The 72,089-nt window shown below is 34.8% G+C and overlaps 1 protein-coding gene and 1 pseudogene across 1 annotated transcript; both read left to right on the top strand.

Annotated features, from left to right (window-relative positions):
• Positions 1–34,327: 34,327 nt before the first annotated feature.
• On the top strand, positions 34,328–43,794 carry LOC145633061 (uncharacterized). Its single transcript, XM_081685361.1, has 2 exons — positions 34,328–34,558; positions 42,913–43,794. Exons 1-2 carry the CDS (start codon positions 34,328–34,330, stop codon positions 43,792–43,794), a joined length of 1,113 nt encoding a protein of 370 aa, XP_081541487.1.
• A 1,521-nt stretch (positions 43,795–45,315) lies between these two features.
• Positions 45,316–47,111, top strand: LOC145633060 (desmethylxanthohumol 6'-O-methyltransferase pseudogene; annotated as a pseudogene).
• Positions 47,112–72,089: the final 24,978 nt, after the last annotated feature.

The following is a 72,089-nucleotide window of genomic DNA, read 5'->3' as shown; positions in this document are numbered from 1 at the left end:
TGATACCATATTAAATTTTTGAAAAATTCCTCAAATTGAAGTGTGTACCATTGATCAATATATCGCGTGCTTATAATACTATTATTAATCACGTTAAGAAATCTATTACGATAAAAATATAAAATATATATCAAATCTATCCTACTCTGTGACAAATGTTATTATCAATATAGTATCTTCAAATCATATCGTATTTAAAGTTGCCAAAATTTTGTTAAATAAAAATGACTGTTAAATTGCTCGTTCACTACTCCCTCCACTTTTTAAGAGTTACATTTGCCAAATGCAGCCGCCTTTTGTTGTTGTTGTTGTTCTTCTTCTTTTATTTTTGGAAAACTAACCCATTAGAATATTATATATCTTTCCTCTAATGGCCTCCATTAATGAGAAAATAAAATTGACATAAATAATCCCAACTTTCAATGATCATTATGAATTCATCCATACGTTTGATTATTTTTTTAATAATCTCAACTTATATACTACCTCTGTTTCATAAAATCTGCAACAAAGTGGCTTGCACATTCCCCAAGACAAAATTTCTTAAGCAAAGATTAGTAAACAAAGGTGCATGTGATTAATTGGATGAGAGAAAAAGTAACCCCACCACAACCACCCAATACCTAGCCAGCCAACCACCCAAAACCCAGCCTGCCACAAGATCACCAACACCACCAACAAACAAAGCCCACCTTACCACCACCAATCAACTCGCACCACTACCAAAAACCCACCCAACCACCAACGAACCGAAACCCCGACAAACCACCACCAAAAACCCACCCAACCCACTAACAAACCGAAACCCCAACAAACCACTACTATTTTAGATCTGAAACCCCAATTTACCACCATCAAGGAAACGAATTGAAATACTGAAATCAGGTCAGGTGAAAGGGATGAACGACGGAGAACTAGCAAGGGTGGGTCTCAGTGGATAGTGTGGTGCGTGATGGATAAACGAAGGAGAACTAGCAAGGGTAGATCTTAATTTTTTTTTTTTAATAATCCTAACTATTGCCAATTTACTTCTAATAACCCCAACAGAGGTTTATTTTTTACTAATCCTTACTATGCCCTTAGTTTGCCTCCAATGCATGGTCACAACCGCTCAACACCAAGTCAATAACTTATTGTAACAGGTAACTAATACACGTGTCATCATGTGATTGATCTATATTAAATAAAAAAGAAAAAACATTAAAAAAAGCTAAAACCCTAAAGCCTCTACTCCCTCCCTTTACACCACCGCCAAACGCTACGGCCAACCCCCATCCCATCAAAAAATGGTCGTCCAACTCGTCTAACCCTCGGAAACGACTAGCCAGCCCCTTCCAACCCCAAAAACCACCATATCCTGCGCACTCTCACCCCTAAACCACCCATCCTCCCTCGAAATTAACCTTCCCCACTGTCAAAAACGACCCTCCTCCTTTCCCTTACTCTCGAATTGGGCTCTCTGGGCGGTTTCAAGGGTGTGGGAAGAGAGGAGGAGCGACATTAATTTTTTTTTTTTTTTTTTTTTTTTTTTTGGTTTTGGTTTTCAATGAAAGGGGAAGGAAGGGAGGAGAGTGGTTTAGAGGGTTTGGTGGATCGTCGACTATGAGTTTTGGGGGTTAGAAGGGTTGGCCGATGGTCGGTTGGCTGGGTTTCACGGTTGGCTATGTGGGTTGGGTGGCTGATCGCTTTCTTAATATTTTTATAATTCTTTTTTTAATATGCAGGTCAATCATGTGTTGGAACGTGACATTTAAAAAAAAATTTACCTTTTCAACAGATAACCGGCATTTGGGATTATTAGAGGCAAACCCAGGACATAGTTAGGATTATTAAAAGATAAACAGTAGTTGGGAATACTAGAAGTAAATCGGCAATAGTTGGGATTATTAAAGTGTATTTTTTCCATAATTTTTTTTTCACAATCTTTTATACTCCCTTCGTGTTTTAATAAGTGTTACAGTTTAATCGAAACATAGTTTTAGGCAATTCAATTGACTTAAATAAAATAAGAGATAAGTGGGGTAGTAAAATTATTTAAAAAAATTAGGGTTTTTCTATACAGTGCCCCTGAGGTGTTGAGTTTTCCAAGCTGTGCCAACCCATTTTCAAAATTCCACATTGTACCCCAAGGTACCTTTAGTGACTAAGTTGTACCCTGCCGTTAAGTTGCCATTTGCCAATTTCGTTTGTTTTATATTTTCAAGCTTTAGACGTTGCATTTTGGTTATTTTTGGTGGGAAAATATCCCCCCAAATGAACAGTATTCTCATTCCTCCATAAATAACTCTTTTATTCCCTGTTTTTAGGATTAGGTTTTATATCAATTTTCGGATTCTCCACATACGAAGGTTGTTCTCCATTATTCACCACGTCAAGTTCTCGATCCTCTTTTCAATCGAAATATAGTTATGCCCTGGTGTTTTTGCCTCCACGCTGTAGTTGCAAGCCCTATAAACTTGCAAAGATGAAGTTGTAAACAACCAATCGCAACCCAGGGAAAGCTTTCTTTCGATGCAATGATTGTGGGTTCTTCAAATTGTTTGATGAAGGTGATATACAAGGGCTGGAGAGTTTGCAGACATGTGATGTAGCAGATGTGCACGAGAAAGTAATTGAGTTTATAAGTTACATTAAGAATGTAGTTAAGATAGGCATTATCTTGTATGTTGTGTTATTTGTGATTATTAAGATAAATATAGGGTGAATTACTGAATTATTTTATGAAGTAGTGAAAGTGTTCTTTTATTTGGCAAAAAAATTCTAAGTTATCTTGTATTTGCCAGATTTGAAGTTATCATGAATGTAGTTAAATTATGTTATTTATGAAAAAATTATCTTTCAATGTGATTTGTTTACTATGTGAATAATAACAAGAGTTCACACCGTCAACTATTTTGCATAAAACCAAAAAATATACAGGAGAAGCAGGAGTACATAATTATTCAATAGCTAAGATATGGTGGGCTGCGTGTCAACACTGTTTGACACCTCAAAAATTTATACTTTTAACAAGAGTAACAATGTTGTTTCGTCCAAAAAAAATTTAGTGCATAATATCCAATCCAAAAACCCATTCACATAAATTTATATAAAATAACCCTAAGTAGTAAGTATTGCATAGTACTGAAAGAATGTCGTGCAACTATGAAAATAGAGCCTGGAAAACCTGTTCAATATTTTTCTTCTCTTTGCGATAACGTATCCCTCCTCTGCTTGGGAAGCTGCATGATCAGTGGTTGGGGGAGGTTGAGTAGAAGCTTTTGAAGGAGTTATGTCTTCGATAAGTGCAATTACTAGATATATCAAGGATCACTATTATGGATATAATAAGTTCATTCTTTTGGGTCGTCATTGTTTGTTGCTAAATATGAAAAATTATCTTTGGGCTAGTTAAATAGTCCAAAGCCCAATAGAATGGATCTTATGAGGTCACACGTTGGGTTAAACAAGTAAGATGCCCATTAATGGGCCTCATGAGATTATGACATACCATGTAGAGTGTTGGGCTAGAGTAGTGTGTTTAGGATAAGGTATTTGGGCTTGACATGGACTCTTATTTAGAGATATGATCTATAAATAAGATCCATGCCTAGGGTTGCAGTAAGTCATAATTAACTTACAATAAGTTTGACATAAAAGCAACCATGTCCCAAAAACCCTAAACAATCTCCTCACCTCACGCCCTCCCCTCTCCCCTCACTTCCGTACGTGCGGCGCCCCCTCGTGGTGGCTCGTGGTGTTCGTCGTGCTGGTTCGTGGTTAGCTCGTGTGTCTTTTCTCCGTTGAAGGTTGATTGAAGCGTTCAATCACGACTAACGTAACTAGCATTACTGGAGGTTTACTCTGTGCCCGTGGACCAAGTAGAGGAATCACGCTTGGGGTTTTTTTATCTCCCATTGTTCTTGCTCGATCGCACGTGGAATCACGCTTCAAAGGTACAATTATATGTTCTTTATGTGTTATGCATGAGATCCTTGGGTTAGGTGCTTTATGAATATGATTCATGTTATTCTGCAATTATTACCTATAAACTCCTACAGTGGTATCAGTTAGTCTATTGCATTTACGCATATTGACAATAATTCTTTGATAATCCACAATTTTAATTCAATTAGGAGGGAGAATAATTCAATTATGGGTCAATTATTATATTAAATGTGATTTAATAATGCTCAAAATAGCCACGAAGAGGTCTGAATTTTGCCCCTAATCACTCAAAAATTTCGAACCCCCACCCTATTTTTCGAAATTTTTTTGAAACCCTAAACCCTAATTTGTAGAATTTGTGTTTTGGTTTTGATTTAATTCGATAATTATGTGTTTAAAGAATTTAATCTATTTGATTTCATGATAAATTATGAATTTTTCATGATCAAATTATTTATTTTAAGTGTTAAATTAAATTGGGGATTAATTTCATGAAGAAACCTAATTTCAAGATTGAATGTGATTTAACTTTGAAATTAATTGGACCACATTAACATTAATTTAATTTTACAAAATATGTTTTGTTTTATTTAAATTAAAAAATAAAAAAAATAATAAAAAAGGGGTTTTTAGCAGCGACAACCGCGGCTGGGTGGCGCAGCCACGGTGGCTGCCGCTACAGGTGGTCCGGAGGGAGGGGCAGGGCAGGGCAGCAGTCGGGTCAGGGGTGCAACAACAGCAGCACCGTGCAACAGTTGTGCAGCACTGCTGCTGCTGCTCTGCGTTGCTGCTGTGCAGCGTACACCGCAAGGTGTACGGCCACCGTGGCTGCTTCGGCTGGCCACCCCATGGTGGCTGACGCATATTTTCAAAAAAAAAAAAAATCTGTTTTTTGAAAAATTATTTCAAGATAATTACAAATTATTTTGGGATAAAATCAATTTTATTTTGGATAAATATTGTTTATTATGGGATAAAATCAAATCTTTCAAAAGTTGTTATGTTTGATATTATCCATATTTAAAGTTTTTATTTTGATAATTATCCATAATTAAAGTGGTTATTTTTGATAAGATTTGTTAGGATATTCCGAGCATATTCCAAAAGGATAATGATTGATTTAAATAATGTGATTATCCCATAATTAATTTTGGATATAATTAATTTAAAATTTTGTGATTGACTAGTAATTTGGATAGAATTTCCTAACATTGTTAGGATAATCTTTGAGGATAAATATGATTTATCTTTTAAGATTAAAATAAGTTTTAATTCTATCACATGATTAATTTAAAATATACGATATTTCATTGATGATCATGAATAATATATGATATTATCTAATTGCATTAATTAAAATATGAGATATTTTGGTGTTATGTTTCCTTAATTGTGAACATTCGATATTGTTGTTTATGAAAGCATGATGAGTGATTTATTATGTGGTAATTTTATAATATATGATGTTGTTTATTGCTATATACTGACTAGTATGGCCTAGTAGATTAATTACTAAATACGATCTGCGCATCGTGATGTATTTTTGTAATCTAAGTATGGTCTACGTACCGATAAAGTATTTTTGTAATTTTATTTCATTTTATTTAAGTAGTAGATAGAATAGAATAAAATTACAGGTTGCAGTTAATCCAAGAAGCCCATGAAGTGAAGGCCCAAAGGAGCAAGGTGGATGAGATCCATGATGATTCAAGTGGGAGCATTTACTTTGTTAGTTTTCTTAAGATTAGGGGTCATGCTATGTCTTGTTTATGCATTCAGTTTCTTATGCATGTTAGATTTTATTGATGTTTTGTGATTATGCGCTAGAGTTCACTAAACAATCACAACATAATAAATCTAGGTCCCGGTAATATTGAGGTCGATTTTCCAATTAAAAACCCGATGAAACCTTTGATATTTATGATGGGTCATGCCTCAGCTGGGTATCATATTATATCTTTGGGGAGTGGGGGTAGATTACGTTCTACGCTTTTGATTGGTTATACTCAACAAGGTTACCTAAAGGGTGTAGAACCTTGAAGCTAAGGGTAATAATTAAACATGTGATAATTAATTATTCAACCAAGAGTTACAAAGAGTTGTAATCAGTAAAGAGTTTACTCACCTTGAAAATGTAATGATTGATGGTAGGGCCTCAGTCCGGTCACCTATTACACAAATAAAGGGTCTTGGAATCATTTTATTCAATAGGGATCAATTAAAATTTAATAAATGTTTTAAAGTTTCCAATTTAATTCGCTTATGGCACTTTAAATTTTTTATTAAACATAATTGAATTTTGCGTTTACTTATAAGTAACATGTCGTTCTAATTTTATTATTATATAATCTCCTCGATTGAAAATAAAGTTGAGAAACGTTCTCAAAAGGTTAAAAGATAATCCATAATATATTCCAATTTTGCTAAGATGGTTCTAAAAGGCAAGTTTTAGAAACTCATGTCACATGTCTAAGGTTGGTTCTATTCAAAATGTTTGAGTAAGATGCCAACACATCTTCATTTTTGAAAAGTGTTTTAAGGGATGTAATGAGATGGGAGGTACAAACCCTCTAAACACTACAACATAAACAAGCAAAAGCAACGGTCAAATGCAACGGTTAAATCTTACGCAACGGTCTAATGCAACGGATAAAGCTAATGCAATGAAATATTTGCCTATCATAACGGTTTTAAAATAAGCATTGCAGTAGCCTTCATATGCAACGCATTTTCTGCCTATTGCAACGGCTTTATAATGAACGTTGCATTAGTAACTCCGTATAACTCATTAGCATGTGCCACGTCTTTGTATTCTCTCTCTCCTTTCTCATCTCTCATCTCTCCTCTCTCATCTAATCTATCTCCTTCAGTCTTGCCTTCTCTTTCTCACATATAGATCTCTATATCATTCTCTACTCTACCGCCGCCGCATCCACCTCCGCCCCACTTTCTCTTTCATTCTTCTCTAGATCTTTCTTTAATTTTTTTTAACTCTCTATTCGCAGCAGTACGTGGGGAATCTACAATGACAACAACCATCGCTACCCTCCTACAACCAGCATCAATTCGAACTGAGGACAACCATCATCGCCGGCGCCGTATATGTCTTTAATCTACAACAATGAAGGTAGGGTTTCTGGGTGCGTTTAATCGATTCATTTCGATGTGTGTGCGTCTTCAACAACAACAAATTCAAATCTATTTGAACCAAAAATAAGAAATTTGAGGTTAGGTATCTGATTTATTTAGCTTTGCATCAATTACTTCTAGAATTTTATTGCTTAATTACTTCGAGAATTGGTTAATTTTACACGAGAATCGTTTTTTAATTAATTCAAATTTTTGTAGGGTTTTGGATTTCACTTTTTGATGGTTAATTTTTTGGTTGTATAATAATAGGTATAAAATTGAATTTTCTGAATAACATGAAGTTGGCATTTGGGAATTTCCATGGAGCTATTTTGATTGAGATTGAAAAATCCCAGAATTTGCACTAGCTACAAGAAATTAAGTTAAAGTTATACTTATGCAGTTTAATTTGTGTTGTAATATTGTGGTAATTTCGCTTTAATTTGTCAGCAATTTCGAAATTATTCTTGTTTTAGTTCTGCAAATTTGAAGGGTTAAGTAATGTCATGAGTTTGATATTAGTAGAATGACGGAATCCTTGTTAAAGCTCTGCATTTTTGAGGGGTAAAATAATGGTTGTTATAGCTTTGCAAATTTGTTGATTTTTTAATTTTAATGTTCTTATTTTGTTTGATTATAAGGTCTTTAATTTTTTTATGATTGTGATGTATGCTTGAATTTGGATTCTTTTTTGCATGCTAGTATTGTGCTTTACTTTTAATTTTCACGAAATCTTGTGTAAGAAATTATGATGGGTTTTAAAAGGAATGTGATTGAATCATTGAGAAATTTTAATTTTTAAGGTTTCTATCTTTCATTCTGATTTTTAAGGTTTTGTGATGGTTTCTAGTTGGGTGTACGTGCTTGAATTTTTTCTTTCAATCTTTAATTGTTTACCATTGTCAAATCTTTATGACGAGTTACTATTTTAGAGACTTAGAGTTAGACAATAGTTGATCTTCCTTGTTCTAATTTTAAAAGAACATAAATGCTTATTCATAAAAATCTCTACATATCACCTTGTGTTTTTAGTCAGGGGTACGTTGCAACAGCTTACTGGAACCAATTGGCCTAATTTTATTGGCTTTAAACTTTTCTTATTTCTATTTAATTTAATATTTGTAAGGTGAAAAGAACATAAATGCTTCTAATTTTATCTAAACTTGTCAAAACTTATTTGAACTTATTGTAGTTGTGATTTGAATTTATAGGATTTCTTATTTTCATGTTAGCCGACCCCACTTTTGGGATTAAGGTTTTGATTGATTGATTATTTTTTAATAAGGTACTTATTGGAACTAATTAGCCCTTATATAAATTTATTAGTTATTACTTATTAGTGGCTTTGATCTTTTCTTTTTTTAGATTTTTATAAAGTGAATGAACAGAACTGTATGGTTTGATGAGCAATGTTCCATATCCATTCTATTTAATGTACATCTTATATACCTTTCTTTGGCTAGTGTTCATACTTGATGACTTGTTTGGGTTAGAATGAGAATGAACATAGAAAAATCATGGTTTCATTTTCTTCTTTCTCTAGTATTAGCAGGTACCTGGCTCTAGAGTATGCTAATTCAATTAAGTTATCCTACAATCTGTCTCCCATTTGGCTCTAGGGAGATTTTTGAGTGATGGAGTGTGTTGGAACAGAAGAATTATTGACCATATACTACATACATGGTTTAGTCATATTCTGGAAATTATGGAATTTGTTTGAGCTAAATGGGAGGGGGCATTATGTAAGCACTGTTAGTAGTTTCTTTCTTTGCTCCACTTTGCAGACTGTTTCATGCATCTTTATGCACCTTGCCTATGCTGTCTTAGTTGCTGTTTTGGATGATTTGATGAAATTAAATTATGCAAATTTGCTGTTTTTTTTACTCTTTTAATGATCATGCATGCATAATTTTTTTTTTCCTGATTTAATAATAGATCTCACATTAAAAATTGGCGATAATGTATTGTAGTATATAGTGATTTGTCCTTTTTGAGTTTTGATTGAATTTGGTAATATTTTGATTAAAGGTTCACTTTTGTTGTAATTGTTGACGTTATTTCTCAAAATCAATCAATCAAAGCCTTTTTGAGTTTTTTTTTATTTCTCAAAAAAAAAAAAAAAAAAAAAAAAAAAAAAAAAATTGTGATTTCTATTTTGGTATAGAAGGTCTTTATATTGCTAATTACTTCTTATTCTGTGCTAATACCTTTAGTTGTGATTTTTTTGGTAAAATTTGGTTTCTGGATTTGTTGATCATTTGATATGTTGTCTAATAACTCGTTAACTCATTAAATGTCTCAATGTATGTACTTTTGTACCATGAAATCTTCATCTGAATTCATTTTTTTTTGGTAGTTTCCGATACTTAAAGTAACGTTTGAGTGACATGTATATGCAGCCAAGAAGACTGACACACCAACATTCTCAGCAGGATCAACTACAGATCAGCTCAAGCCTCGATCCTCCCCTTTGCGAACATCCCAAATTTCTTGTCCCTTAACCAGCAGGAAAGGCAAGCATTTGAGACTATCCAACTGCTGCAGTTAAAACTAGGTGAACAAGAAGCACACCAATTCATGAGCTCCTCGATCTTCTACCTTTCCTTGGGCACGGATGACTACATCAACTTCCTCTTTGGGTACTCATCGTTTTCCTCAAATTACAATAATGGTGATGAGTTGACCAATGCCTTGAGAAACATGTATGATTCAGGGATGAGGAAGATTGTTACCATGGAAATTTACCCTCATTGATGCTGCTGCTCGTGCTTCTATGTTGCTGTTGGTCAGCTTCAATGCTGCTACTGTTTTGTAATTGAGATGATCCTACTTTAGTCATTGACTCATTGTAATAATGTTTTTTTTTTTTTGGATGAAAAATGTAATATAACAAGCATTTATTAATATAAATATCTAAGTTTATATTTATATATTGGTTTCTTATCAATTTTAGCGAAAAACAAAAAATATAATAATAATGATAATGATAATGATAATGATAATGATGATGCAACTGTTCTAAAGGATGTTATGGGTGTTGCGCCAGAACTAAAAGACCATTGCATTAGATCTGTTGCAACGGTCTATAGGAGTTTGAAAGAGCCATTGCATTAGGTTACATGGACCGTTGCATTAGGTTCTGATGCAACGGTTCATGGTTAATGGTATAGGACCGTTGCATTAGGTTAAATGAACCGTTGCATTACACCTAGTGCAATGGCCGCAAATGCAACGGTCCTCTAACCGTTGCAGTAGGTCTATTTCAACGGTTTTTGGCCCTATTGTAACGGTTTTTAGGGGTTGCATTTTCTCGTTTATGTATTAGTGAAAAGACAAGTATAGAAGTCCAACACAATCTCTTATCTTCAATATGATTGAATATTAGAGAGTGATTGGAAATATCTATGATCAAAAGTTGATCAAATAACGTTATTCTTCATCCATTTTATACAAGAGTTAAATAGTTGATTAAACTCTAATATGAATGATGATTGAATAGACTTAGCAAAATAATGAAAAGTGCTTAAAGTAGTTAAGCAAAGCATCATTTTGAACCTAAAAAAAATGTTCTAAATGGCTCAAATGGGAAAGGTTTAGGAATATATGAGGATTGCATTAAGAAGTTATAGGCCAAGAAATACAAACAAGTTGCTACTTCTCGAACCTAGAACTACTTACATGCTAAAAGTTAATATGAACAACAAATGTTTCAAATTAAATGCACCAATTCCAATTGATTAGAAACTACCTCATATAGTTGGAAGGTAAAAGAATGAAAATGTTCCAATTTAAGAAGTATATTATGGAAATTGATTTAGCACATTGCTACTTCTTGGACATATGATGTCTTGTTTAGTTTTCTCTCATTGAGAATGCGGTTGAACTAAATTAAGTAATTAGCTAAAGGAGAAATAAATCTACAAGTTTAGAAGAAAATGTTGCTACTTCACAAGTAGAATCTACAAGTCTGGAAGCAAAAGTTGTAACTTTACAAGTAGAACCTATATTTCACCTTACCTTATTATTGGCTAGAATTAAGTAAATGTTATTCATTCTTGCCATTATCAAAACACCATTCAATGTTAGTAGTGACTAAGCATCGAAGATTCAAAAACGTGGAATAAATGTTATTCTATGCTTCATTGAGTCATAATATGTTTTGAATTGCTAAATAGGTTTAAAGTTCTATATGATAGAAATAATTGAACCATTTCTATATATATAAATTGTCTCTAAAATGTTAATTAATTCGAATGAAAATGAACATTGCATGCGGAAGATCCAAAGGGATGGACTTTCAATATCATTGAATTATAAATCCATTGATATATGTAAATATCATTCTAATTTAAAAGTATTGACAAAGTCACCATTTAGAGAAATGATGATGCAAACTCAAGGTCGAATACATATTGATGTAAGAGAACCAAAGATTCAAAGGCTAGAGACGGACAATGAAACTTCATTTGTGATATGTTCACTATTTATGCTTAGTTGAAGCATGGAAGTGAAAATTTTGAAAAGTTCAAAATGTTTAGTATGAAGTTCAGTATCAACTTGATAAGATAATGTTTACATTACAATATGATTGTAATTGTGAAAATTTAAGTCAGGACATATACTTGGAAACACATTCAAAGTATTGCGATATGATCGTAATAATAAGAATTTAAGTCAAGACCTTGATGAACATCCAAGAGTTGTGAAATCGTTTTACGACAAACTCTGAAAGAAAACCTTGCGAAGTGTTTATGAAGGGAGCTATCAATCTATATAAGATATATTTTGATAATTGATGAAATTTACCTATCTTCTAACCATTGTTCAAGGGATATCCTTTTAAGATAAGCTACAAAACTAAACAAAATCAAAAGGTTAAATCAAAATGTAGCAATGGCTTCATATGTGATATGGATAAGAAAAGTTCTTATTAAGTCTTTCAACAAAACAAGGAATGAAAGTTGTATTAAATCGTTTAATGCACGTTCGATTCCTATATAGAGTGCGGGGTACTACTACACAAACCATACTTAGCACAAAATTTTTGTTGCTCAAGTAGGTGCCCTTATGGAAATTGTTCCAAAAGGTCAAGTGGGAGTAGTATAAATCTCGAAAGAGTTCGAGAAAAGCAACAAATAAACATAGTTCAAACCATGGTTGGTTCACCCTATGCTGAATGTGCCTCCTCAAAAGGCAAGTGGGAGTATAAGAATCTCGAAAAGTTCGAAAGCCTTGAATTTCAAGAAAAGTGAATTCGAAAATCTTGAAGAAATTTGAGAAATAATCGAATAAAAGCAACAATATGAGCATGATTCACCTCATGTTACAAATGACAATGCGTGGTCTCATTAAGTGTAATGGGATTAATAACCATGTGTCGAAGGTAGTAGATTCCAAATGTAAATCCTCTATTGTCGTTTCTCATTGGAAACTAAACAAAGTTGTTGTATGAGTTTCAATTGTTGCATCAAACCCACAAGGATGACTAGCATACGTAAAACTTAGCCAAAGAAATATGATTTCATATTGACTAAGAGTTCTAAAATATTTATTTTGGAACATGATGATTATGCAAGTAATAAGGATGATTTGATAAGTTATAACTCCAAGTGGTTTAAAACCAAGAAATCTGAAATAGATTCTAAGTCTTTAAGCAAACGTATGACACTTGAATAATTTGCCTAAATTGGGTGAAACCCAATATAAGCAAAACAGACAAGAAAGGAAAGTGTTTTCTAAATAAAGCAAAGACTTGTTAATGGATTCAACACATTCATAGTATGACTATGATTACGATGAAACCTTTACATTAGTCATGTTGCAAAGATCTATTAAGGATATTTTAGTGATTACTACCTTATAAGATTTGGTAGATGGACTTCAAAACACCTTATTGAAATTGTTCATGAAAGAAGATTTGTATATGATACAATCAAAAGTTTGAAGATCCAATAATCCTAGGGATGCATAGCATCATGGAGTTAGTTTTCTTAATTTTGTGAGTAAATTAAATCGTTTGATGTTCTCGTAAAATGAAGAAAAGGTCTTGTGTGTACAAGATGTTTAGTGGGAGCTATGAAGTCTTCTTGGTCTAGTATAAAGAGAAAGTATTCATTGCTTGAAGGGTCAAGTAATGGCTGATGCATTTTGTATGAAAAACCTTGAAGAGAATGATGAGTACATTTGGGATTCAAAATCTATAGAGATAGGTTTTGATGGATGTTTGAGCTTGGTTAAGAAACTTATATTGATAAGATTCTTATAAGGTTCAATGTTATATTGAAAGGATTTTCAATCCCATGTAACATGGCACATTTCTTAATGATTCAATACTTTGAGAAAGGTTGATGAAATTAAGGTTTTGAGTGATGATCCTTATGCAATTTGCAAAGGATGCATCATGCATGCCATGGACTATACTCGTGTATTTGATTCACGTGTTTTTAGAACAAGTGAAGATAGATATCAATCGAAATCCAATATAACGTTGGAATACAAATTAGAAATTCCAAAGTTCCTTGCAAAAGGGAGAAGAAAAATTCTTAGTGTATGGAGATGAAAATGATTATAATATTTAGAAATTGCAAAATTCATGTTTATGAGAATGTCTAAACTCTACTTAGTAAACCCCTTCCATTTCCAAAGCATGAGAAACATGATAATGAAACTGGATTGAAGCAAATGATGTAATTAGAAGTTGTATTTGTTTTTGGAGAAAAACAAGTTACATGTGTAATACATTCATTTGCAGAATTATGTTTATCAATTGAAACAAATTTTCAATCTTATTTAATCGTGGTTTCAATATTAAATAAAATGTCCAAAATAATTGTGAATTGATGGGCTCATCAGGTTGATGACCTGTTGAATGGAACCCCACAAGTGAACTAAATTCATATATTATTTAAAGTTCCTAGTTCAAAATCATCAAACTGGACATAAATTATTTCAATTAATGGACTAGCATGTTAAGATTGATTGGATAGCGCAGTTTCATGGGCTATATGAGCGTAGTGATGCTCGGTCAATCACATGGATATGCATGAATGATGCATGATCGAACTATAAACCTACTTTGAAGTTCAAGTATAGAACTTCAAGATATATTAGTGGATTCCTTTGACATGAGTGGAACACTGATTCCATTTAATGATTGATTTAGCTGTGGTACACTAAAACGTCTAGCCGTAACTGGAGATTATATATAAAGGGTGTTTCCCGGTTGTTTCTTGAGTTGAGTGGGAGCTTTGGTTGCCACAAGATAGGATTGAGTCTACCTATTTAATTAGGAATGTGTCTTGGCCCCTTGAAGAGGGAGAATTCAGAAAATGCATGGTCGTGCTCAAATGCATTACATAGTAATCATTTGTTTTGTGAATCTAACTCAGTTTTTCAAGAAAAGATTTGTATATTAATATGATCATGACATGAGATGCAATCATATTATCAAATCGACACACATTGACTTAAGGAATTTGAATATTGCGCACTTGTCTCAGACCAGTGGGAAATTGAAGGAGTTATGTCTTCGATAAGTGTAATTACTAGATATATCAAGGATCACTATTATGTAGATAATAAGTTCATTCTTTTAGGTCGTCATTGTTTGTTGCTAGATATGACAAATGATCTTTGGGATAGTTAAATAGTCCAAAGCCTAATATAATGGATCCTATGAGGTCACACAATAAGGGTATTGGGTTAAACAAGTAAGAGGCCCATTAATGGGCCTCATGAGATTATGACATACCATGTAGAGTGTTGGGCTAGAGTAGTGTGTTTAGGATAAGGTATTTGGGCTTGACATGGACTCTTATTTAGAGATATGATCTATAAATAAGATACATGCCTAGGGTTGCAGTAAGTCATAATTAACTTACAACAAGTTTGACATCAAAGCAACCATGTCCCAAAAACCCTAAACACTCTCCTCACCTCACGACCCTCCTTTCTCCCCTCACTTCCGTACGTGCGGCGCCCCCTCGTGGTGACTCGTGGTGTTCGCCGTGGTGGTTCGTGGTTAGCTCGTGTCTCTCTTCTTTTTAGAGGAATCACGCTTGGGGTTCTTTATTACCCATTTTTCTTGCTCGATTGTACGTGGAATCACGCTTTAAAGGTACGATTAAATGTTCTTTATGTGTTATGCATGATATCCTTGGGTTAGGTGCTTTATGAATATGATTCATGTTATTACGCAATTAGTACCTATAAACTCCTACAGCTTCTCCTTGGGAAGATTGTTGTCTGGTTTTGGTCCTGGGCAAAGGTTGGCTTGTAGAGACTGTAGTAGTTGTTTTGGTCCTGGGCAAAGGTTGGCTTGCAAATACTGTAGCAGTAGCTTTAGGCACACTTGGTTGATAGATTATCAATTCAATCAAGTTCATATAAGTTGGTTCCTGAGACCTGTTATGCCTTGTGTTCTTTTTTGTCTTGGCTGCTGGATCTTTTGTCTTGACCACACCTTGTTGTTCTTGCAATTCCTTCTTAATTAGTCCACCTTTGCAAGTTTCTGCCTACATTTACCCCATTGAACCGTAGAGCTCCTTTTTCCTTTCCTTTGTTCACTCTCCTCTCTTCTCCTATTCCTAGATGGTCCCCCAACACTTCTCTTCAATGGAGGAGGGATTAGTATAGGTACATCTAGGTTAAGCCATTGTTTAGGATTAGGAATGGACAAAATATTCCCCTTGTAAGCTACTTTGTACCTAGATATAGAGTACCACTCACTAACAAAATCTAAGGGGTCTTTTCCAGCATCCAAGATAGCTCTAATTCCATGTCTACATGGAATTCCAGTAATTTTCCACTTACAACATACATAACTCTTATTGTTAAGAGATACAAGAAGCATGCTTCTCTTGTCAGAGATTTCATACTCCCCCTCCCAGCTGGATATATATGCATGCCATGTTCTTGACTCCCTTATAAGAAAGCTCACTCTTTCTCTAATGTTGGGAAAGACTCCACCATCCACCCACTGCTCTGAAATTTGTTGTCTTGTGGCATGTCTGACCATTGCAATCCTTCTCACACCTGCACATCACACCAATTGAATTAACTAAAACTTGCACTTGTTAACACGGTAGCATTGAGTTAAATTTTTCTCACCCCCAAGTAAAGTAAGGATTGGGTATGTCCTATCAACACCTATGGTATTGTTGAAGCTCTCAACAAAGTGTTGGTGTTCTCATAAGAACACAAGTTTGGATCAAATCTATACCTTGTCCATCTGTCCAAATCACCTATCTCTTTGAACCATTTGACTTCTCCAAGTTCTACAACCTTTTAAACTTGTTGGAGTGCTTTTTTCAAGCTAAATGCTGAGTAAGCATTAGTGACACTCCAAATTAAATTAGCTTATGCATAACCACCTAGGGTACTTAGACTTGAAGTTCTTGCAAAGATGTCTTACACAATATATTTTGTCAACTTTAGGCCAGAATTAATCTAATGATGGATCAATTCCCTTGCAAAAAAAAAAAAAAAAAAAAAAAAAAAAAAAAAAAAAAAAAAAAAAAAAAAAAAAACATATTAGGATTAGAACTTCAATAGGACTAAATACAAAAATTCACAAATTAGTTTAAGAAGTAAAACCTTTTGCTTGTCACTCATTATTATCCAATCAGATATGCCTGTTTGGGTTAGTATATTCTTCAAGTGTGTGAAGAACCAACTCCAACTGCTCTTGTTCCCTGAGTCAACTACTGCCACTACTATAGGGGATATTTCTTGATTTCCATCCAATGATACATCAGATAGCAATACTGTTGGGGTTTGGTGAGTCCAACTCACCGCGGAAACAACCCCGACCCAAAGAACCACTCGCAATTAATAAAACTATAAAGCATAACAAATAAACATAAAAGGATAAAATCGGAATTTACCTTTGAAGTGTGCTTCGCCCTCAAAGTCGGGCTCTTACTTTAAAGCTTTAAGCCCCGAAAATACGCGAGCCTCCTACGGAAATCCACCCGCAAAACCTACTAGCGACTTTTAGGTCCGTTACCTCGAGGTTAGCAAGGTCCGACCAAAACCCGAGTATTTTATGAGTTTAAGAGTTTTTGCTAATGCAATGCTCTATTGAACTCCTACTCAATCACTCTTCTCAAAAACCCAAGATCGGTATTTATAGGCAAGAGGGAGAGTGGGAATTTCTATCCCATCAATGTTGGAGTCATGAAATTCCACAATTTATTTTAAAGCTAAATTAAAATAAATAAGCAAACTAATAATAAATCTACAAGTGTCACTATTATATGTAAAGGGAAGTGAGGACCACTTGGAAAGTAGAGGACCATACTTTCTCCCCACTCCATACTCTCCTTGTGACACATGTCCCTCACCTTTAAACCCACCCTTTACTTGCTTCCCCTTTTGCTCACGGCCCACCACCCGCACCTAGGTGATGTGGGCTGCTGCTGCTCGCAGCTAGCAAGCCAGGCACGCTTGTGCGGGCTGCTGCTGCTTGCGGCCAGCAAGCCACGCACACCTTGTGCGGGCTGTTGCTGTTGCTTGCGGCCGTGGCTTCCTTTGGCTGCTAGCGTTGGTGCGCTAGCATGCCCCAACCAGCCTAGGATTGGCTTGGTGCGATGCTAGCCACCAATGCTTAGCACATTATGCCCCTAGCACTCGGATGCTCGGGGCATTCCGATGCTAGGGGTATTTTGGGAAATATTGTGGATTTATTATTATTTGCACGTCTCGTCATTTACTATTTTTAACTCGACTTCCGACGCTCGGTTTCGACGCTCTAAGATCGAATTTCCGACGTCTAAATATTTAATACTCGGGCGACGAATTAATTTCTTCCGAATTAATTCGTCGAGTCGGTTCATTTACTGATAAGGGTGTGACCTGAAGGGTTCAGTCAAGTTAAGCTGTAATATTAATTATGCATTAATATTACTGATCGGAAGCGGCTTCCACCTAGGGATTCCGATCACTTGACCTTACAGAATATATTAGCTTTCTAATAATTCTAAACTCACTAACGGAATAGTACACTTGTTCGAAGGACACAATTCCTTTCAAGTACTCCTCCATAGCTTCCTTTTAAGTGGCAACCATCCACAACACCCACCAAACCTCTACACCCATTTATTAGACCATTGAACTGAGCAGCAAAAGAAATAAATGTGGCGCTAAATTAAAGACCTTTTTCTGGTTGTTTGGCAGCTTTCCAAGAACCAAATGATATAGACCCTTGGTTTCTCACCTTCACCATTTCACAATACCCAACCAAATAACCATATGATTCATAGTTGCGACCTTGTATCATCTCCATAGCCAAACTTTTCATCTTGTGCAAAGTTGAAGTTGCCATTGTGATATCATATCTCTCCTAAAGCAAATTGTTAAGGGCCTTACCTTTAATATTCTCCAATAACTTCTTAGCTTCCCATACACAGTTGCATATAGGATTGTTAATCATATTCAAATCACAAGAATGCCCATTCTTTATACTCCTAATAGCCCAAGTGCAACCATCAAGCAACATACTAGCATGAATTCTCCAACTACATCTTATGTCGCACATTCAGCTATGAATCTCCCTTGCTCTGATCTTCTCATAACCAAACAAAACCCTTCTTGTATATAGAAATCCCTTAGGGTATCTTTGAAATTCTCCCTGTCCACAAATAGCTGCTAAGGTTTTAATGTGATCTTACCAATGTCAGCATCTTCATAAACCTCTCCATTCCTATACAACTTACTTATATAGTCCCCAACATCCTCATAGTTAGCCTCATTCCTCCTAAATAGATCCTAATTGCAATCCACAAAATTCTGGCTCAACAACTTAATTGGTTTTTCATCTTCAAGTTCATCCTGGTCATTAGAACAAACCCCCACCTCTTCTTCATCTGAAGGTGGTTCATATTCACCATCAAAATCACTTGTAGACCCTTCAGAATCACTACCCCCACCTTCATCATTAACCTTAGGATATACCCTACCCTTGGTCCTACTCCTACTACTTTCACCTTCAGTCATATTAGGTAGTGAAGTTTAGGTTGGAATGATTGGTACACCCTTCAATCTTGCTGTGGAATTTGGTAGTTTCCTACCATGGGGAAAAAGGACATCTCTAGTTCTCACCCTTGACTTTTTTGTTGATTGTGTAGGTGATTCGGTTGGAAGTGGGTATGTTTTTTCATGTCTGGAGGGTTTGACAGGTGATTTCCTGAGATTGAGACTTTGAAGACATTGTAACACCCTAGGGCTTCTTCTCAATGGGGGTGGTGATACCTGATTGTCATTGATCACTAAGTTCTCAGAAGGTGCAGATAGGGACACATGAGGTGGGGAAGGTGCAGACAGGGACACATGAGGTGGGGAGTCTGGAGAAATTTCTTCTAAAAGCCTTGGTAGTAGGGGTGTTCAAAAAAACCCGACCTGAATGACCCGACCCAACTACCCGAAAACCCGCAACATACCCGATGGGTAAATGAGGATTTTTTCCCAGAATTTCGGGTCGAGTACCCGACCTGCAAAAAACACTCGGGTCACGGGTCGGGACATGGGCCGATATTTGATTTACTCGGGTAGCCGTTGACCCGTCAGCTATAATTTGTTTTTTTCAAAAAAAAAAAAAAAATCTTGCTAGGTTAAATTAAATTTGGGCCTTTTTGTTCTTACTCAGCAGCAACCGTCTCCTTTTCTCATCCCCTCTCAATAGATAGTTAGTAGTTGTATTCTCTCTCTTGCCCCCATCTCCTCTCTAGCTCTCTCTATCCTCTTAATATGTGGAGCATCTCCACCACTCAACAATCAACCTTAAATCGGAGCTCGATCTTGTTTGCGGGCAACCTTCTTCATTAATCCATGGCTATGGCAGATTGGCAGGGAGGGAAATGGTTCATAATATACTTCATGATGTCACACAATTATACACACAAAGTATTTAGAATAAAAAAAATCAATTACATTGTTGCTATATTTGAAGAGTTCGTTTGGTTTGATTTGATTTACAAAAGGTTAGTTATTACAATGTATAATCCTAGGTAATTAAAGAACCAAATAGCAGAATTTACAACTATTTTAATACAAGGGTTTTTGTTAAACTCATACAAATTCTATTCGTATATGTGAATCTATTATTTTTTATATTTTATTTTTGGTTTTTGAATAAAATAACAATATATAGCAGATTAAGCAGTAACTATACATTATGCTTATGCTTTTAGCTTTGATGTTAATTTTTCCAAAAAGAAAAAAAAACTTTAGAGTTTAAACGGGTACCCTGTGACCCGACCCGGATAATTCAGGTATCCGGGTAGTTATTCGGGTCGGGGCATGGGCCGAATTATCAACTACCCGAAACTCTAGGTACCCGCATTTTCAGGTACTCGAAATCCCGGTTACCCGGATTTGAACACCCCTACTTGGTAGTCTCCTACTGGGAATATTAGAAAGGGGGGATGTGTTTTGGGTAGTGGCTTTATTTTCCCTAATAGCCAGTTTCTGTCTTGGTGGCTTAGATAGGCTACCATTATTAAAGTGTTGGACACTTTTGGGAGGTTGTTCTAGGCCACACTCAATTGTGGCCATGTCAAGGGCTTGGACAGGGGTAGGAATCATTTGTGGGCCAGACTCATTGTTGGGTGCAACATGTAAAATTTGGATAGTACTAACATTTTGTTGTGGGCCAGGATTTGGATTTTGTGATTTCCTCACACACTACTAGAAAACAGGCAAATAGCGACGGACTGGTTCCGACGGACCCATTATTCCGTCGGAAAAATTGAAATTTCCGACGGATTATAATTCCGTCGGATATTTCCGACGAATTTTACAAATCCGTCGAAAATTTCCGACGGAATAATAATCCGTCGGTATATATGTGCTTTCTGACGGATATTTCCGTAGGAAATTATTTTTTCCGACGGATTTATAGTCCGCCGGAATTTATTTAAAAAAAAAAACTAAAACCCGATTCCAACAAAACCCTAACACCCATGTTCTATTTCCCCCTCTTCTCAATCAGCCGCCTCTCCTCTCTTCTCTCTCCTCTCCTCTTTCCTCTCATTCTCCTCTTCTCCGTTCTCACTCCTTCTCATTCTCCATCTCTCTCGTTCTCCTTCTTCTTTCTCGCTCGTTCCCTGCTCCTCCTCTCCCTCGTTTTCTTCTTCTTTCTCTCTCGTTAACCTGCGCCTTCTCTCCAACCTCCGACATCAACAAAAACACCAGCAACACCGACATCAATAGCACCGGCATCAATATCAACAACAATTTTCATCTTTTTCGCCCTTTCTCTCTCTTGTCATGCTGAAAACAAAGGGTTTCAGGTCAAATTCGACCATGAAAACTCTAGATCTAGAGTTTTTATGGTCGAATTTGGCCTCTTAAACCCAATTTCGAGGTTATATGTTGTTGAATTAAGGTATGTATTTTTTTTTTCAATTTTGATTTTATGTTGTTGTTTTATTGGATTTATTTTTTACGATTTATGGTGGTGGAAGGTGGTTATTGTTGGAATTCGGGTTTTGTGAGTAATGGTTAAGGATTTTAAATTTTTTTTCTGTAATTTTTTTGCTTAGCTGGTTTTCGGTGGCCAAAGTGGTGGTTTGCTTAGGTTGGGGGGTTCGGTCGAATTGGGCTTGGGTTAGGGTTAAAATCTAGGTTTGGTTTGGGTGGGCTTGGGTTAGGTGGAATGGTGCTTTGCGGTGGTGGGGGTAGTGGGTGGTGGTACAGGTTAAGTGGGCTTGTGTGGGGCTGGTGGTGTGGGGTGGTGGCTGGTGGTGGGGGTAGGCTTTTTTTTGTTTTTTTTTAGCATTTTCCGATGGATTTCCCGTCGGAAGTTTTCTGCGGATTATAGTCCGTCGGAAATTTCCGACGGATTTCCCGTCGGAAGTTTCCGGCGGATTATAGTCTGTCGGAAATTTCCGACGGACTTTCCCAGGCCCGAAAACCTCTTCAGACGAACTGAATTCCGTCGGAAATTCCGTCGGAATTTTTGTCGAAAAAGTGCGTTTTTCCGACAAAGTGTATTGTGACAACCAGTTCCAACGGAATTTTCGTCGTAAACCGGTTTTCCGACGGAAAATTTCCGTCGTAATTTGACTGTTTTCTAGTAGTGACAGTTTGGGCAAGATTCCATGTGAAATTAGGCTTATCCAAGCAACCAACCCACACATCAATTTCTGTTGATATAATCGTCTCAAACATCTTCATCAAAGTCCCATAATGAACCAAAGATACACTCTTATCACTAAAACAGTAGTGTAACCCAAGGTATGCTGGCAACTCAAATTCTCTTTTTTCAAACTCCTAACACATCTCATTAATCACATCAGTTAACAAGCATCTATCTATATCATCAACCTTTACACTAACACAATTACCACCATAATGGATTTTAAGAATCCTCTCATCCATCTGCAACATAAAACATGCAAACATCCTTAAAACACTACCAATCACACCAATTACAAACTACAACAACAACTTCATTACAAATAACAAACATTGTAACTCAACAATTTCGAATTCAAACAACCAAGAAGTTCATGCATAAAAACCGTTCATTCAATCACATCTCAAACTAATTTCAATCATTTATAACATGTAAACCTAAAATTCAACATCTTTTATCATAATTCGACAACAACAAAAGGGTGCAATTTAGGGATTCAGTGAGTTACCTTCGACAAAGCTTTTTTGGATTTGTGTACACAATCTTAAGCTCGTTGATCTCCAAGCTAATGGTGTTGTCGCTTTGCAAATTTTTGATGCCAGAATTTTGCAAGTCACAAATTCAAAGAGTTTAGGGTTTTTGATCGGAGAGATATGATGTCATGAATAAAAGAATGAAACAGAGAGTTTCAGTGACAGGGAATTAAATGAAAAGAGAGGGAAGGTACAAAAGTTAGGTGACGTCATTAACTATCTTTGACGTCCATCATTAATGGTGACTAAGCAAGGCTACAACTTAGACACTAAAGGTACCTTACGGGTACAGTGTGCAATTTTGAAAATGGGCACAGCTTGGAAAACTCAACGCCTCAAGGGCACTGTATAGAAAAACCGAAAAAAAAAATTATAAAAGAAAGATAGTAAGGTTAATAGTTTATTAAAAGGTAATGAATGATGAAAGATATTAAAAACAAAATAGTAGTGGGTTTGGGTGGGGACCATGAGAGGAGAGAGATTTAATATTTTAATGTATCTTTTTGCCAAAAAAGGAAGCATAACACTTATTAAAACACGACCGGATTTGGTAAGTGTAACACTTATTAAAACACGTAGGGAGTATTTGGCTGGCCACACGGTATGATTAGGCTTAGTCAATCGGTTAGGTGTTACTCAGTCAGTCTGGATTTACCCGGTTAATATGTTGGTGTGTGTCAACTTGCCACACGATGTGCTGGGGACTGGCCACACCAAAAAGCAATGATGACTTTTTCAATGTCTACTTCTTTTTTTTAATCTTCATTCCAAATTTGTTACTCCGTAAGTTTTTATAAACAAGCTAGTCTCCTTAAATTAGCACCATTATTTGTTACATAATGAGAACAGAGCAAAGTCAACCCTAATACTCCTGTTTCTGTTCAAACCTCCTTTAAAAGTATCTTGGGCATGACCAAAGTTGATCAGTTTGCAACACACCTCGGGGTTCCTGTTGGTTGGCTTGGTAGTAAAGGTGTGTCCTTCCGTTTCATAGTCGACAATATTAGGAAACGGATAACAAGATGGAATGTGGTGTGTCTTTCTCAACCACAGAAATTCATCCTAATCAACTCTGTGCCCATTTCTATTGCCTCCCATGTCCTAAGTTGTTTTGAAATGTCGATGAAAATTACAAACAAGGTCGACTCACTTCTAGTAGGTTTTTTATGGTCAAATAGAGATAATAAAGGTATGCACTGGGTGGTCAGAGACGAGGTGTGTTTGCTTAAAGGAATTAGAGGCCTTGGGATTCAAAGCTTAGGTGATTTTAACTCGGCGCTGCTGATGAAGCAGGCATGGTGTTTATTTCACAACCCTCAGCTCTTACTTGCGAAGGTGTGCGCTACACGATTTAAGAGCCCGGTTGACAGGGGTGTAGAGGTCCGATATCGGAATAAGAACTACTCCTGGGGGATGAGAGCTCTAGTTAAAGCGGGGAATAATCAGGGGTTGTAGTAGGAAGGTGTGAAACGGTAAGCTCATAGTAGCAGGGAAAGATAGATGGATGATGGGAAGAGTGCCTGAATATAATTCAACGGTTACTTTGTGTCAGGCTAAGGATTGGAAGGCTAGTAACTTTATTTGCCCGTCTGGAAGCGAGGGGAACCTAGCTCGCCTTAACTATGCTTTTGTGCACAAAGATGCCTTTTTAATTGCTAGTATGGAATTACCGGTTCGTGAGTCAGAGGATTACATGTACTGGCGCTCCCATAAGTCTAGCCAATTTACAGTAAAAATAGGGTACGCCTTTCTCAAACATTCTAGTGAAATGAACGTCACTAATGACGTTTCTGGGTTATATAAAATACTACGGTCTCTCTACATTATGCCCAAATGGAAACTATTCATGTGGATAATTTTGAAAAATGGAAACGTTACAAAGGTAATTTGGGTGGGAGGGGCCTAACTGTAAGTATACACTGTAATCTCTATAGGACTCAGGAGGAGGATTTACAACACTTATTCAGATTTTGCATGCCTACACAGGATGCTTGGAGGGGTGGTATTTTACGTATTCACTCGCGAGCTAATGCAGACCAATCTCTTGGCGGTTAGATTATGTACTATATTCAGTTGTTTATAAACCAGGATGGTTATGATGGTCACAAGACAACCTTTTTTTATCGCAACTCTCTGGGGGTTGTGGATTTTGCGTAATAATAGGATTTTCCTGTAGCCATTGCTGTGTCAACAACGGCTATTATCTCAGAGGGTCTGCGAAAACAAGGGCTATTTGCTGCTAAGAAGGAAGGTGAGCTTCGAGCACTGCACCCACCTGAACAGGTTGATGATTATCCACCGGGGTTTTTACTGGCTATATTGCAGGACTCGGACTCTGCTCACTCGCTGGTGCCAACAGTTATTATTCTTGTTGATGGCTCATGGAATTAGAGGTGAAAGTGATATGGATAAAAACCGAACCAAACCAAATTGAATTAAGAATTCGGTTCGGTTTTTTTCCTATTCGATTCGATTTCGGTTTGAAAAAAAAAAAAAATTGGATTTCAGTTCAGTTTCGATTTTAGACTTCCAAAAACCGAACACCGAATTCCAAACTGAAATATTAGCCCATTATACATAAGCCCATACCTTTTCACATATAATAAAATAAAAACCCTAATGCCATCTATCTTTTACATTTCACGCCTCCCTCCTCTCTTTCTCTCCTCTCTCCTATTCCAGTCTTTCACGCCTCCCTCCTTCCATCTCTCCTCATACACGCCTCCTTCATGCATCCCTTCTCTCTCCTTCATCTCTCCACTAGTTTTTCACAACCTCAAAGCTGAAATTCAATTTTTTTTATTCTGGAATTCATACCTAAATTTGAAGAAGGAAATTTCTGGTTTTTTTTTAAGGAATGAATTATAGTAGTTTCTTAAGAACGAAGAGGAAATTGGGAATTTATATGGATACGGTCGATTGGTAAGAACAAGCTATGTTTTTGCATGATTTCTCACCGAAAATTCGAAATTATAGTATTTAGTGTTATAAATTTGTAATCGATATAATTTATGAATTATCATAGTTGTATTACTTTTTGTTTTTTCTTTTCTTTTTAGATCAATTATTACATGGTCACTATGGGGAGCATCAAGCACATCATGGGAATTCATATTAGACAAATCATGACAATTAGCATCAACATTAAAAGCATGAGAATCCCGAACATAAGTCTCATGATTGGCCCTCTACCAATCATAATTATCCCTAGCTAACCATGAATAGAAATCCCAAGCTTCATCCGAAGACATGTCTTGAAATTTACCATTTAACATATTATCAACTACTCCTCTAAAACGCTCATTTAATCCCAAATTAATGATTTCTCAATAATCACCCTTGGTTAAACCTTTAACACCATCAAGGAAATCCTCAAGTCTATTGAAATACACCCAAAACGGTTCATTATCAAATTGAAGAATAGAAATATAAGCCATTTTTTTCTCAAATAAAGCAACACAAATAAAAACCAACAAATCAAAAGAAAATTATAAACAATGGACTAGTCTCAATAAGATAACACAATGGTAATGGAAGCCGTTCCCCGGCAACGGCGCCAATTTGACAAGGGAATAAACGCGTCGTCAATTGTCTATCCCTAGATCAAATACAATTTATACAACCTAAACAAACCTAATACGAGTATAAGGCAAGCATAGGGGTCGAACCACAGAGAACGGATAAACACCACCAAATGTTATCGACAATTAAGCTAGTCCGGAATAGGGGATAAATAAACTAAAGTCTAAAGATGCTAAAACAAGAAATAAAACATTAAGGAAAATGGTTTAGGTATAGCATTCACTTGAACATAAACAAAGGCATAGAAATTGAATTAATTATGAACTAAACATGCTCGAATATCGAAATAAAGGATCCAATCTAGCCGCCTTCCGGGGTCAATTGGCTTCTCCTAACATAGCCTCTATGTTTCCACATTAGAACCATATACTAGGAGGTACTATTAAATAAAAATCGATAGTAATGAACCTTAACTAAGTCAACTTCCGTTTCTTGTTAGCAAAGATTCACCTTTAATCAACCAACAATGTGCACTTGCAAGAAGATTAAAGAATATCAAGCATATAAAGACTTTAATCACAAATAAATCAATTCTAAACCCTAGAACATGCTCAAGGTCCAACTACACCACAACCATCCCCTTAATGGGGAAATTACTCACTAATCATGTTAATAACAAGATTAATTAACAAACAATCAAGGATAAACATGATTAACAAGCAATACCAACAACTAAAATAATAATCAAAATAAAACAAATAAAAATAGAGGAGAGAGAGTAAGAGATTGCTCATTAATTGAAGATGAAGGTCTACAAAGGATTGAACAAGCTCCTTCTTCAAAATCCAAGTTCATTAATGAAGAAAACCTAACTTTCTCTCTCTACCAATGAAGACTAATCCTAACCTAACCTAAAACTAATTAGAGAGTAGAGTGGATAGTTATTCAATACCTCCCCTAAATTACCCCCAAAAATGGGTATTTATACTAACTTAATAAAAACTAGGAAAAATAGAAAAAAGAAGGAAATTAAATAAAGAAAGAAAAGGAAAATAAAAAAGAAAATAAAATAGAAAAGAAATAAAAGAGGAAAGAAATAAGAAAAAGGGAAAAGAAAAGAAAGAAATTAAAAATAAAAGAAAAAGAAAATAAAAATAAAATAAACCCACAAATTCCCAAAAACCATCAGCTACCCCCGATTTCCCCTTCTTCCAAATTCATGGCTGCTCTATCATCATCATCATACCACCATCATCAACCATTATCATTAAATCACCTCCGTCAATCATCATCTCTTATCATTGAGCATCAATCAAGGTCGTTCGATCTTCATTAAACATCATGTGCGAGTCTCGTGGAATGGTTCGATCGAACCGGTGGTTGGTTCGACCGAACTACGGGGTTGGTTCGGTCGAACCATGGGTATGTTCGACCACTCCTCTTCAAATAACAAAACCCCCAAAGTCTCTGACTCGACGTTCGGCTGAACCCTCGACGGTTTGCTCGAACTTGATTAATTTGCAATTTACTCTGATTTTTGCTTAATTGAGGGGTCGATTAATTGCTTAATTGCTGCTGGTTGTTGACGGTGGTGTTGCTGTTACGGGGAGTTGATGAGGGGCTGCTGTGGTCAGGTGGTGTAAGTGGAAGGATGAGGTTAATTGGTGGCTGATTTGGTTGGTTGTGGTCGCGGAGCAGAGGAAATGGAGGTGAGTAGCTGCGCGGATTGGTAGTGGAAAGTGTTGTGGTTGCTGTTGTTGGTGGTTGTGGGGTCGCGTGTTGGTGTGAGATGGATGAAATTGGTGGGTGATGGTGGTGCTGCAGGTTTGCGTGGTGAAGGGGTCGATTGTTGCGTGAGGGAGGCAGCAGGGGTTGTTGCTCTGAGTTGCGGTGGTCAGGTGGTTCTTGGCTGGTGGTTGAAAGTTGGACTGGTGGTGAGTGGTGTTGTTGTTAGTAAGGCTGGAAGTGAAGGAGAGGGAGCAGGGGAGTGATTGGTTTTGGGAATGGTGGGCTGCTGTGTGCGTGAGGGAGCAGGGGAGATGGAGGTGCTGTTGTGGCGGAGGATAAGGGGGATAGAGAAGAAGAGTGGGTGAAGGATAAGGGGCAGCAGGAGAGTTGCGTTCAGGGGTGAAATTGGTGGTGTTTGACTTGGACCTTGAACTCGAGCCTACACACAAACAAACCCGAGGATAAAAGTGTGAAACCGAGATAAATAAAATAAAATAAATAAAAAGGAGATAAATAAAGTAAAAGAGAAAAAGAGAAATAACACTAAACTAATAAAAATTAAATAAAACTATACAAGTAAATAAAATCAAATAAATAACAAAATAAACTTAAAACTAATAAAAACTAAACAAAAACTATACAAGCAAAGAAAGTGAAATAAAATAGACTCAAAACTAATTAAAATAAATAAAAGTAAATTAGAATACTTTCAAGGAAAAATAAAGAACGAAATATAACAAATTAAAAGCAAATAAAATACGAAAATAAACTAATTCTAATAAAAACTACGAAAAGAACTAAAACACGACAAAATTACCAAAATAAACAAGAAATGTTATTAAGAGAAAACAAGAGAAAGAAAGGGAAAATAAGATAAAATAAACGCGAAAATGACTCTAAAAATACTTCCTAAGAGTGACATAAATGTCACTCATCAAATTCCCCCAAGCTAAACCTTTGCTCGTCCTCGAGCAAAGCTAAGGCAAAAAAGAACAAGATGGAATTATTGAAAGCAAAAGAAACAAAATAGAAACAAAGAGAAAGAATGTACACTAACTCACTGTCGTAGGAATCACGGATGCATTTAGCGTATGCATCAAGCCCTTTAAACCCCTATGTCACCAAAGAGGACGAGTAAGCTCTCGTGAAGGTTTCCTAAGAGGTTTAACCCACAACTCTTGGCAACACATAACATTCAAGGCAAAGGTGAAATCAAGAAAACTCGAGTTTTGATATTTCAAACCAAACACAAACAATGGGCTAAATGCACAAGAATACAATCCTTTCTAGACATTAAAGGTAGCCAAGCAAAAGAATAGCTAAGGTTGATGCACACATAAAGCATGCAAAGGGTAGAGAACTTAGAGGGACTTACACTCCTCCTTATCTCCAACCAAACTCCCGCATCCTCACTAGTTTTGCATCCACTTTTAAGGTGATATCTCGAGATTCCTCGAAGGAATCGGAAAAAAATAAGCAATGAAAAACATTTAGGCTACCCGACATCTTGGCATTGATAGCTCGCTCAATAGGCTTGGCTTGATTACCCTCCATCGGTAGTAACTAAACCTTACTAAGGTCAAAAGGTCTTAAAAGGGTTGAAACGTTTAGGCTAGGGTAAAGGGTGTGGAAATAAATTTGGAAATTGGTGGTAAACTTAGAAGTGAAGCAAGGTTGATCATTCCTCAATTCAAACTCAATAAACTACCAACTTTCAAATCAAAAATTCTAGCAACTCCTCCCCCAAGCTTATTATTTTTCAACCAAACAACAAATATTTTTGTATTTTCTCAATATTTTCTTCTTTTTTTTTCATTTCTTTTTATTCTTTGCTCTCGCCTCTTTTAACTTTGAGCGGCTTTTTCTTTCATTTCCTTTATTTTCTTCTCATTTACTCAAACCATTCAACATAACAAATATAATCACAAGTACCAAAATTTGAGTTTTTCACTTCTTTTTCATTCTTTTTCTCACTTTCATTAACCAAAAATACAAATCAAGTCCCAAGAATGCTTCACAAAAACTAATAAAGGTGAAAATAAAGCAAAGGTCCATTGGTTTGTAATGTGGTTATTCCAAAGAAGGGAAAATGGCTCAAATTGGGTTACTATATGAGCAAATGCAAAAGAAAAATAAAAGAATAGAAAATAATAAAACAAAACAAAAATCCTAATTGCCTTCGTCTTCCCCTAGGTTGGTTCGGTCTCGATCTTGGGTAGATTAAGCCAAATTCTCGATATAAGATAGCAATGCCAAGGATCCAAACGCCACACATGCAAGAAATGTAGAAGGCTAGAACAAAATAGACACATCCTCACAAAAAAAAAATGACGGTAGTGGAGTAGCAAAAATCACCTTTAAAGCTTCAACTAGCTAGAGAGCGACAACCATCTTACCACAAACCAAGTGAGCTAAGGTCTCATAGCCCTTAAGTTCTACTACCTTGGCAATGTTATATGTGTGAACCAACCTCGACATTCAAGTGCACGAAAACCTCTAACAACTAGCAAAGAGGGTATTCTAGGTGCTAAAGCCCAATTATGTCCAAGTTTAAAACAAAACATTTTGAAACTTGCCTTGAATGCCATGGAAAGACACTATACAGACAAATATTCACAAAACCAACAATACTCAGGAATGCATATACAATTGTGCAAGATGAAAGCATGATCAATCAAAGCTACAAATACCAAAAGTCAACTCAATAAGGCGCTCATGACCATCCAAACATAGAAAACCAATCTCAAAAATAGACTTTGGCAAGTATGAGAGAAATAAATCAAGCAATCATGAGACTATGGATTAAGAAACCACCAAGAGATATAGATAACCCCCCAAGCTAGCGAATAGCTACTCCCCCAAGCTAGAATGGAGCATTGTCCTCAATGCTCAAAATAAAGGCACAAAGGGTGGGTGGGAGGGGAAGAAAGAAAATGCATTCACACAACAATTCATAATTCATTCAATCCAAATGCAAATAAGGAAGCAAATCCAAGATGAGGGAAGAAGGAAAGAGTAAACCAAATGTGAGGTGGGAGTTGAAACCCGCAATTGAGCACATTGTCCATAATTTCATCTAATTCCTCGTCTTTGTTGCTTTTCCAAATGCAAGCAATCATTGGTGTGTTTCTTCTCAAGGAGCTCAATCCAAAATCCTTGCACATGAGTATATGCATCGAGTACCTATACACATAGATAAGAGAGTAAACAAAAATGAGAAACACAAAAGAAAGAAAAAGAAAGCAATAAAACACGGGTTACTTCCCGCAAAGGCTTGCTTAACGTCCAAGCATGACCAATCTAGTAAATAACCCGACAAAGAACGCAATAGCTTGTCATATGCACCGGCAAACATATCAAGAAATAGAGCATACGTGATGCTCATATGACAAGTAAACATAAAGTACAAGGAGACTTTACGCTTGAGGGAAGGGAGAAAATAAAAAGTAAAAGAATCAAAATAAAAATCAAGAAAATAAGAAGAAAAAGTAGAAGAAGAAAAAGAAAAATCCTCACAAAAATCTTTTTGGTTGGCATTATAACTCTTTTCCTCATCAACAATGAAAGAGTTTGGGGCTTCGGAGGCATGAATAAGAAGAGGATCCCTAAGAGGTTCTTTGAGAAAAGAAGGGAGGAACATAGGATAGTAGGAGATATGGTTAAACCTTTGGGGAAAAGGTGTATGAGAAAGGGAAAAAGGGATAGCTAATCCCTCATCACAAGATCTCACATCACTAATGAGGGAATGAAAATCAATCATGGAATCCTCAAATGAAGAACCCTCACGTTCTACATCTCCCTCATGCTAAAAAAACTCCAAATGATTCAATCTCGACCTCCTCTTCACAACCTTGAACAACATCTCCCTTAAATTTCTCAAGGCCTACCATCTCAAAATCAAGAGTGAATGGGGGCAAATTTCTCTCAAACTCGTCTCTTTCTAATGAAGTCTTATCAATGAACTCACTCATAAGGTTATGGGCTACCGTTTGAAACTCAAGAAATATTTGGGCCATAATCTCAAATGAGTTCAAATCATCATGGATAGGCGAGTCAAAAGCTTGCTCATTGGAATCATCTAGGGGACTATGGGGCACACCTTTAGAATTCATGCAAAAATCGCATGCAATATGAGAAAGAGCATGCACTTCATCATCATTAGAATGTACCTCATTACATTGAGCTATAGAGGGAGGGAAAGTGAAATCATGCATTACATGGTCACTATGGGGAGCATCAAGCACATCATGGAAATTCATATTAGACAAATCATGACAATTAGCATCAACATTAAAAGCATGAGAATCCCGAACATAAGTCTCATGATTGGCCCTCTCCCAATCATAATTATCCCTAGCTAACCATGAATAGAAATCCCAAGCTTCATCCGAAGACATGTCTTGAAATTTACCATTTAACATATTATCAACTACTCCTCTAAAACGCTCATTTAATCCCAAATTAATGATTTCTCAATAATCACCCTTGGTTAAACCTTTAACACCATCAAGGAAATCCTCAAGTCTATTGAAATACACCCAAAACGGTTCATTATCAAATTGAAGAATAGAAATATAAGCCATTTTTTTCTCAAATAAAGCAACACAAATAAAAACCAACAAATCAAAAGAAAATTATAAACAATGGACTAGTCTCAATAAGATAACACAATGGTAATGGAAGCCGTTCCCCGACAACGGCGCCAATTTGACAAGGGAATAAACGCGTCGTCAATTGTCTATCCCTAGATAAAATACAATTATACAACCTAAACAAACCTAATACGAGTATAAGGCAAGCATAGGGGTCGAACCACAGAGAACGGATAAACACCACCAAATGTTATCGACAATTAAGCTAGTCCGGAATAGGGGATAAATAAACTAAAGTCTAAAGATGCTAAAACAAGAAATAAAACATTAAGGAAAATGGTTTAGGTATAGCATTCACTTGAACATAAACAAAGGCATAGAAATTGAATTAATTATGAACTAAACATGCTCGAATATCGAAATAAAGGATCCAATCTAGCCGCCTTCCGGGGTCAATTGGCTTCTCCTAACATAGCCTCTATGTTTCCACATTAGAACCATATACTAGGAGGTACTATTAAATAACAATCGATAGTAATGAACCTTAACTAAGTCAACTTCCGTTTCTTGTTAGCAAAGATTCACCTTTAATCAACCAACAATGTGCACTTGCAAGAAGATTAAAGAATATCAAGCATATAAAGACTTTAATCACAAATAAATCAATTCTAAACCCTAGAACATGCTCAAGGTCCAACTACACCACAACCATCCCCTTAATGGGGAAATTACTCACTAATCATGTTAATAACAAGATTAATTAACAAACAATCAAGGATAAACATGATTAACAAGGAATACCAACAACTAAAATAATAATCGAAATAAAACAAATAAAAATAGAGGAGAGAGAGTAAGAGATTGCTCATTAATTGAAGATGAAGGTCTACAAAGGATTGAACAAGCTCCTTCTTCAAAATCCAAGTTCATTAATGAAGAAAACCTCACTTTCTCTCTCTACCAATTAAGACTAATCCTAACCTAACCTAAAACTAATTAGAGAGTAGAGTGGATAGTTATTCAATACCTCCCCTAAATTACCCTCAAAAATGGGTATTTATACTAACTTAATAAAAACTAGGAAAAATAGAAAAAAGAAGGAAATTAAATAAAGAAAGAAAAGGAAAATAAAAAAGAAAATAAAATAGAAAAGAAATAAAAGAGGAAAGAAATAAGAAAAAGGGAAAAGAAAAGAAAGAAATTAAAAATAAAAGAAAATAAAAATAAAAATAAAATAAACCCACAAATTCCCCAAAAACCATCAGCTACCCCCGATTTCCCCTTCTTCCAAATTCATGGCTGCTCTATCATCATCAGCTTACCACCATCGTCAACCATTATCATTAAATCACCGCCGTCAATCATCATCATCTCTTATCATTGAGCATCAATCAAGGTCGTTCGATCTTCATTAAACATCATGTGCGAGTCTCGTGGAATGGTTCGATCGAACCGGTGGTTGGTTCGGTCAAACCATGGATATGTTCGACCACTCCTCTTCGAATAACAAAACCCCTAAAGTCTCTGACTCGACGTTCGGCCGAACCCTCGACGGTTTGCTCGAACTTGATTAATTTGCAATTTACTCTGATTTTTGCTTAATTGAGGGGTTGATTAATTGCTTAATTGCTACTGGTTGTTGACGGTGGTGTTGCTATTACGGAGAGTTGGTGAGGGGCTGTTGTGGTCAGGTGGTGTGAGTGGAAGGAGGAGGTTAATTGGTGGCTGATTTGGTTGGTTGTGGTGGCGGAGCAGGGGAAATGGAAGTGAGTAGCTGCGCGGATTGGTGGTGGAAAGTGTTGTGGTTGCTGTTGTTGGTGATTGTGGGGTCGCGTGTTGGTGTGAGATGGATGAAATTGGTGGGTGATGGTGGTGCTGCAGGTTTGCGTGGTGAAGGGGTCGATTGTTGCGTGAGGGAGGCAGCAGGGGATGTTGCTCTGAGTTGCGGTGGTCAGGTGGTTCTTGGCTGGTGGTTGAAAGTTGGACTGGTGGTGAGTAGTGTTGTTGTTAGTAAGGCTGGAAGTGAAGGAGAGGGAGCAGGGGAGTGATTGGTTTTGGGAATGGTGGGCTGCTGTGTGCGTGAGGGGCAGCAGGGGAGTTGCGTTCAGGGGTGAAATTGGTGGTGTTTGACTTGGACCTTGAACTCGAGCCTACACACAAACAAACCCGAGGATAAAAGTGTGAAACCGAGATAAATAAAATAAAATAAATAAAAAGGAGATAAATAAAGTAAAATAGAAAAAGAGAAATAACACTAAACTAATAAAAATTAAATAAAACTATACAAGTAAATAAAATCAAATAAATAACAAAATAAACTTAAAACTAATAAAAACTAAACAAAAACTATACAAGCAAAGAAAGTGAAATAAAATAGACTCAAAACTAATTAAAATAAATAAAAGTAAATTAGAATACTTTCAAGGAAAAATAAAGAACGAAATATAACAAATCAAAAGCAAATAAAATACGAAAATAAACTAATTCTAATAAAAACTACGAAAAGAACTAAAACACGACAAAATTACCAAAATAAAAATGAAATGTTATTAAGAGAAAACAAGAGAAAGAAAGGGAAAATAAGATAAAATAAACACGAAAATGACTCTAAAAATACTTCCTAAGAGTGACATAAATGTCACTCATCATCTTCCTTTAATAATGTTGTGTAATTTTTCCTTTGAAGTTGTTTGCTTACTTGAAAAAAAAAATGAGTCTTCATATCACCAAACCTATAACAATAATACATATGTTTGTCCACATTTCATTCGAAATCTCTATTTTTAGTTGCCTTAACCATTATACTTATGCCTTCTTCTGGAGGTCGTGAATAATATATAGAAATTGATGATCATTATTTTTTGATTAAACATTTTTTAATAATAATATGACAACACATGATATTATTAATGTTGATTTTTCAATCTTGTATGAAATAATAATATAACACATGTAATTATATACATTGATCATGGTTCTCCTGGACCATGATAAAACAGTCTCACGCATAAGTATCTTGTTGATTCTTTAGAATATTTATAATTGACACGATAGTTCTCTTTCATATACAAATAGTAATTCTCATTACTAACACTTTTATGCTCAAATTTCAGGTTGAGATGTCAATGATTTAGTCACATAGACTAAAAGTTTAATAATAATTACAATATTCAAAATATAAATTTTGTAGGGTAGGATATATAAAAGTGTCGTACATAAGTTCTTCAGAAACTCTTCTTCTTACATGATTCATATATAACATGCAATTAAATCGGCGCCATCAATAATTCCATCAAAATTATAAGTCCATCGGAATATAAATATCTCTTTCTCATTTTCCATCAATGTTGTAAATATGTCTTATTATACTTTGAATGAATGAACATTGACAAACACCACAATTATTGTATAGAAAGTTATGCATGCAATATGAGATATAGAAAATATGATAACATATTAAACAAATTATACAATAAGTAATGCATCTAACAACTTCGAACATATGCAATGAATAATCCAATAACCTATGAACTTACACATGCATATGAACATACATAGGACTCGAAATGATGCAAGACATTGTACAGTGTGGATTTAAAAATCCATATTTCAGTGGACTTCGGATCCATGATAAACTTATGATCATTATCATTATGTCGACATCAAAATGTACATATATTTCAGATCCTTTACTTATTAGTCCATTCCATTATGCATATGAATATTATTCATCGGTTCCATTATGTACCGGTATCATAAAATTCCTTAAATTTACATTCCGCATGTTATTTTACTATGATATCTGAATACATTTCTCATTGGTACCATCATAACTTTTCTTACATCATAGGCCATCTATTATAATAATTCAGATATTTATACCACTTTAGGGTATTTCATACACTATGGTATTTATATACTATTACACTATTAGTGTCAACTTCACTATCTTGCCAAATATCATATCTATTAAACATATCTTTATTTTGGAACCGATCATATACAACCTACACTTCAGGTGTAGTGATTCAGATACAATTGGCAAGATTTTATCTCAATGTATACACATAATTAATATGACCAAAATGTATCTTCATCGCTATGGAACATGAGTCATAACTAAATACAAATCCAATCGTAAATGTGCAACATATCTTGATAATATATATACAAAAGTTGGCATATATATAACTTTTCAAACTACCATTATAGGGATCATAAATGTTCTTTATTTATTTTTTTTTATTTTTTTATTTTCCCAACTTTTTCTATTTCTTCTCCCCCTAAGTTGGTAAAATATCTCTTTTATAGGGGCGTCTAATTCTATACCAACTTAATATATATATTTGCATTAAAATTCATTTCAATGGGAGGCTCACAATCAAAATTTATCTCTTCTGGAGAACAATTTCGATGAAGAATCATTTATTCATTAACTTTATATTTCATGTGTATTTATTATTAAATTTTCAATAATATTTTCTCTTTTGGAGATCAATGTCAATGGGGAGACATATGTTGTGCAGTTGTACGTTTTTCTTTCTTCTCCTATTTCATATGTGCTGACATATAATAACCCCAATTAAAAGAATTGTTATATAAGTATAAATCACTTGCTTGTAATTCTACTAGGTGGTGATCTGCTGGATCTTTAAAGACTTAAATAGTGTATTTGGCGAGCTTCTAGTCACCTGATAGTTGACAATAATATACAAGTTATTTTGGTGCACTTCTAGTCACCCATTACTTTTTAAATAAAAATCAAAATCTATTAACTCTTGAAATTTTCATCGATACAAATTATTAAGAATCATAATCCAAATATAGCTCAATCTCAATGTTATGTCTTGCCATAATTCATTTCATATATATAACATTAAGAGAGCGTCAGCACGTTATCAAATGAAACTTCTGGTTTCCATAACGGGTAATTATTAAACTCAGATGGCCTAACTTAATTATCACATCCAATCAATTCTCTAACTTTGAGCTCTGGTCAGTTTTCCAACACTAGTGATCACTTTACTAAACTTTAATTATGCATGGCCATGAATATGATGTGATATTATAACACCAACATGTGCTTCTTTATACAATTGGCAAGACAATCAAATATTTTATGCAGTAATTTACTCATTTTGACTATAATCTTGATACATATTAATCTTGTTGGATATTTCATACTTTACTGGAGTCTTTTATATAATAATGAAACATATAAATTTTACTAAAAATGATATCTTCTAAAAATGTAATATTATTTAGCACATTCTCAAATTGGCATTGTCAATAGTATTCCTTTCCTTTCCGTATATACTTAATTATCTTTAGAACCTATTGATCTACCACGCTTTAGGCGTGCTATACATTCATCAACAATTGATGTTGTCCTTCTAGGACATCAATTTTAAATTGAAGCATTTACAACTAACATATGATCAATGACATTTATTTATATCCATCTTCAGGATGGTATCATTTCAAAATATTTAATTAACATGTGGCCGCTTCTATTAAATAAATCGTTGATATTTAAATTAATGTATGTACCAAATTGACCATCAATATATTTTTATTATTTATGTGCAAGGATAACATAAAATAATGGAATAAATACAATCTCCCCCTAATCCTTGTATGGGGGGCATGAAATGAATCCAATAACCTTTAAATCTCTTCCACCTTTTAAAGCATAAATTCTTTTAGCAACGCATGTATCAAGCTTAATAAAATTATTCTTATAAACTCTTACTCGTAACTCTTGCCCAATTATATTAATCTCTTATAAGTATGGGCAAAATAAATATATTTTTACAAGTAAATATTCCACAATGGCGTCTATCTCTTGCTCAAATAAATATTATGCAATCATGTTTAATTTACTTTCAATAATCCAACTTCAAGTAGGTACATCTGTACATAATACTTAATTGAATTTAATCACACATAATCAACATATTCATACTAAAATCATGATAGTTGTACAAATTATATGATTATTTTAATAGATTCAATTACGACACATATGTACATGAACAATATTTAGAACTTATAGTATGTCCATATATGAAAAGGAGCATGTAATTGTAGAGTATTGACTTGCAAGTTACTAAAGGTTCGCCACTTGTTTTCTTTATTTCATAAAAAAAAAAAAAAAAAAAAAAAAAAAAAAAAACATATGTATCACATGTAATAGGCATAATTGTCATCATAAAGTATAATGCATTAATCAACTCCTTTTCCATCTAATTAACACAATAAAGGAATTGTCCTCAAATTCGTTATAAATTATTATTCAACATTGCATGTAAAAACAAGATTGATAATATTAACATAATTTGTGGTCAACTAGAGAATATCCATATAGTCAAATCAATATATAACATCATGCAAATATTAACAATCTCACTCATAAGGATAATTATACTAAGTTTAATCCATACTCATCAAACTTAGGCTCCTTCAACAGTTAGTTTAGATTGACTTATAACTAATATGTATTCTCAATAAAATTCAAAATTAGTTTGACATTCCTAAGCAATAAATTTAATATACCAATACACAAAACACATGACATGCATCTATAATATGGAGTATAAGATATAACATACCAACAAACAAAAATTATAAATGAGGACTTAGGAAATAATGTCAATAGATATATTCATAATAAAGTACATAATGAGTGATTGACAACCTTCTAATTTTAATAGCAAACTTATGATGACATACACAAAATTTATAAGATATAGTTAATCAAGTTTGGTAACCCAAAATCAGCGGCCAATTTCATGAAATAGATAATATAATGGCCTAATTCGTTTATACTTGCATAAAACTAAATACAGAGTAAATAATTAGAAGCAACTAATCTTATCCAGATATAGGATAAATTTCAAGGTAACCAAAATCAAGAAAATAAGTTATCCAACTAGCTTTGCAAATAAAATTAAAATATGACATGACACATAGGGTAAATTGACAAAATCGCTCATACCAATTACCTGATTTAATTTCATATAGATATGTATCAGTGTCACTATCACTAAAATACCATAAATAAAAGAAAATTACCTTTTGATATAATTGTATCAAATAATCACATCATAAAAGCGTAAAACGAAAAACATAATCAATACAATTCGTAACCTTTTACGGTTCGAATCCTAAATCTTTTAGTAAGAGAAAGGATTTAACCAATAGAAATATCAATCATGTTGCAAGCATATACTAAATTATTTTTATAAGTTAAAAGAAATTTTTAGAGACGAGATCTTGTTGCGCTCATAAATCATTATACAATTAAACAAAACATATATAAAATAACAAATTTTACCAAATTCGTTAGAGTATCTCGTATAATCGAATGAAAAGGATAAATATACTGGCACACACAATTAATGAGGAACGAGAACTAAATCTACTATGTACAAATCTACTATATCTTACCTCATAAATGGAGCCTTATATCAAACAATCGTCAAGTATGTATAATAGTATATTACTTTATAATATTATGTCAAGTATGATTGGCTTTGCAATATAAAATTAACATCCAAATTGAATTACTCTTTTGACTAATACGTATACATATTCTTATATGTAAATTTATTTACCTAAATAATATGAGTAGGATGAAATATGTTTACCTTTTTAGCTGAGGTATGATTTCAAGTGGGTTGAGTCGGTTGACTCTCTCAAATATTCATGACAATTATATGCCTTCTATTGCTCCAATACAAGTTCCATTGACACGTGAGAAACACTATAAGAATGCCTTTAAGATATTCATCATCAATATCATCAAACAGATAATCATCAATCGAAATTTCGACCAAATTATTTCCCAATTTGCATGGGTTTTGTCGCCTCGTCAATATATATGGCAAAATTTCAATATGAATTTGTTGCTAAATTTCTTGTTTCTCGATGCTAATCAATTGTAGTCGAGATCTAATTAATCTCAATCAGTGGTGTAGATATTTTAATCGATGACTTAATTAGAGCTTTGGTGCTGATAACGTGTTATAAAATTAGGAGAAATGTGAAGGAGATTGAGAGAAAATCAATCAATATATTTCTATTCCATATGATGAGGTATATATATACATACAATATAATTAGGGTTTGGTTGGATAAGAATATAAACCCTAGATCTAGATTGTTCTGGAATAATACAAGGAAGAATAATGGATATCCACAAATATTTCATAATAGAAAAGAGATTAAGTAAAATATGAATGGACTAAAAAACAATACTTTAATACCTAACACGTTTATTAATTTGACAAATGAATCACCTAAACTTTGTCCTGTTGCACACATAGTCACCGTGGATCAATCGTCATTGTTTTAAATTGACTAATTTGCGTCCTCAAATTGAAATATGGCTACTCATATATCCCATTTGAAAAATTGTTGAGGCAATATTGGTGTTTGCGTTCTGGTTCAGTGCATTTTTTACCCAAATCGTTAATATTGTTTTAATTTGACTATTTTGTATCGTCAAATTCAGATGTGGCTGCTCATATATAACTTTCAGCAGGTTAAAGCTGGCACGAGAGGTTCTGGTAGGAAGCCGCCAGACAACTAAATTGTTGAGGCAAACGGGCACGTACTCTACATCGCCAAAATTTTAGGCAAACGACTCAGGTCGGACACAAAATCACAGAGCAACTAGGATTAGTGTAGGACGGTTAGACTCGTATAGGATCGGATAAAATCGATTGGTCAGGATGTGTAGGATCAGACGATCTTGTTTTTCACTTGGATTAGTATCATGGTAAGATAGAATCTTGTAGGATCGGTCAAAATCAAGTAGGACCGCGCCGTCTAATCCTATTTTTTACTTATTAAAATGAGCCTAAAGCAACCAAACTTTTCTTTAAGTCAAGAAAATTACTATCCAGCTACTTAAACTAAAAATTTTAATATTTTTTAAACTTAAAAGATATGTATGTAGTTATGTAGCAACCTTTTTATTACTCCTTTTATCAGTTTCGTAATATTATTCGATTTCACCAATTCAATCCTACTCCCCTCAGTGATCCAATGTGGGAACCCGATTCTGACAACCTTACTTGAAGTTCTTGATTTCTTAGGAATTATGTGTAAGTGTCGTTTGGCTATATTCTATATTGAAATCCTTTTTCTTCTTGACATCAACAATAAATAACCATCCACTAATCTTACTCAGCCTTTTCTTATTATGGCCTATTTTTTTTTGGTCCTTTCATATTTTGCTTAATATCTTTTCCCATTCTGTAACAAATGATGGTGTTAATTTAAGGACACTAGCTGGTTTATAAAAACTAAAATAAGTTAAACATTTAGAAACTACACATTAAGATAAGAATAACAAGTAACAAGTACTTGCATGATTATACATTAAGACCATTTTAACAGGAAGTTTTTTAAAAAAATTAAAATGATCGAAATAACATGAAGAATTGTACGGTGCACATATTTTGTACTCTGTACTAAATGAAAAAATAAATAAATAAATAAAAAATTGATTGAAATTCGATGTACCTGTTTTTTTGTACAAAACTAGGGAGGATTAATCGTGATGCGCGCACCATAGTTAACCTTGTATGAGAATCTCTTTCCGTTTGACTTTATGTCACAAGTTTAGTAGTTGATATCACTAATGCAGAAAATATGTAATAAAATTTTTTACGGGTATAAATGTTTCTACACTATTATTAGCGATAAAAAGAGGCAATTAACATTAATGAGGGCAAATAAATAAAATATAAATTAACAGTTTTAGAAAATATAATTGTTCAAACTCTATTTATAAGAGTTTTTTCAAATTTTTAAAAGGTAAGGATATAATTGTTCAAACACAATTCATAAGAGTCATTTCAAACTTTTAAAAAGTAAGGATATGCATATATATTCGTTTTTCGATAAAAGTGGAAAATCGTAGCTAGTCAAATGCACATCTAGGTCAAAATAAATGCTCATTTATCTTTTTCATTACAAAAAACCTTCTCATTCAATCTCAACCCTACACATTTTTTTTTTAATTTAATTTTTTTTCTTAAGGTGACGTACCTTATAATTATAAGATTTTTACCGTATATATTTGGAGTATGTATTTTATAGTTAGCTATAAAAGTTATAAAATACATACTATAGTAGTATAAATTATAAAAGTTAAAGAAAAATTAAGGAGAAAAAAAAATTACTATGATTAATACAAAAGTTTTTCTTCCAAGGATTAAATTTAAGCATTTTAATGAGAAAGAGAAGGAAATAAGTAATTTTTTTTTCTTACAAAAAAAAAAAACAAATACCGCAAAGCAAAAGTTAATTTTGGAAGGTTCTTTGGTCTCTCCAGGTTCAGCCCAAATGGAAGTTGTTTTTATGGAAGCTGCTACATCGCACTCTAGCGGTTAAGGTGGAACTCTATCACAGAGGGGTTCCAATACAAGAGGTGCTCTATGACTTTTGTCGTTCGGAACCAGAGGATTTACAATATCTTTTCAGAATGTGCTGTAGTACACGTTCGATTTGGAGGGGTGGATGCCTTGGCATTCACTCAGAATTAAATGGAGACCTTTCTCTCTCAGATTGGATCCTAGATTATATCCAACTTTTTATTAGTCAGGATGGGCCTTTTAGTGCTCGCTTAGGCACCTTTGTTGGTACGCTTTGGAGTTTGTGGTTATGGCGTAATTATAGGTTCTTTAAGGATTCTTCTACGTCCCGCCCCTTCGATTCTCTGTTTGCGGAGGTTATGGATAATCATACAATCTTTGCCGACTTTGATGGCCCGGCTAGTCTCCCTTTGGCAGAGGGTGGTGCCTCTTCTCCGCCGGGTTTTTATGTTGCTCAGCTAGGCCAGCCCCACCTTAGGACTGAGTTGCCTTCTCTTCAGATAGATGGCTCTTGGTTCCAAGGCTCTAAACAGGCTAGAATGGGATGGTGCTTGGATAATGATGACCCACTGGACGAACGGATCAGTGGCGGTAGCAACTTTGGGGTGTGTTCTTCAGCCTTACATGCGGAGGCGTTGGCTTGTCTGTATGGGCTTCAGTGGGCGCTAGATCGAGGGTTTCCGTCTCTCATAGTTTTTACTGACTCTTATAATCTTGTTTACCTACTTCGTGGGGAGGGGCAAGGTAATATCGCTTATATTTGGCTTATCCGAAGGATTGTGCAGCTTGGCTCAACCTTTCGGGTTTGTAGTATCCATAAGGCGGACCGTCGACGAGTTTAGAGAGCTCATCTAATTGCTGGAGAAGTGGCGGTTAATTCTATCTGCTTTAGTATTAGTATGTAATCTGCTTGTATCCTTTGTCAAAAAAAAAAAAAAAAAAAAAAGAGTTAATTTTGGTAAAGTGAATTAAAGAGAACTATTATTCAAGTTTCAAATGGTTAGGTTTTTTTTTCCTTTTGTAGCATAAGGTTTCAGTCGGTCAGTCCTGTCAGATAACTCAGATTATATGTTTTCTATGAAAGTACCTAAGAGACCAGGTGTATGAAAAAACTGGTCTCTTTGGTCAACAGTTGTACCTCTACGTACCCCCTGGATCCTCCATTGTACATACCTTATACCATGTACCTTATACATTTATGACATTAGGCGTGCACCTTAATATTTAAATTAAAAAATGGTTTTTTAATTCCTTATATACAACTCTTTTAAAGAGAGAGTTTATCAAATACTATTATGTACGATTTTTTTTAGATTCATCACTTTCATTTTTATGTGATAATTTTTATCTTTAGTTCTCATAAAATTGAAGTGATGCATCTAAAACCGGAATAAAGTATTTGTTATATCGGCTAGGGTAATGTATGTATGCTTTTATTTATCTACTAGGTAAGCTCCCGTGCCATGCACAATAGTTTTTAATAACTATATTTTAAACTAACACTATTTAAAAACTAAAAAGTTACTTTCGTATGTTATATTCATATCAATTGAATGGAACAACAAAATTTGGCAAGAAAAAATCACACTAATAATAATCAACATACGTGGATCTTGTTAAGTTTTATTGAAATATTTGTAGTTTATAGTAGAGTATTAATTGATTAATACAATCATCATGAATTATGGAAGGAATTAACAAAAGTTGTGTTAGTTGATTTAATATGTGCATTTCATAATTAAATAATAAAAAATAAAATAAAAAAAATCAAGAAAATATATATAATCATGCTATAATAAACGTAGTACGTACTACATAAGACATATATAATACGTACATATATAATGTGTCTTTCCTAAAACAAATACTCCATATGTCACAAATATGATAATTTTTTTTTCTTAAGTTTATAGTTGTTCAAACCTCTTTTTTTTTTTTTTTTTTTTTTTTTTTTTTTTTTTTTTGTATATTTGATTCAAATGAGGTTACAAACACCAAAAGGAAGAGAAAAGAAAAAAACAGAACAAAAGCAAACCAATTGATATACTAGTATGTGAAGAGAAAAAGGTTTTTTTTTTTAATGGTTATTTATCTATAGGTAACTATACATGCAATTGATTACTTCAAAAAAAAAAAAAAAAAAACCAATTGATTAATAATATATACTAGTATGTATATACTGTACTGGTCTAACGAACTATTTATTTAACTGTTTGTGAACAAAGCTAAATTTGTCTTGAACTCCTACATAATGTCCAAGGTTGCATTGTTTGTTAGTTAAATTGTCCTATAAATAACTTAGAAACTTATCCATAATTTATAAAACATCTACTAGCTAAAAAAAAAAAAAAAAGAAGAAGAAAATGAGCTCCTTAAACACACGCATTCTTAATAATGAGGATGGTGATGATCTGCTCTTTCAAGGGCAAGCTCAAATATACAACCACCTGTTTAGTTTCTCCCAATCTCTTGCGATAAAATCAGCAGTAGAGCTTCGCATAGCTGATATCATACACTCGCATGGCCAAGCAATGAGTGTATCACACATAGCTTCAAAACTAGAGTCTACATCTCCTGATGTGCCGGGCCTTGCACGTCTCATGGAGTTCTTAGTATGGAACAAATTCTTCACCGTCGAACATAATCAAATATCATCGTCATTAAAAGATGAAAGAGAGGCTTTATATGGTCTTACTCCTTCATCTAGATTGCTTTTACATGATGATGAGTCTAGCCTTGCACCTATGTTTCTCATGTTCACTCACCCGTGGATGATGGACTCATGGCATGAAATTGGTCGTTCTATAAAAGAAGGTGGGATCGCTTTCAACAAAGTACATGGCCAAAGTATTTGGGAGAAAGCGTCCAATAATGCTGAATTCAATAAGCTTTATAACACAGGTTTGGCTTCTCTTACCAAGACTATATTGGATGCTATTTTGTGTGGGTATAAGGAAGGGTTTAGTAAGCTTCAAGGAACCCTAGTAGATGTTGGTGGCGGTATCGGCCAAGCTGTGGCAAAGATTGTAGAGGCTCACCCACATATTGAAGGAATCAATTTTGATCTTCCTCATGTTGTTGAAACTGCCCGGCCACTATTTCCTAATATCACCCATGTTGGTGGCGACATGTTCAAGGAGATCCCTTGTGCCGATTCTGTTATCATCATGGTACGTTACTTATTTTAATTTATAGCGTGGACTCCTAAATATATTTTTCACTGTTAATTAGAGAGATATATAAATATGCATGTGATGAGAAAAATAAAATGAAAAGAAATACTAATTTAAAAACTAAGGGTTCGTTTGACATCGCTGTGGTTTTTATTTTTTGGGTTTTTGTTATTCAAAATCATATGAAATATTCGAAATTTTGAATAAAAAAATTAGTCTAACTTATTAAGATCATGATAATTTTGAAAACTGATAACAGAAAAGTGGAAACAACTTTTTCTTGTTTCCTGTGTTTTGGTTTTTTGTTTTCAAATAAACTGAAAACTATAAACAAAAAATGATGTCAAATAAACCCTAAATTAATCAATCTGCATGCATATATATGATAAACACAAAATTTCATATATGACTGGCCACATCGTGTGACCGAGGTTACTTAGTAACCCCTAACCAAGTAACCTCTTATCGAGTAACTCTGAATAAGTAACTCCTAATCGAGTAGCCCCTGACTAAGTAACCCCTAACTGAGTAACGAAAATATGCGCTAATGATGAAATTGTACTTCGTGTGATAATAATTATGTTTGGAATTTTAGCCCTTTCAGCTCTACCGTACCATATGTAACTAATAAGATGCATATATATATAATAAATATTTTATTTGTTACATTCTTAATGCAGTCAGTTTTGCATGATTGGGGAGACGATGATTGCATTAAGATTTTGAAGAATTGTCAAAAGGCAGTATCAAAATCCAAAGGGAAGGTGATTATAGTAGGCGTAGTTCTACATCCGGAGGAGGGTAAAGGGCTTTACGAGGAAACAAAGTTAGGGTGCGATTTAGCGATGATGGCATATTGTGGTGGCAAAGAGAGGACCCAACATGAATGGAACAAACTGTTAACAGATGCTGGCTTTGCTCGTCACAACTTCATCACAATCCCTACTTTTGTTTCAATTATTGAGGCTTTTCCTCTACAAAATTAATTGTTTCTATGATTCAATTGTTGATGTCATGCTATCTTTCTCTTGTATTGCAACCTAAGTTCCTTTGTATACCCTCCTATATGGATATCAAGGGTTTTTAGGATGGATGTTTCTACTATGGTCCACTTTATTTGGACCATCACTATACTTAATTATCATTGGTCGAATTTTTAATTTTTTTTTAACCTTGGTCAAACACTATTTTTAGTATTTTCCTTTTTTAATTCAATTTTTATTTTCCAAAATATAATTATTGAATTTCTGAAAATTATTTTATGATTTTCAAAATTTATTTATTAAAATCAGTTTTTAATTAAATAAAAAAAAACATTAAATTAAAATAATCAAAATAAAAAAATTGTTCATCAATGTTCTTCATTATTCATCATTGTTCTTCAAGTTTGTTTATCCATGGATGAGATTAACCACCATTATGGTAATCTTTAATTTGTCCCGTAAATACACTCTCACATCAATGAAAATTGAAAATATGCATCGATTTACATATTATATGTGAAGAGTTCATTCGAATTTTGGATTCATGTATGAATCTGGGAATGTATTTAATCTTAAAACAATAAGTGTTAATTGGATAATCGCAAACAAGGGATGAAAAATCGGTCATTATATGTATGCGAAAAAAAAAATTAACAATTTTTCGAAATCTGGGTTTGTGAGCTAATTGGAGAAGACAACGATTTTTGTTTTGGAATACTTGCTTGTTTGATCCGAAAAAAAAAAAGATATAGTTTTCGATTCTGTTTGCATATAAGATATTAACCCAAATGCTAATAGGACATTACCTATAAAACGCAATATTATTGTTTATTTGGTCTACGACCATACGTTATTTTGGACATTGTTAATAATTAGTTCATACTGTGCATGCATTAGTATCCTAATATTTTTCTTAATTGATAGCAAATAGGATCGTGGTCCTCAATCCTCATTCACTAGCCAAGTCACAATTTACATATACCAAGTTTGGTATCAATGATCACTTATATATCAGCTATTGTGGTTTGATTTCTGTATGCATATTCCTCAAAATTTTAACTCTCAATCAAACCACCTTTAGAGCTATTCTAATGGCAACCTAATTGTCAAATTAGATGATTATCTTCTTATCTATCGTGTGACCCAATGGTTGGATTACTTGGATACTAGTTTGTTATTAATTTAAATAATGAACCGTCCTCGATTATTATTATAATTTTACAATAATTAAGGAGATTGAGACCAATTCTAAATATATAAGTAATGTCATATCCTAATATTGGACGAATCCCATATAATAACCAAATGAAAAAAAATGTGGAGGTGAGCAATTACATGGCAAACCTTTTTTTTTTTTTTTTTTTTTTGGAAAGAATACAATGACAAATTGTTAAATATAGTAAATATATTTTTGTATTTATAAATTAAATTAGGAAAGCCAATATTCAACCCCTTATATTTAGGCTAAATACATACTACTATTGCTAGTTGTTTCCTTATAATTAGGACATATCATGCTTCTGTTTTGTATATACATGTATTCTAGTTTTATTAATGATAATGGAAAATATTCTTTTTCCTATTTGTCAAAATAGTGTTACATGTTAAATGTGATTTTTTGTATTTTGTTTTTTACCCAATGTTTAGTACTACGACTCCGCGCGTATCTTTTTTTTATTAGTTTAGTTTCATTTTTAATTTATAGTCTATATTTTATGTGTCATAAAAATTAATTGATAACAACACTATTGTATATCATTGATTTATTTCCTAAATAGTACGTTAAATACTATAATAGAATATTTGAAAAAGATTTGGACGACAATTTATATGGGATAACTTATGTTTCATTTAGTAACAATATTTCCTAAAAATAAGCAATCAACAGCCATCATATAGGCAATATTCTTCAAATAGATCTTAAATCTAACACATTCCATTGTTAATCTAAATTTCAATTTTGATTGGTTGCTTTATATATGATTTTTTTTACCTTATAGAAAGATGGTTTAAATTTCAAATTATTACACAAACCAAAAAACAAAAATTAATGTCCAAACCTATATAATGAGCAAATTGGTCAAAGGAAGAAGACGCAATTTTAGGATACAAAGATATATAATGAGCAAATCGATTAGAGGAAGAAGACGCAATTTTTTAAAAAATATTCTTCTCATAAACCTTGTTTGATACGTAGAACACAAGTGTGAGTTTTGTGATCTGTTTATAGTTCAAGTTTTAACTTATGTGTACTTTGGTTATTACCTAAAAAAGAAAGTTTATTGAGTTTGACGAATGACCTTATGTATTTTGGATATTGTGAAAATTCCAACTTTATGATTTTTTTTAACGTGGAGATGAGGGAAACCAACATTTTGATTTTATTTTACGATAAGCATGTCAAAAAAATCAGAAAATATGATCTTATTTTAGAAAAAAAAGACTTAAAGTGTTTACTTGAAAAAAAAAAAAAACATAGATTTAAAATCATAAACCTTAATTAAATTATGGTATTGTCCTAATTTTATCTTTTTTTTAGGGAAAGTACGTAAATTTTTATCCTAAGATTTTGTTAAGATTCTATTAATCAAATTGCGTGAAGAAATAAGAAAATCTCAGGAAAATCTAAAATTTGAGGGAAAGTAAATCATCTATTATCCTAAGATTTATTAATATTCCATTTACTAAATTTTATCCTCTTTTTAAATTCATTTTACACGATTGTTTATCAAACATTCCAGATTTATTGAATTATTAAAAATATATATTACTATAATTCTAGGCGTGATAAAAAATCAATAATTTTACAAAATCATAAGATATGTCGACAAAATCAATAAGATTCTAATATTTAAATTATATTAGAATATAATCTTTTGAAATTTGAAAAATATACAGATTTTAAAATCTTCTATACAATAATAATAAGATAAGAAATTAGGAAAATATCCTTATTATAATTGGTGATTGAAATTTTTTTAAATAATATTTCTAATGTTAAAAGATATCCTAAAAGATATTGATTCCATTATATTTATTTTTATATATATAACCATTAAAATAGATTCATTTTAATTTTTGTACATGTTTAGCTACAAATATTTTGCAAAAGTCGTAAAGTACTTTAAAATAATTGGTTATTTCTAACATAACGTATGATCATAGTCGTTTAATATTTAAAATGTATATAATAGGTAATGTCCAATCCGTATGTAGGTAAATTCCTTAAACACAAATACGATTTGGAATTCGGTCTCCTTTTTTTTTTGGATCAAACAGTGTTTCGAAGAAAAATCATACATTTTCTAATTAGATTATCTTGAAGAAAGTAGATTACCGAATTAAGAAAATAACAAGATATTAATGAATTATAAATCAGTAATGGTAGTGTCCAAAAGAACTTGATGTCATCATATGTTTTTAATAATTACAATTTTCATAACAGGTAATGTCCTATCCTTTATTTGGGTAAAACATTTTACACAAACAAGATTTCAATTTCGATTTCCCTTTTTTTGGATCAAACAAGGTTTCGAAAAAATAATGATGCGATTTCTTTTTCAGATGTTCATGACAAACCCCGATTATTGTAAAACTTAAAAATTGTTATTTCTATTATATAAAATCACCGTTTTTGCAAACGTTGACTGATTTAGTACAATCCAAACCTATTATTTAGAGATTTAAATCGCTGCCCAAATTCCCAACGACTACAACTTTTTGATATCTTAAAATTTCGCATTTGCTTTTTGAATCGATCCATATTGTTATTCGCTTTCGATGCGCAAGTGAATTTAATGGACATAGATCATGTGTTTGTGTTTAATCTCATCCATGAATGAAAAAACTTGAAGAACATTGATGAACAATTTTTTTATTTGATTTTTTTATTTAATCGTTTTTTTTTATTTTATTAAAATCTGATTTTAATAATTAAATTTCGAAAATGTAATTAAAATGATTTTCGTAAATTCAGTAATTAAATTTTGGAAAATAAAAAAAGAATTAAAAAAGGAAATAACTAAAAATAAGGTTTGACCAAGGTAAAAAAAATAAATAAAAAATCAGCCAATGATAATTCAATATAGTGATGGCCCAAATAAAGTGGACCATAGTAGAATTTTCGTTTTAGGATATTTTATTTTGAATATTTTTATTGAATAAATGTGAGCCCAATTTATAAGGGACTATATTATTTATATATGATAACTTTTAAGGAAGTTACATGATTTTGCTTATTCCTTAACTTAAGAATAGGATTTTACATGTGACAAAAATATTGTGTTTTATTGAATTTAGGAATCCCAGTGAATGTAGCTGGGTTTCATTAAGAGGCTTGCCTAGTTGATCTTTATGATTGATAAGGAGAGACGAAAGAGTTGTTATTTTCTGGTTCATGTATTATAAGTTGCTATTTCCATACAAGATTAGCTGTATATATATGTAGAATGACTACCATATTTTATAACCGGTCAATTTAAGATAGAGTGTTGTTCATCATATGTTTACCGTAAAAATTATGGCATTCATCTGCCATGCCTACAATTCGTTGCTGAGCTACACTATGTTTGGATAACAATAGTGAGGGGAAAAAGTGGGAATAAACATTTTGGATATCGTTGATATCTTTGAACGCAAATATGCTAGTCGAAATTCCAATGTGGGTTGGTGTTCTTCTAACTCGTCGCGCCGGGCATTCTAGTTCTACACTTCTACTAGGATTAAAACAATATAGGGTGTGAGTAGTATATCCTCCTATTTGTTTTAATGGAGCAAATTGCAATAATTGCCTATATAATCTAACTAGTTTGTGTCTTGTGCGATGCCCGGGTTGTATATTGAATTTTTAAGATAATTTATAATCTATGCTTTTCTCACTATTTGCTATCTAGGAGGTATGTAATGACTAATAATAACGTTGATGAAAATGTTCGATTTAATACATTAAAAAAATTTAAAAAAATAAACTTTGAGCAAGGGTTGAACATTTCTTGACTCATAATCTGAAGTGACCCAATCCAAGATGATTCATGACCTAACCCTAATTGACAGGTCTCCATTCTATTAGAATGTGAAGTATATAATTGTAACTGATTAGTATATATTAGAAATGGATGTTTTATCCTTTAAACTACTTTCTTTGCTCCAAAAAAATATCATGATACAAAAAATAAATTTATATGATAATTTTTGAGAATTATAATCTAATAAAATTTTGAATAAAATTATAATTCAATTTGTATATTTTATCGATAATAAAACTCTAAATTAACAATTTTATCCTAAAATTCTATCCAAATAAAATTCTTAATTAACTTTTTTATCTTATATAGCCTATTTAAATCTATACAACGTGACGCGACACTTGGCAAAAAGTTGGAACGCCAAGTGTCGCAATCTCGTATATATATATATATATATATATATATATATATATATATATATATATATATATATATATATATATATATATATATATATATATATATATATATATATATATATAGTTAAGTTATATGATTAGTTCTAATTTATAGCATTTTTAGGCGCACAAACTTGAATTAATGTTTACTACCTTTATTCTTTGTTGATCTACTCAATATATATTCATATAGTCAAACTTTCTTTCTTTTTTTCTTTCTTTTTTTTTTTTTTTTTTAAAAAAAAAAAAAAAATCATATTTACTCCATATATACAAATAAGTAATTATAACTTGTGATCTTATTAGAATCATTTTAAAGTGTATCCTCTAAACATCAATTTTTCATAATTTATATTAGTTCGTAATCAAAGTTATGAATAACCAAACAAATGCGTTAGTGACCGCAAGCGTGAGTAGAAAAAAAAAATCGAGCTAGGGCCTAGGGAGCATTTTTTCAGTTGTTTCTATTGTTGCATGCTTTCCAATGGAGCTTGGATATGCTAAGTAGGGTCGTATTAACGCTTTAGGGGCCTGTACAACTAAAAAGACGAAATTATCTTATAATCTATTTAGGGTTGAGTACATCATAACATTTTCTTATAATTTATATAAAAAACAATATAATTAAGGTAAAAAACTTCATACTTCTTTATTCATTTAAAAAAACAAAGTTCTCTTGCAGAACAGAGTATATTTCAGCAGTAGGGCAAAGCAGCTCTAAAGAACAGGTGCCCAACTACGCGCTAACCTATATCCCACGAAGGTGTTGGTCGATTAAGACAGAGAGACGGTGGTCATGGAAGTCGAATTCCGCTAAGGAGTGTGTAACAACTCACCTGCCGAATCAACTAGCCCCGAAAATGGATGGTGCTGAAGCGCGTGACCATTGGCCGCTCCGCCCTGGCTCACACCAAAGGTTTTGCAGCGACCGCTGTGCCCTCCTACTCATCGGGGCCTGGTCCTTGCCCCGATGGCCGGGTATAGTGCAGATCTTGGTGGTAGTAGCAAATATTCAAATGAGAACTTTGAAGGCAGAAGAGGGGACGGACTGGGACCCCCGTCTCTTAGGATCGACTAAGAGACGGGTTAGTCGATCCTAAGAGACGGGGGTCCCAGTCCCGAACCCGTCGACTGTCGACAGACTGCTCGAGCTGCTTCCATGGCGAGAGCGGGTCGTCACGTGCCGCCGGGGGACGGACTGGGAATGATCCCTTCGGGGGCCTTCCCTGGGCGTGGAACAGTCAACTTAGAATAGGTACGGACAAGGGGGAAATAGTTCTCTCCGTATTTCTCATTGTTTTTTCCCATTCATAATAATTTATCACATTACAATATTTATAGACAATCGGAATACCAAACCCTAATATGCCTATGTATCATAACTTACTAAAACTATCACAATATCTCACACATATATCTTTTCACATATTCTCTAGGATATTATCACAATATAATATCACAATAATATTTTTAATCTCGTATAATATTATTCTCATACTGTCATATCAATATACACATTCTTATCTCAATAACAGGGCCTAAGTTTATATTTTGGGACCTAACAAACATGAGACCCTGTGTTGTTGGCCATGATGCTAAGTTGTTGGCTTCACAACTCATGTGTGGGCTTTTTGTTGCTGAACTCAAAGGAGATTTCAAAACCCGTTGACATTACTGCGGCTATTATTGCTGCACAGTTGCTGCTATCGCTATACTAGTGCTTAAATCTGACAATTCTAACCTGATCCGAATGACCCAACCCATGATTCGAAATCAATGACAAAATTGACCTGAAAACCAAAATCTACCCATACCCGACCTACGCATACTAACAATGAACTCTTTTCCGTAAAGCAAGTTCTATAATTGTATAAACATAATAAAATCCTAACACGCAGATCACAAGCTAGGTTAATATGATATTGTTGTGCATTATTCATGTGGGAAGTTGACTAATACAAGAGTAGAATTTAGGCTTATTCACTAGTCTTAATAAACGTGTATGAGTCAATGAAGCACGGAAACTCTTAATTTTAGCCACGTATCGTTTCCGAAACGTTTTCGAAACCTCTTACGTTTCGAAATCCGTTTCGAAACGGCTCATGGAGTTTCCTTGTTTTGTGAAGCGTCTCGCATAATTTAATAGTTCGAAAACGTGTGGGAAACTTAATTAAAGATATAAATAAGCGTTTCCCCTTCAATAGAAAGCAATTAAACCCTTATATTCACAAATTACGAGCAGTCAAGCAACATAGTTATTTGAGTTGTTTCTATAATTGTCGTTTCCATGCTTTGGAGATCCATGTTTGCTGCCATCACCGCCTAGCTAGAATAAAGTCGATCTAACTACCACCGAACGATTTCACTAATTTGATGTTTTTCTTGTATTTAATTTGGAAAAAAAAGAGTTCTTCCATGTTTGATGTTTCCATGTTTGTTTTTATTTTTTTTGCAAGTTTATTTGGTATTTTATTCTGATTAAATGTATTTATTTATGTATTTTTAATGTGTCCCCGTTTCCCATAATTTTAAAATTTTCGTTTCCCCGATTCCCCGTTTCCCCGTCTCCGTCTCCGTTTCCGTTTTCTGTTTCCGTGCAACCTAGGTATGAGTTAATCAGAGCTGTATTTTTTATTTTTTATTTTTTAAAATGTTTGAAATTACTTACCAACTCCATAGAAAAAGAGAATCAAATAGTGCGTGAGCTGTAGCCTTAGAATACAAGGGAATATTTTAAGCAAAGTTTGTTACTGCATTAATAAATAAATATGGTTGCTCCAATCCACCTTTTATTTTAAATTCTAAAATGAACTCTTAAAAATATATGGTTCCCTCCCGTCAAATATATATATATATATATATATATATATATATATATATATATATATATATATATATATATATATATATATATATATATATATATATATATATATATATATATATTGCAATTTTGAGGTATTATTTGTGAGATATAAAATATTCTAAATATATACATAATATTTAATGGAGGTAGTATATGATTCTGGCCAAAACTTTGCATATAAATACAGTTGCTCCAATCCACATTTCATTCATATCATAATAATACAGTTAGAATTACTCAATACAAAAACTAAAATCAAAGCTTATATTAATTCTTATTATTAGCTAAGCTAGTATTCATTTTTCCAAAATGGCTGATCTTAATAGCAAGTCTTTGGACAAGGTTGCCGTTGTCTCGGCCGTCGTAGAAGATAATTTGCAGCCTATACATGAACCTGTAGGGATCCAAGCCTTGGATGCAGGGCTCCAACCAGCCAGGGTAGCGCCGCTAGGAGAAGTGACACCAAGACTGTGTGTAGGTGTAGCGGCAGTGCGGCCAGCAGAATTCATAATTTTAGAATTTACTCAAGACGTCGGCATGGACAGAGTGTGAAATCGATCTGATCGAGCATATTGCAGATTTGCTGCCATATTTCATCTACTACGTACTTCGTTTTGTATTGCTTTTTTTTTTTTTTTTTTTTTTTTTTTTTTTTTTTTTTTTTTTAAGAAATATGTTTTCTGTATTATTGAGTGTTCTTTAAAACGATTGCTCTACAAGATTTGTTTCGGTAATACACCGTAAATGGTTTATGCTCTATTTCTTTTTTTTTTTTTTTTTTTTTTTTGGGTTTATGCTCTATAAGTCTATAACTTCAACTAGCTTTTAGACCCGTTCAACGCATGGGTTATGATTAAGTTATTAATTTTAATTAAAACTTTACAAATTAACTTGTAAAAAAAAATAAAAACTTGGGAAATTCTCAATGGTATTCTTCAGGTTTCTATTTTTCTCAATAGTAAACAACAAAAATTTTAATTATTTTTGGTACTCATGTATTTTTAGTATATATTAGCAATAGTATAAGTGATATATTTTGATTAAGATATTTAACTAGGGTTAGTTTTATTTTTTTATTTTTACTTTTTTTCCCCTTCCTCCATTAAATCCGGCCACGCACCTCCTTCCCCTCTTTTTTCGGCCACCCTTCCCCTTCCCATTCCCTCCCTTTCCTCTCCATTTTCCGACCAACCCTCTCCTAGTCCTCCCCTTTTCGACCACCCCCTCCCCATGAAACCCCCAAATATTTAACCACAGCAACCCCCACAAATTAACAGCCTCACCGTCGCCGAAAACCCCTGCAATCAACAACCGCACCGAACACCAGAACCTCACTGAAAACCACAACCTTAACATCCTCTCGCAATCAACAACCTCACCGTCGCTATAAAACCCCGCAATTACTCCCACTCTCGCCAAAATAAACCCCATTGTCGCCAAAAATCTCAGCCCTAGCCCTATCGTCACCGAAAACCACTACCATTCCCTTCCACGAGTCTTAAATGAGCGATGTTTTAGAGCAATAAGGGTTTAGATCGTGGTGTAAGCGGCGCCGCAGAAGAGAGAGGAAATGACTACGGGGATGGGATTGGGTAATTTAGGGGCCGCGAGGTCAAGGGGGAGGGAGTTCAGCTTGGCACCGGCGTCGGGGAGGGGATCTGGGTGGGCGCAGCCGGCGCCGGTCGGGAGCAGGGGAGTTGGGGTTGGTAGGTAACGATGGCAGAGGGAAGAAAGGGTGGTGGCCTGGTGGGTTTTTGATAAATAGGGGTATTTTAGGAATTTTTCTTTTCCCACCCTTTTAAAACTTTAACCATGGTTAAGATTTTCTTAAAATAATTAACTAATGTTACCATTGAAATACTTTTACAGTACAAGTTAACGATTACCAAAGATAATTAAAATTTTTGTTGCTTACCATTGAGAAAAATAGAAACCTCAAGAGTACCATTGAGAATTTCCCAAAAAACTTTATTAATTACTTGAATTAATTCATTCATCGTCTTTTGATATATTATAATATTTTATAAATTCATAATAATAATTGTAAAAAAAATGGCTTAAATTATAAAATTAAATCTCTATTTGCGTGATAGTTAATCAATAATTTGTCTAAAAAAACTAAATACCAAACACTTATTATAATTTTACAATTTTTACATCAGATATGAAGGCATGATCTTCGTTAGTCTTTACCTATATATGTCTCTTATAGCGCGCTTTATATCATGAAAAATAATGGTCCATTACATGCAAGCAATGTCATCCTATAGAATTTTCATAGTATTATTCTTGCATGAAACTCTTCACTTTTCTTGTCGAAAAGTCTTCCTTCTTTGCCGTCTCAATATTTTCCTTTTCAATCATTATCTTTATTATTATAGAAATTTTACATGGAATTTTAAGAGATGTTTATCTAATTTTTTATTTTTTGGAACTTAAGTCATGTACAAAGGCTTTATTGAAAATTTATATTTATATTAGAAGAGAGGGAAGATAAGGGGTCAAATAATTAAATTATGAATGTGAATAAATTAAATTAAATTAAAAGATGGAAGGAGAAGAGGAGAAGGTTTAGGAAATTTAATTTGTTATTTAATTAAAATAGAGATTACAAAATATTAAAGTTATTGAAAAATAAAGAAGAATATGAAGAGAATTTCTTTAAAAAATAAGGAGAGAGAATGAATAAAGAAACAAGTAATTAATGTTAGTTTTTCCCTCTAGGTTTTCCTTGGGGGGGTTTCGTCTAGTCGCTTGGGGCTAGGTTTTTCTTATTTTCAAGGTTTTTCTCGATTTTTAATCGAGTTTTCCTGTTGATTTCGTGATTGCTTTCTGTTTCTTTGCTCTCTTCTTAATTTATTCTATTCTTTTATCAATTATGGCTGAAAACTCACAAACCCTAGATACCGTTGAGATGGAAGGGGATGTGTTAAAAATTAAAGGTGAATCCTCCAATTCTGATTTGAATGATGCAATAGACTGGGATGACACTGGTGAGGAAGATGAAGATGCTCGTGTAGAACTTGCTCTTGTTGGGAAGATTTGGACGAACCGTAATCTCAATACCAATGCTTTTATTTCCACAATCAAATGAGTTTGGCAGCCTCAACATGGTGTGGACATCACAAATATTGGCAAGAATCTCTTCATGTTTCAATTCTACCATTGGCGTGACAAACATAGAGTTCTCGAAGAGCAGCCTTGGCACTTCGATAAACATGCGCTCCATCTTGGGGAAACGACGGACTCGGTAAAGCCTTCTGATATCCAACTCTTTCACTTGCCAATGTGGATTAGAATATATAATCTCCCTCTTAAAGGAAGGCTAAATATTGCTAATGTTGAAAAAATTGGTAATAAATTAGGTGTGTTTATTAAACTGGATAGTGATGCTCGTGTGGGCATTGATAAATCAATACACATTCGAATTTTGATAGATGTGAGAAAACCTCTTGCTAAGCATGTGAAATTAAAGCTTAGAGGAGGAATCGAGGAATTGTTTGAGATAAAATATGAGAAGCCTCCTTTGTTCTGTTACTTTTGTGGACTCATGGAACATGGGATAAAGGATTGTGATGACCATAAAGCTGATAACCCAAACATATCTTTTGGGGCTTGGATGAAGGCGTCTCCTTGGAAGTATAGCATGGGTCTTAGAGAGGATAATGAGGGATTGGATAAGAACAAATCTGCACGAGCGTTGTTTGTAACAAAACCGAAGAAGCCTCCTTTGAATCCTGAAGTTATTGCTCAAGTGCAGGAGATGGTCAGTAAGATAGGAGAGGTGGGATTATGCTCCAATAATTCTACAGATGTGACGCAAGGAGAAGAATTGGGGAGTGGTACCTTTTGTTTTACCAGTGGCGTGATTTCGGTTGAGGAGCATGATAAACTTACAATTAAGGGGAGCAGTGGTGAAGGGAGTGGCAAGACTTCGAAGGGATGGCGAAGGTTGTTGAGGGATGATGATCACAGTATGGGTAGTGGTGTTGCTCTTGCTGGAGGTAAAAGGAGGGAGTGTGAAACTAATAATAATGTTGAGATGAAGAGTGGTGAGGAATTGGAAGGAAATAAGAGAAGGTCGAAGCCCCTATTTGCTTAAAATGTGGCGAGCCCCACTACTTGGGCTTTTGGTGATAAATGAGTTACATCCTATCTTGGAACTGCAGGGGCTTGGGGAGTGTCGCTGCAGTAAATGCGTTAAAACACATAGTATTTCTTGAGAATCCCCATATTGTTTTTCTTTCGGAGACTAAGTTAAAAGCTTTTGAGATGGAAAAAATTAAAAATAAAATAAATTTCACCTCGGGCTTTATTGTTGAGTGTGAGGGAGAAGGGAGAGGTAGAAAGGGGGTCTTGCTTTGTTTTGCAAAGATGGAGTAGATGTGTCTTTGAGGACAAATTCTATAAACCATATAGATGCGTGGGTAAGGTCGAAAGATTATGATGAGTGGCGGTTTACTGGTGTTTATGGGCACCCCAAGGACGAAAATAAATATCTAACGAGGTTACTCATGGAGGGGCTGTGGGATGCTTCAAACAAACCATGGCTTATGGGGGGTGACTTCAACTTGATGCTGCACTCGGGTGAGAAGCAAGGAGGCCGAGAGTTTTGTCTTGAGGAAGCTGCTATTTTCGTAATGCTGTGACTTTCTGCCAGTTGGAAGATTTGGGTTTTATTGGCCATGATTTTACATGGACTAATAATAGAGGTGGGGTGGAGAACATCCAAGAAAGATTAGATAGATTCCTTGCAAACCGGGCTTGGAGAGATTTGTTTTTGGGATCTTTTGTCACACACCTTACGAAGAGGAGGTCCGATCACCTACCTATTCTTTTATGTATCAAAGAAGCCGTCCCCAAGCAAAAGAAAAAAAAGAAAAAAAATTTGTATCGTTTTGAGGAAATGTGACTACGAGATGAAAATTGTGCTGAGATTATTTCGTCCGCTTGGGAGTATGGAGGGGATTTGTGTTCAAAAATAGCCTTTACTTCTGCAAGGCTAAGTGCGTGGAGTAGGATGAAATTTGGGGATTTTGTAAAAGAGCTAAATGCATGTAAAGCCCAAATGAAGTTTTTGATGGGTGAGTATCAATCCGAGGAGGTGATTTCTCAAATGAGGGCTCTTGATGATCGGAGGGATGAGTTGGAAAAGAGGGAAGAAATGTACTGGAATCAACGTAGTAGGCAAGATTGGTTGAAGCATGGTGACAAAAATACGTCTTTTTTTCATCAAAAGTCCAATCAACGAGAAGCACGAAACCATATTGCTCATATAAAAGATGCAGCAGGAAACTTATATGAAAGTGAAGAACAAATTTCAGAAATTTTTGTGAGCTTTTTCGTGGATCTTTTTGCTAGAAGCAGCAACATTGAGATAGAGCCGGTAATGGAAAAAGTCGGTCCTATTATTGATGAGAGACAATACACGACTTTGAATGCCCCATTCAATGCTGAGGAGGTTTGTACTGCTCTCTTCCAAATGCATCCTACAAAGACCCCCGGGCCCGATGGTATGTCTGCAATTTTTTATCAGAAATTTTGGGATATCGTGGGTAATGATGTAGTTGCGAAAGTGCTAGATATTTTGAATAATGATGGGGATGTAGGTTCTATTAATCAGACTCACATTGTGCTAATTCCGAAAAAAATGAGTGTGAGTCTCCTGTTGATTGTAGACCTATAAGTTTGTGTAATGTATTGTACAAAATTGTTACTAAAATGTTTGCGAATAGATTAAAGTTGGTGCTTCCGTATATTATTCATGAGTCACAAAGTGGATTTGTTCCGGGTCGTCTGATTACGGATAATGTGTTGGTGGCTTATGAGTGCTTTCATTACCTCCGAAAGAAAAATAACAGGAAAGAAAGGCTATTTGGGTCTTAAACTTGACATGAGCAAGGCTTACCATAGAGTAGAATGGAAATTTTTGCAGAAAATGATGTTATAATTGGGAATGCCAGAATACTTTGTTGCTCTAATTATGAAGTGTGTTAGTACTGCCTCGTTTGATGTGCTTGTGAATGGCCAGCCGTCGAGAAAATTTAAGTCTAGTCGGGGACTTAGACAGGGTGATCTAATCTCACCTTTTCAGTTTATTTTATGTGCAGAGGGTTTATCAGCTTTGCTTAGGGATGTAGAGAGCAGGAATCTCATTCATGGAGTTAAAATTGGGAGACATGTACAACCTATTTCCCACTTATTTTTTGCAGATGATAGCTTGCTCTTTGTGAGAGCGACGGAAGGGGAAGTTGATACGGTACTTGGGGTTCTTTCTACATATGAAGTGGCTTCGGGTCATAAACTGAATATGGATAAATCAGAGGTGTCTTTTAGCCGAAATATTGAGCAAGAACGAAAAAATATGCTTCAGATGAAGTTGTCTTTTAAGGTTGTCGATGGACATGATAAATATCTCGGTTTGCCAACCTACATTGGTGGATCGAAGAAACAGGTTTTTCAGAATTTTCAGGATCGGATTTGGAAGAAACTGAAAGGGTGGAAGGAGAAGTACTTATCTCAAGCCGGGAAGGAAATTTTGATTAAATCCATTGCCCAAGCAATCTCGACTTATGCTATGCAATGCTTCCTAATTCCGGCTAGTATTTTAGAGTTGGTGGAAAAATTATGTCGACAATTTTTTTGGGGGCAAATAGGAGAGGAGAAGAAGATTTGTTGGGTCGCTTGGGAGAAATTATACTCTTCAAAGAATCAAGGGGGTCTTGGATTTCGAAATATGAAGAATTTTAATAAGGCCCTTCTAGCGAAGCAAGCTTGGCGTATTCTCTCCAATGAAGATTCTTTGATCGCCAAGGTTCTAAAGGGGAAGTATTTCCCTCACTCTACGTTCTTGGAGGCAAAAATTAACTCGAACTCCAGTTATACGTGGAGGTCTATTTTAGGGGCTCGTGAGGTTCTTCTTAAAGGTGTTAGGAAGAATATAGGGGATGGATCTACTATTAATATATGGAGTGACCCCTGGGTGCCAAATCTGCCAAGCTTAGCTGTTGCCTCGAGTCAGAGTGATGATGCTCAAGACCTCACTTATGTTCGTCAGTTATGGAGTAATAAGGAGTGGGACTCGAATATTCTTAATGCTAATTTTTCTGAGATAGAGGTTAACAAAATTCGATGTATTCCTATACCTCTCTTTGATTGTAAAGGTTTGTAGTCGTGGCATTTTACCAAGGATGGTAACTATTCGGTGAGAAGTGCGTATAACTTAATCACTGATGAGCAAATGCGTGATATGGCTGTTACATCAAATAGTGGGAATTCCTTTGACTGGAGAGTGATTTGGCGTGCCGAAATTCCACAAAAAATCAAACTGTTTGCGTAGAGGGCTATTAAGGATGTTGTGGCTGCCCGTAGTAATCTTGCTTGTAGAGGTATGGAGGTTGATGTGCTTTGTCCTATGTGTGGTGAATGCTGTGAGAGTACGCTGCATTTGTTAGTAAAATGTGAAGATGCAAGGTTGATTTGGTACATTTCTCCTTTGCGTTTGGAGGTGGAAAGTTTTGTAGGGGAAAGCTTTCGAGTGGTGTTGTTCGTTGAGAGCAAAATACAAAGACCCATAATGGTGGTGTATTTTCTGGTGCATTGCTTGGGGTATATGGTTTCGCCGTAACTGATGGGCTTTTGATAGGAAAAGACTTGACAAAAATGAAGTGATTCGCAAAGCTGTGTGTTTCGTGGGTGAGTTCGAACACGCCAAAGAGGTATGCAATACAAATTCTCCCTCTCCGATTATTGAGTGTGTGTGGAAACCCCCCTTGGCTGGGATAATCAAAATAAATTCCGATGCTGCGATTTTTTCTCCTAGTAGGGTGGGTTTGGGAGGTGTAATGCGTGATTCGGTCGGGGATGTGGTAGCTTCTACTTGTTGCAAAGTTGAAGGCTGCTTTTATGTGGATGTGGTGGAGGCCTTAGCGATGCGCCATTCTCTAAATGTTGCAATGGAGTCTGGGTTTAGGCGTGTATGCTTGGAGACGGACTGCTTGAAGTTGCACAACCATCTTGTGAAAGGAGTGACTACCCCTACGGCTTTTGGGATGATTGTTAATGACATATTGAAGCTTGCTCAATTATGCCAGAGCTGCTCTTTTTCCTTCGTGAAGAGAGGTGGAAACAAAGTTGCTCATGCCCTTGCTAAGTGTAGTATCAATTTTGTTGGTTTTATAGTTTGGATGGAGGAATTTCCTCCTGATGTAACTGAATTTGTGGTGGCCGATTTGAGCCTCATGGTTTGATTTATATAAGTACTTGTTTCCCGTCAAAAAAAAGAGAATGAATAAAGAAAAGTGAAAAAGAATGAGGACAAGTGCCAACTTTGGCTTGTGTTTTTTAATTCTAATTAAGTATAAATAAATGTATTCCATAAATTGTTAGTTCTCTAGTTTAACATTTGTTTGTAATATGTACGGATGATGTATTTTTACATGTATAGATTTACCATCATCAATAGTGGTAATCCACAACAATATTTTGAAATCTAATTTGTTTATTTATTTATTTTTTTCTTTGTTAGGGCTTCTTGTCTAAACCGTTTATTTGTTAATTAAATAATTCGTCCAATTTGATGCATATGCGAAATAGTCATCAAGGGTTTGTTTGAATGTTTGATTGATTGTTTTATGTTTAATGCATGGAATTCTATTTAATATTAGAATTGAAAAATTATTTAGCAAATAATCAATATTTCATCTTCAACCATATATAATCTTCATATGAATTTCAGCTTCATCTTTTGACATCTTCAACATAAAACCTTCATCAATAACCCAAAACCTTTTCTCCACATATAAAACTCGTCCATTCATAATTAGGAAAAATAGTTAAAAATAATCCCAACTTTTGCCCGTTCACACAAACTAATCTCACTTTGTATTATTTTTAAATAATCCGAACTTTGGAGGTTATGCACTCAAAATGGTCCCAATTGGTCACCTAACCTGTTATAACAAGTTAGGTGACACGTGTTACTACGTCATTAGTGAAAAAAATGAAATTAATTTTTTTTAAAGAAAAACTAAAAAAAAAAAAAAAACAGCTTTTCTGCCCACGACTGGCAGCACTCCTGCCACCGGCGTAGACCAGGTCGGCAGCCACCCTAACTCAGCCAGAGCTCTGCCCCCGCACTGGCAATGCTTTCCTCTGCCCCCATTGCCCCAAAAACAGCAAACCCTTAACAACAGAAATCCTTTTTTTTTTTAAAAAAATAAAAACCTTCCTCCACCGCATTAAACACCCAACCACCACTTCATTCTCCCACCCTCAAAACCCTAGCTCCTAGGGTTTCTAGGGTGGGGGAAGGTCGGTTGTGGTGTTTTGCGGTGGATTGGGGTTTTGGGTTTAGGGAATTTAGGGGTAAGGGAGGCGGCAGAACTGGCACCGAATCGGGGGAGGAGAGGCTGGGAGTTGCATTTTAGGATGGTGGGATACTTGGGCTAGTCGGTGGGAGAAAGCCGCTAGAGTACGTGGTGGGGTGGGGATTATTGTGGATTATGGGGCTGGTTTTTTGTTTTGTTTTTATTTTTATTTTTTAAATTATCAACCAATCACGTGGTGACACCTGTTATTATAATAAAAAAAAATACCTCTTTTAACAGGTTACCTATCGCTTGGGATCATTTTGAGCGAATGACCCCCAAAGTTAAGATAATTTAAAAATAATCCAACGTCGGGATTATTTTGAGAGAACGGACAAAAGTTGGGATTATTTTTAACAATTTTTCCTATTAACTATTATATTATACAAGAAATTAATAAATTGTTGTCGAATATTAATAATAATGCTTCAATTTTATGTCAAATTATGAGCAAGGTACTGTAGACACCCATTTGTGTCTCTCCAAAACCAAACCCGGTGATGAATACCTTTCACGTCAAATCATAATCGAATGAAGTGAAAGTGTGGAAGGTCTAGTGTTGCGGATAGTTTTAATTTCCTTTCTCTTCTCTCTGTTTTTGAAAACCTATTTTAAGAAAACAGCCAATCCAGTTTGGTTTGATCCATAGCAAGGATCCAATAATGGTATAGTTGGATGGGGTTTGAAAAGAGCTTTCCAATGATATATTATAAGCCCAATTCCGATGAATAATGAGGAAGTTATGGCCAAATTACTAAACTGGGCCCGGTTTGATACTTATATGCGGCCCAATGATCTAGAGGATGGCCTAATATGGATTTATCATTCCTAATGCAATTAGAATTGATTTTAGTCTTATAGATTCTTCTAGAAGGTTCTTTTCATTCCTAATTCAATTAGCATTGATAAATTGACTTTGGTTGGCTTTTTAGAGTTTTAATCAAAATAAAAGAGTGTTTTTAAGGAAAATATGATTTTGCCCTTCTGTACGGCTAAATTTTATTTGAATTAAGAAAACGCGTGAAAATAATAATTAGCGCCTGATGCTAATGCTTGGCGTCTGGCGCTAATGATCAGCGCCTGGCACTAATCTGTTTTATCCTCGTCGAAACTTTGATTTATTTGTTTTTCTATCTGTTTGGCTGATTTTCTCTATAAATAGCCTCCTAAAACCTCCGTTTTTCATCACCAACTCTCATCAAGAATCTCTTGATTACTCTCTCTCCCTCTTTTCTAAATTACCCTTCTCTCAAACAAAATTCCGCATTCACAAGACCAAGAAACACCTAGAATAATTCGAAGTTGCCTTCGCCCTAGACGTGAAAGGTTTTAATTTCTGAGGGTTTGGTCCCTAATCTCTATTTCAATTATTTAATTTAATTGTTTGATTTTATATTTTCCTTGAAGTTACTAACGTGTGTATTTTGTTATTAGAAAGAGGTACGAGGCATCCAAGTAAGTGCTTTAATGGTTTTATTGATATTATGATGTAGAAATCATGTCTAGGTTGTTATTTTGATTCCTAATGTCATGTTAGGGTGTTTTGATCTTCCTAGTATCATGTTAAGGGTAACAACTTAAAATTCCTAATATCAAGTATAATTAAGAGTATGCTTCCTATTTTCTTTCCTAATATTCATGTTAATATCATATTAGGGCTAAAACTTTGATCCTTGATGTTTAGTGACATGCTAGGGTTTGTTATTAATCTTGTTAGTATCATGCCTAGGATCTTATTATTATTATGCTTTAACATGATTATTATTATTATGATTATTATTTATTGTTATTGCTTGATCACGCCTTTTATGCATGTTTAAAGGGAATTTGTACTTGTAATCACGCTTAATAAGATAATTAATAATCTTGTTTAGGGTTAATTTGATTATAATTCAAGTGATCGCCAATAATAGTTTTATTTGTGCATTAAATTCAACCAACATAGATAAACAGGTTTAAGGTTAAACCTATTGATTGCATGTTAGTCAGAAAGCACACATGAATACGATCAAAATAAAGTAGAGGCCTACTATAAGGGCAGGTTCAATCTCTTTTAGGTTGGATTTGTACCTTCATCCCCAAACTACCAGTCATGGTTCTAGACCTATTGGATTTGACGATCTCTTGGATCGTTAAGGGGTGTAACCTTCACCTCGTGAACGGTTTACAAGTTCTTAAAACTTGTTGGCAACTCTTTTGCTCTATCTTTTTTCCCTTTAGACGCCACAGTACTTTAGTGTATGATCACAGTGAGGTTCAAGTTAGGGGTAATGCTTAAAATATTCCCTACAGTTTTTTGGCGACTCCGCTGGGGAGGATTTCTATTTTAATTCCTGAAATTTATTTTTGCAATTATTTAGAATGAGTGGATGAGACTCAAAAAGTTCTAAGTATTTCATGTGCATAATTTTGATTAACATTATTGTCATCTGCATAAAAAAGATCTCATTGGAAAGACCATCCGTAATGAGTTAAAACTTAGGATTTTTACACGTAGGAAATTTGAGGAATATCTTTCACAACTAGGATCGAAATAATGCTGCGCGAAACTGGAAAATTTTATCGAGCATAGAAAGCTGCTGAGGCATGTAGGAATTAGCGCAGGGAACAAAGTCTAGCGCCAATAATTTTACGTTAGCGCCAGGCGACAACTTCTGTCGCCAGGCCCTAAAGCCAAATTATGGCGCTGGCCTCTGTTTGCTGGCACCAAGTTCTTCTATTACCGAGCTAGAAATATGCGTTCTAATTTCGACCAGTTTTTAGCACTATTTGCTCGATCCTACTTCCTGATTGAGTTTTTCTCACTTTTCTGAAACCTATATGTGTTCTACATATGGACATAACCCTCTGGGAATTCATGCTTCATCTACCTGATTGAACACTCTGAGCAACAAAGGGTACATCCAAGAATGTTGAATTCACCAAACCATGGAAGCGAGTTTTTCTAAACTCGCGGTGTCCCATCCACTCGCGCTAACCCTTCACGGTTAGGCTTCCGCGCAGTGCATCCGGACAATTAACCATGGACCCTCTATTGACTAACCCATATCCCGAACTTTAGAGAACTAGAGCCATGGTTAGTTTGCAAACTCATTGCATCATGTTGTGCCTACATACTTGACTAATTGTGCATTATTGGTTGTGCATCCCCTATGTGTTTTTTCATAACCGTTTATTTGACTTGTGCTAAGATTAAATAAACTGATTTATGACTAAAAGAACTTTGCCTAATTACGTAATTAATTAATTTGAGTAATTAAAGTCTAATAATTTAATCAGAGTTGACTTAGTACGACTTTAGGCATACCCTGTAGAGTAATAATACCGAAAGCAGTTCTAGATCGACGTTCCAGCAGTGGCGCCAAGATTAAAACTGCAGCGCCACTCTGTGGAGCGTAGCGCCTGGCGACAGTCCTGTCGTTTGGCGCTACACTGCAAAAAGAGGCGCCAGTCCTGCCGTTTTGGCGACAGTTCAGTTTGTTGCTCGAGTCATCACCTTATGTCTAATTGAACAGTTTTCCAGTCAATTCAGTTAATTTTTACTGCTAATAATACCATTTCAAGTCATTAATCGAGTCTAAGCACTAAGTCCCATGGTCTTACACAAGAGTTAAAGCATGTCACTTACACTCACCATATAAAGCACACACTAATGCACACTTTGACCATGTCTAAGGGATTCTAGTATGCGCGTATTTTCCGTCATTTTTTTAGGGGGGTAAGTCGGATATTAATCCTCCAATTAAACCACTAGTTTGAACCCTATATTTAACTCCCAAAATATGCACCCTATTTTTGCTTTTTATCTTTTTCAAAACCGTAAAGTCAAAGTCAATTTGAGTCAAGTCATTAAAACAAAAATGGTTTAATTTACAGCGCGTGGTCAAGAAAGGAAGGGCGTTTGATCAAAGACAACCTTTTTATTCAAGTCCAACTTTTTGACAAACCGATCGCTCGTAAAAGGAAAGCTAAGACAATAATGGCAACTTAAGAGGAAGTTAATGAGCTCAGGAACCAATTGATTACTGTGACTGAGGCGTTAAAGGTTTTAACCCTTCATATCGATGATCCTGTGAAGCAACAACAAATGGACCTCATGCAAGAGAGTCTGAGCAAACTGTCTAGTGACTATAAGTTTCAAGGAATTAGCTCACAAGGGGTCTCGGTGGACAAGGATCTTCTTCCACAGAAGTTCAATGCCAACGACATCCCGAAATTCAAAGCAACTGACAACCCTTATTTTCACCTAAGAGCCTTCGAAACAATAATGAGCATCAAGGGTATTGACAAGAAGGTGTTTCCCTCTTTGTTCTCCCTATCTATCAAAACCGTTTGCCAACAATGGCTCTTTTCTCTTGAGAAAGAAAGAACCTCTACTTGGGAGTCTATAGTAAACGCTTTCATTGATAGATACAAGTGCAACATTCAAGTTGAAACTGACTATAGGGAACTTGAAATCCTCAAACAGAAGGAGAATGAATGTTTCACCTCTTTCTTCAACAAATGGAGAGAAACCTCTGCTAAGATGATTGAGGTACCAAGCGAAAAAGAATCTGTGAGTTTATTCATAAAAAACCTTCAAAAGAAGTACTCCAAGCATCTTAAATACCAGAATAATCTCCATACCTTCAAGGCCTTTTATGACATTGGAATCAATATTGAAGACGACCTGTCTAAGCTGAAAACTACTAACAATAACTCCAACAGTGGTTGGAAAGGCAAGAAGAATGACAATACTTCTTCTTTCAAAACCACCCACTCAAACAATGTTAGTACCTTTAACCTAAGTGAAGTCCTTTCTATGAATAATCAAGGACAAAAGAAACCATTTAGGAGGAACTTTACTCCTATAGGTATGAGTTATGACACCGCATTTGACTGATTAAATGCAAAAGGTCTTATAACTCCTATTGGACCATTTGGGGACCCACCAGTCAAAAAGAGAACAGCTAATTGGAACCCCAATGCACATTGCAAATATCATCAAGGTAGGGGACATTTTACTGAAAATGTTGGAAGCTTAAGGAAGTTATCTAAGATTTAATCGATAACAACAAACTGCCATTGCCTCCTGCTAGTAAGAAGCCAAGCATTGATAATGCATATCTCTCTCACTCCTTAGCCATCTCTGATGAGGAAAACGAGGTTGATCCCTCATCTCTCATCAAACCTATCGAAGAAATCCATGCTATTGAAGAAGAGGAGGAGATTTTTTTCGATGCCATGGATGACTTTCTTGAACTAGCAAGTAAAGAGGACATACAATTGCTTACACTGTCCATGTTGGAGGGATCAAACTTTCTGCGTGAAGCTCTCGAAGTTGCGAAGAAACAATTAGAAGAACTTTAGAAAAAGTGTGACAAGGTCTTATCCACAAAGAAGAAACCCTTCTCTCTACAAGTAATTGACAAACCCAAGAAGAGTAATAGACTCTGTACTCCAATTGGGATCCCGTATGCTAAAATGTTCAATATGCTCTCCGAGAGTGGCGAGGTCAAACCTCTCGAACCAAGAACATTTGAATCATTAAAAAGGACATATAGGTTCTACTGTCAATACCATCAATCAGGGGGTCACACTATTGAAAATTGTTTTAAATTTAAAGATTTAATTCAGAAAATGATTGATGACAAAAGGCTAGTCCAAATTCCACAAGAGGAAGACATAAGTATTAATGGATTTTGGGACAGTGATGAAGAAGATTTCTACTTAAAAGACATGGTATGACCTCCACCTTCAATGTCATATGCCATGGATGACTTCTGGGTTGAAGAAGATTCATCCATAGACGTTCTCACGAGATCTGGGAGAATGCAACCTCCTATTTCGACACAACCTATACCAACGACACAGCAAGTTCCCATACCTATCATAGAAGACAATGATATTGTCAAACAGTTGAAGAAAATGAATGTATGGAAACTTCTAGCAACATCTCAAGAGCATAGGTTGGCAGTGATGAATGCCTTAGATAAGATAGGGATAGATTCTGACACCACTCTTGAGGGGTTGGCTAACTTCCTTACGAGTGATGTCCCTAGTCCTATCAACTTGATCACCTTTTCCGACAAGGATTTACCTCCAGAAGGAAACAAGCATTATAAGGCATTAAACCTCACAGTAGTTTGCAAGAGAATGAACGTCCCTATGACTCTTGTAGACAATGGATCGGCCATTAATGTTTGTCCACTCAGAACTGCGAGGATGCTAGGTATAAAGGATGAATACCTAACCCCGTCAACATAAGGAATAAGAGCTTATGACAACACTCGTCGTCAAGCTCTTGGCAAGATCACTATGAATATAACAGTGGGAGCAATAGAACACGCTACTACATTCCAAGTAGTAGATATTAAGGCTTCATTCAATTTATTGTTGGAAAGCCCTTGGCTTCATAACCTAAAGGTCGTCCCTTCATCTCTCCACCAACAGGTAAAGGCCATAGTTGGAGGAATTCCCATTACGATCGATGCTTCACCCATGAGGATTAAAGCCATAGAAAATCCAATAATTAATGTGGAGCACGATGAAGATGATGAAAATTTGTGGGGCTTTAATTAAGAGATCTCCTTAATCGAGGAGGATTAAAGGACCCCTCTCCGCCACGACCCCCACTCCAATATGATAGTGAACGCTATTCTGAAGAAACAAGGACAATTTCCTGGGATGACCCTAGGAAAGAAGAAAGGAATAGCAAAATCGCTGGAATCACCTAACCTCCCTAAATTAGACACTTTCGGACTTGGTTTAGAACCGACTCTGGAAGATCTCAAGCGAGCCTAAGAAAAGTCAAAAGCACGTAGGAACGCTCGCATACAAAAGAAAGCAATCCCAATGGATCTGTATCCTCTTACTCTCAATGGAAAATTCATAAAAGAAGGAGAGGACTATCCATGCTACGAATTTCCCGAACCAATTGTCGTAAATGGCATAAGGAAACCGGGATTCAAAATTTTCCTAGATTGCTATTTTCTAGATAAAATCCCAACTCCTATCCACAAGGAGAAAGCACCCCCATGCTTTGACTTTAATGTCATGGGATTATTATTCGGGCGAGAAAAAGATGGGCCGAAGTACATAGAGGATAACTCCTCGCTCATCCAAACAGTCCTACAAAGCGAAAGCTTTGATCCCTCAAAGCTCATCACTCCAGCGGAAGGATCACTACAAGGGTGGCGCAAGACAGTCAAGGTGACTACTCCAAGCGGAAGGAAAATCTCCATTACAACGGGGCAAGGACCGATGTTTGAAGAGTCGTCTGAGTCAGAGTCAGAGTCTTTTCCTGTTGAGTCATCTAAGTCCTTAGTTGTAGCACCCTTTTCTTC

This window comes from Chenopodium album, chromosome 5 (assembly GCF_948465745.1).
Source record: "Chenopodium album chromosome 5, dcCheAlbu1.1, whole genome shotgun sequence".
In the NCBI taxonomy this organism is placed as follows: domain Eukaryota; kingdom Viridiplantae; phylum Streptophyta; class Magnoliopsida; order Caryophyllales; family Amaranthaceae; genus Chenopodium; species Chenopodium album.
The sequence above is the reverse complement of the archived record's forward strand: the minus strand, read 5'-3'. Positions and strand labels throughout refer to the sequence as shown.

Coding starts and splice junctions, on each gene's coding strand:
- LOC145633061 (XM_081685361.1), top strand. CDS start 34,328: ATGGAAGTGAGTAGCTGCGCGGATTGGTGGTGGAAAGTGTTGTGGTTG. Junction 34,559..42,912: donor GGTTGAAAGTTGGACTGGTG/GTGAGTAGTGTT, acceptor TGGTCTCTCCAG/GTTCAGCCCAAATGGAAGTT.